This window comes from Typha angustifolia, chromosome 14 (genome assembly GCF_048772165.1).
Source record: "Typha angustifolia cultivar Huaian chromosome 14, ASM4877216v1, whole genome shotgun sequence".
NCBI classification, from domain to species: Eukaryota; Viridiplantae; Streptophyta; class Magnoliopsida; order Poales; family Typhaceae; genus Typha; species Typha angustifolia.
Window position 1 is genome coordinate 7,670,100 of NC_133252.1, and position 72,089 is coordinate 7,742,188.

Consider the following 72,089-nt stretch of genomic DNA (forward strand, 5'->3'; position numbering starts at 1 on the left):
TTGCTTATCTAACTATAACTCAGATGTCTGCAATCATCCATATCAAATTATAGTAATTTTTCGGCCCATAGAGAGACAATAATTGATCTCAAAAATTAGTTAAAATTTTCAGTAAGAGCTTGATTGCTTCAGTTAAGAATAAATTAACTAAAGATTTTTCACAATGAGACTTAACGATGTATATTATTTGACAATGGAACTGTTCTAATTATAGATGAGCATCCAATTAAGAGATCGGAGAAAAACCTAAATCTAATTGTTTCACAATAAGTAGTTCTAGACATAAGTAGATGGAGTGCAACTTTAGTAAATCGAGGCATGAAAAGAGAACCACCAAGAAAAAACTCCGATCAACTTAAATCTATATTTCAGCAAGATAGGAAGATTAACATGGGAATTTCTCATCTAGAGCAAAATAATTAGCATGGTTCCAAGTTTTGGCTGGGGCTCTCTCTCTCTCTCTCTCTCTCTCTCTCTCTCTCTCTCTCTCTCTTCTCTCTCTAATTCTTTTTCATTTCTTCTCTCACCGGTGCCCTATCTCTCTCATTTCTTTCTACTGTCCCTCTAGCGTCTCCTCCCTTCTTCCTCTCTTTCTTTTCTCCAATCTCTTTCTCTGTCTCTCTCTCTCTCCTTCAATCTCTATTACTACAATAGAAAATCTATTGTAGTAACAGAGAGTGAGATAGAGAGACGAGAGAGTGTGAGAAAGAGAGGAAGAAAACGTGAAAAAAAAAATCAAAAAAGAAAAAACTTGCGACAATAAGAGAGAGGGAGGAAAAGAGATTGAGAGATAAAGAGAGAGAGAAAGAGGAGGGAGAGAAAAGAAATAAAATAAAATAAAATTTGCCCTGAGGCAATAAAAGAGAGAGAAGGTAGAGAGAAGAAAGGAAAGAAAATAAGAAAAAAATAAATTTGCATTGGCAATAATAGAGAAAATGAGGAAAAGAGAGAAGGGAAAAGAGAAAGGAGAACCAACTCGGTATTCATCGAAGTTTTGAATAAGTTAATATAATTTTTAGTTTTTAGACTTCATATATAAATAATTATTATTTTCTTATTATTTTTCTAAATTTTTAGAAAATTTCGTCATATTTTTAAATAATATTTAGAATTTATATGATTGAAAAAATAGTCTGATCCGATACAGGTGGCTGATACAGCCAATACGTATCATTTTTTCAGATGGCCGATCCCGATTCCGATACCGAGTTTTAGAACCTTAATAATTAGAAGGAGAATAACCTCTAATGTGTCACATTGATTGTCATATACCGTTAAGAAAAAGAAGACAAAAGAAACGAGAAGCTTAGGTTATAAGACATCAGACATGCCATGCTTTATAAATCATAAAAATGACAACTAGCAACAACATATGCAAAGTTAAATGCCCACCAAGATAAGAATGTAAAGATGGATAAGTGACACTATGTAAAAGAATAACTGAGGTAACTTAAATCGCTCATTTATAAGAGCTAAACATATAGAGTATAAAAGTTTAAAAAAATGCCAATTTATAAGAGCTAACATGGTGTAGGAATCAATGCGTAATCGACCCAACAGGGGTAATTTTGAGATCAACTGCATAGTATTAATATCCAATTGGATCAATTCGACTCAATTTGGTTCACATTGGCTCCTCAGTTTTTCTATAAGGACATCAATAGGACAGAAAACAGTGCCTTAAGTTGCATTAATGTGTTTCAGACATTCACTGTCCCGGTAGCTTGACTAAACACTTATACTGACCATCCTTTATTTAATGTCATTTTATACTTATCTTCTGGTAGTCAATCTCAAAACTACTAAGTACCTGATTAGCCGTACTAGATATCAACCTTGGGGTTGATACTTCTTCAGTCCTTTTCAATCTCATGTGACTTGGAAATTTTTTGTAGAAATTTCTTAGCATTATGCATAATATTGCGATAGTCAACTTCAAAATTAAATGGGATCTGAAACCCAAGAATAAGAAATTTAGAAGACCAAGAACAAATGACACTCAAAAAAGGACAAGAACAAAATTATGATAAATTAGACCCTACAAACTCAAATTGAGAAAATTCTGGCAAAAACAAAGATGTCCTTAAATTAAGTCCAGATAAACATGCATTTCAATGAGAAGAAAAAATGCTTTTATATCTATTACCTATGACAACTTTTCTTAAAAATAATTTACGTTAGAAAAGTTTTAGTACCCGCATGCACCTTTTCTTTTGAAAGGAAAAAAGAGAAGACGAATGGAAATTGTGATGCTTTTAGTGTTACTTTACGTTAGAAAAGTTTTAGTACCCGCAAGCACCTTTTCTTTTGAAAGGAAAAAAGAGAAGACGAATGGAAATTGTGATGCTTTTAGTGTTACTAATATATTCATCCAAATATACATGGGAATGGAAATCGGAGCATCCTATAAAGGACACACACTTTGTTAAATATCAAAGTCTTGTTTACTGCCATATTCTAATGTATAATTCTATAATTCACAAATCAAATATTCATAGGCAGGGATGTACATCAATTTGCATAACTATGACGAAATAGTTATTCTAATAGTCAGTTTTCACAATAAATCTGCACATTACATATGATAAACCATAATCCAGATAAAAGGAAATCTTGCTCATGCAGTAATATTTTCAACACTAAGGACACACATCAACCTTTAAAGTCACTATTGAAATGATTTACTTGACCCATTAAGAGAGACAAAGGAATGAGGTTTTCCATGATCTACTTGCATGCTTCAATTTGAAGAAGACAAACAATGATAGAAACATGTCAAGATGACCTTGAAGAATCAGAATACAAGAAGGAAAATGGAGTTGAAGTTTGCGTCCCTACATCCTAAAAGCACTAAGAAACATTGAAAGGGAAATAGAAACATTATCTGTATAGCATAGCATGCTGCTATTTATGCAATATCACAAAATATTGTCCTAGATTAGTAGACGCTAAATCAAACTAATATGCTCCACTTGACATTAGTTTTGTTTCAATATTGTTTTCAATTTCAATTGAAGATGACGTTATTATGCCAATCTGGGTCCATGAGAGCAAGATCTGGTCAGCTTTATCCATGTCACGAGAGGAGAAATTATTTCCCCCGACTCAAATATTCAGGTTGGAATGTTTTACTCAACAAATCAAGTCATGCCCTGTTCTTTAATTACACAAATCACTAGAGATTAAATCAAAATTTTCCTTCTTTTAGATTATTCTTACATAAAAATCTACTTTTTAAGATTCCTTCCGGTGATTGCAAATCCTAAATTGCAACCAAGCTCGCCATCTGACCATAAATAGTCGCCCTATCAGTTTATCCTATCTATATAGCTGCCTGTAAGAATCCATTAATTATTTCAGAGCTTTCTCAGCTTACAATTACACGCTACTAATTGAATATAACGATGAACAAGAAAGAAGAAAAAAATTCCGTCTTTTTCTCAGGGATTAAAAATGCCCTAATTTCTGATACTATAAACAAATCAATGCCCGCAAGAAAACATTGGGATCCTAACTCCAACGAAAGGCCCTAAAGAAACTTAGATGTGATCAGAGATCTCAGGGAGTTCATGTACCGCAAAGAGATCGGACTTCTCGCCAGAGATCGCGGCCTCGTCCGAGGAGAAGAAGCGGCCGGAGGAGAGCGTCGACGACGCCGGGGACGGTGATCTAACGGACGACCTTAGGTTCTTGAGTAAAGCTCTTCCCACCGCCATTGGAGAGCACCGAATGCTTCGAATCTACACTCTTCCTTCCTTTATTGAGGCGGAGATTTGAGATGGGAAATGGAAACGAGGGATGCAGGCGTGGGTAGGATAGGAACCAGGAGAACTCCGCACGTGCGGTACCACGTGCGATACTAGTCGGTAACCGTATTTGGGTGGTATAATTTCTTCACCGACTTTCGGTTTATGAGAAGTTGGGGATGACATCAAACTGATTTTTTTGGAATTTTACTGGACAATGCACTGTCAGATTCGACTATTCTACAAATTTTGCATCACATTTAAAAAAAAAAAGGAAAAAGAATTCAACAAGTTTTTAGCCACTGGATATTTGGTAACAATAGAAGATGGAGAGAGAAAAGAACAGTGACTACAAACTTATTAGCTTTTTTTTTCAATTTTTTAGTATAAAATTTATAATTTTTCCTTACAATCTATATTTCTTCTATCCGTAGACCGATTTATATCATTAGTTTCAATCAAACAATTACAACTTGATACAAGGAAAGAAAAGATAAATAGGATAAGAACTATAAAAACAAACCCTCACTTGACTGTATTACAAACCGAACTACAATAAAAGCAAAGTATCTAAGTATCAAGAACAAGTATTCAAACACAATAAAAGAAGAGATAGAGCAATGCTGAAGAATCAAGTCTTCCTTTTGGCCAACTATGGCTGCACTACAGATATAGCAACATGAGTCTTGAAAGACTAAGCTCTTAATAAAGAAGCAAGCATAGATAAGAATACAGGCTCACCAATGACGGAATCCAGCAATCATAACAAAATTACTTAAAGACTCCATTAAAAGAACCAGTGAAAAATAAGAACAACACCAAGAACGAAACAGCAAAAGAAAGAAAAACAACAAGGGGGTGAAAATGATAACTCTGTTGAATTCATCCACAAAACTGAGAAATTATTTTCTCAAAGCATAGATGAAATTTATAGACCAGGACAACGACGATAAAGCATAAAGCGAGATAAGGCAGAGATAGTCAAGCAAGGGAGACTATGGCTACACTGGAGGGCTAAGACTATAGCAAAAAAAATCCATGGCGATAATGGCGTGGAAGCTGGGCAAGTGAGACCTCCATAGCTGGTGTAGACAACGGGGCGTGGAGGTTCAAGAGCAGACCAGGGCATGATCCATGGCCCCTGGCATTCCGGAGTCACAAAAAGCTAAGGAGAGGACAACAGCAAGATGGATGGTGGAAGCGTCAGCGATAGTTGAGTTGCTAGGTAGACAGCAGACAACGGCTTCGAAAGGGAAGGGAGAGACATCAGCGGTTGACATACATCGACGTTGAGAAGAGGAACAACAAATTTTTAGAAGGGAGAAGAAGAAAGAGGGGAAAGGAGAAAGAAGAGTGCTCCCCTCCCCTAGCCTGTGGCTAGGGGGAAAAGGAAAGAAAGCCCTACTAGGAGGGAGGGAAAGAGTCTCTGCGCCAACCCTAGCCTAGAGCTGGCGTGGAGAGCGGAAAGCCTCGCCCACAGTGGTGAGGGAGAAACTCCCTCTAAGAGGGAGGGAAATCTCTGCGCCATACACTCCATCCTTATAATTTATTACCAAAAGGATGATATCATAAATTTTGAATCCTAAACCTTAGAGACTAATTACAAAAATAATATTATGTAGGCAAGAGGGAAAATGGTTATAGGGAAATTGATTGAAAGCATCCTGCTTTTTATTTTTATTATCCATTACACCCTAACTTATCAGTATTTATCATTCGAATCCTACATTATGAGTTTAATCTTTAAAAATACCCTGAGTTAAATTTATCTAACAACACCTCACGGAATGAAGAATATTCTATTAATTTCAAAATTAAGAAACCAAAATTACCCCTCATCAAAATCACTCTTGAGTCGTGCCTCATTTTTCTTTTTTCTTTCTTTCTTTGATTTAATAGTGAGGGTAATATGATCATTTTACACCTACACTAAAATTAACTAATGTATATGATTATATTCAGCGTAGATGATTTGAACATCACAATCCATGTACTTAACATCTCCACTCTCTAATGTCTAAAGACAGCATACTTATCCTGATCTGATTCAAATTCTTCTTTGTCAAAGTCATCCAAATCCTCCAAATTGATTTCAATGTCATGCTCTTCATATGTAAATTTGAAGAATCTTCTACAATATGTCCAAATCCTTAATATTCATAGTATTTGATACTTTCTTAAGGTTTAAACTTTCACTTTGTCCTCTAGATCTAGTGGAGTAGTTGTTTGAGTTCTTTCCTTCTTTTAATGCCTTTTTCTTTTGCACCGCCGGTAATTGGATTGAAAATCTTTAAATATTTCTTAAATATTTCCTCTTTGTTGGAGGATTTTTCACATTAAAAAAAATCATGGCTATGTATTTGTCATGCTTTTTTGTTTTCAATCCTTACTTGGTTTTCACATTTCAACTTGTATTCGGTTTTCATAATTATAACAATATTTAAATTTTCATATCCTACTTAGTTTACATTTTTAAAATTTAATTTTAATCAATTTTCTAAATCTAGTGGGATTTTTTTAATGACTTCTCAATTTTGATCAAGCCAATCAAAACAACCATATCATAACAAGACAATGTAACTAGAGCATGTAAACGAAATATGTCAAATAAATGCCAATGCAATCATCCAAAGATAAGACATCAAGTCGCTAATATAAAAACTACTCTTCCTAAATCCTAACTAGAGATAAAATATATACTAAATAAGTGGAGAATAATCATAAACAACCAAAAGCCAAACATATTTATCAATAAATTTAAGAAAGGCTCTCGTCCTATTTTTCCAATAATAGTGGTTTGAACCAATAAGAAGATAATGCCTAAAATAAGAATAATAGACTGACTTTTTTAGGTAAATTGATATCTCTAGAAACTTTCTAAAATAAGAGGAATATGTTCTAATACCAATTAAAATTTTACTCAGAGATTGGAATGTCAAAAATAATTCAAACTAGGAAAGCCAAAAAAAAATTTACTAGGTTTAGAAAACCTAATAAGAATCAAACTTTGGAAACAGAAACCAAGTAGAAGATAGAAATCTTAATACGACTTTAACTATAAAAATTGAACACGAAGCAAAAACATGAAAACTAAGTAAAAGTAAAAAAAATGAAAAAGCACAACAAACCTGGCACAATTTTTTTAGGGTAATTTATGTTTTTGCTTCCTTACCCATTCTACTTTTACTTTGCAATTTCAGCCAAATTTTTCTCAAAATGCCAAATTACTCTTGCACCAAATTTGAGAATGTCTCCTTCCGTTAAATGCATAGAGATCTCATAACCTTCATAAAGTTTAAAGAATTTTTTTTACATCTTGCCCTTTCTTGGCATTGAATTATTAACAAATCTTGATTTTTTTTCATCTTATCTTCTCCACCAAAATTTCTAATTTGGTGACAAGAAACTAAAATTTCTCATCTTTCCAAAACCCCTCATTTCTTCTCCATAATCTTAATCTCTTCCTTTTTTATCATAAGAACTTCAAACATGCCCCACCAAGGCCTCAAAGTCTTGATCTCCTTTATCATGGCCCTCCTCCTTTCTCCTTCGTCGTCTGTGAGAAAAATAAAATTTGCTTCTTTTTTTATCTTGTCGTATTGAAGCAGCCTACAAATAAAATATTGTAACAAAGAGATCAAAATTCTCAAATTGAGCACTTGTTGCTATTCAAATGTATTGGTTCATAACTTTATTATCATTATGCAGGTTAATAAAAAAACCAAAAGTAAGCCTCTTTTAGATTTTGAGGCATAATTCATGTCGATGACTTGCCTCTCTTTAAAATATTAGTTATCTTGAAACTATTTTTAGTAATTTACACTACTCTATAGGTTTATCTTCAAAGAGTACCCTATCACTAACAATGACTTGAGGAATAGAGTATTTTGGACAATCAACAACCACGCATGTCTCATGGTCAATTGGCCATCTCTCGAAACTTCTATAGCAAGAATAAATACAAAAGCACAAGAATAATTTTCTAAAAGTGGGATAAAGTGCTTAAGACAAGAAAGCAATAGAACATTGCAAGTAAGATGCAATTAGCAACAAAAATAGCACAAAAGCAAGATCATACCCTTTTTAATCAAAATAAAGGTGATAAATCCTAAGGTGACTAGCTCTTGTACTGCCTTGCAAGTTCCTAAAATTATTCATGCTAATTAAGCTACAATATACTAAATGATACTTCTTACACAGGTCTAGTTCTCTAGGTAGAAAAATAAACAAATAAGTATACAAGTCAACTAACTTTCTATGCTCTGTCTTATCAAGAATTCTAAGAAAAGTAAGAACAACCACCATGACACAAAACACAAAGATTTATATGGAAACACTTCGATCGCACATGAAGGGACAAACGACGGACCGATCCGAATTAATCATTTGTGAGATGCAGTATGAAACTAAGTTATTTACAACCCTAATTTACACTGATCCCACATGACGTGTTGATCCTATACCGCCCTCCTCTCTTGGAGACGCTTGCTCGAACCCCTCTTTGATGAATCAATCCATCTTCCTTACTTTAGATTGCTCTCTAAGCTACAGGCCTTCTACCTTCTCTTCTAGGTAGGTGGTGGTGGTGAAGATAAGTTTGACTCTCCAAGGTCTATAGCTTCAAAGTTCCAATAGAACGGGCATTGGCATATGATGGTGGTGGATCTCTCCTCATCTCTCCTTTCTTCTCGAAGGCTCTAGTGCTTTTTTTTTTTTACAATAGGATATCTATGTAACAAAGCTCTGAATCCCATTTTATAGTAGGGAGATCCTAACTGATGGATGACTAAGATTCCTTAATAAAGCTTGTTGGTCCACATCAGTGCAATGCAATCGTTTGAATGCAACGACATCATTCGACTGATCAATGGAGGAACTTTAAGGTTTCTAGTTCCACCAATTGATCAATCCTTGTTTATTGTTTCATTTGTGGCTACAAACTTAGGTGGCAAGCTACTGATCAATCTCTAGTCGAATGTTCTCTTTATCATTTGACTAATGAAACTATTGTTCTATAATTTCTTAAAAACCTGCTATTGAATAGTTAAATTCTAAATTTCTGACTTCTAACACATAAAACTTCACTCTAGTGATCTGAGTGTGCTTTGGCCATGACCATAAACACTATGTTGTACATAAGCTAGCTATAGACTGGGTTATGAGAAGCATGAACTGTTAAGACAGCAAATGAAGAGCATCACATTGTCAAGGCAAAATAACATCTTTGTACATAATTTTTTTTCTTTATTGATTTTATCTCTACTTCTTATAATCAGCCTACACATGTAACTTCTAGATTCACATTAGGGCACCTTTTGTAATTTGTATATAAATACAATAGTTATTGTCTCAACAACTACTAAGATAGCTGAGACTTGTTCAACATAACATTCTCTTATTCTTCATCTTAGTATCAGAGCCTAATATGGTTAGAGCCATCAATAGCAATGTCTCAGGCAATGTTCAAAGAGAAAACATAGGCAACACTAGTAATACTAGCAAGCATTTAACTCTTGCAGGTAATCCTTTTGGTTCCTTCTATTCTGTGAAGCTTAATCATAATAATTTCTTGCGTTGGAGAAAATATGGTTCTATCTATAATTAGAGGCAACAAAATGAAAGGTTTCATAACAAGGGCCAAACAATGTCCACTTGAGTTCATTAAGGTAACTATTGTAGGAGCAACAAAGAGTGAGCTTCAAAATAGTCTTGTGTATGAAAATTGGAAAGGCCTCAATGTGTCAAGTCTATGGAAAAATTGGACATGTTGTTGCTCACTACTACTATAGGTTCGATAACAACTATATATGGACTTCCCCCTGATGCAAACAAGAGCAATCAACACTCTATCCTAAATGATCTTGCATGGTATGTTGATAGTGGAGCAAGTATTCATGTTATTAATGATGTCAACAACCTGAACCAAAAGTAGCACTACAATGGTAATCAATCTCTAGTTGTTGGTAATGATCAAAAACTAGAAATAGCTCATATTGGTCATAGCTCGTAGAATGGAATTTTCAGAGATCTCAACTTGTAGCAAATGGACATTTGAAAGGTGTTTAAATGGATTTTTGCAAATTAGATGATGTTCGAATGAGCTAAAGCATATCACGAAAAATTGGAGGGCGTTCAAATGCCTAAGTTTTGGCAATAATATATTTGATAGTGATTTTGACTTCCCTAACGAGTCTATGAAAAGAAGAACATGCTCTACATATAGATTGAAGGAAAACTCTGATAGATCATTATTGAAGCCCTAGAGAAGATCTAGAGAATGTTTTGAGCAATCCAATGTGGTGGTGCGAAGTTCTATCTTTTGGTGTTCTCCTTAGACCATCAATAATTAGTAATTATTACTTTCTTAGAGGCTCACAAAGGCAGGCTATCTAACCCTAAGGATTACTAAGATTGATAATCAAGCATGAGAAACATTTCGTGGGGAGTAAAGATATTTACTTCAACAGGCAATCTATAATTACCTTGTAATAGCTACAAATCTTGTGTATTGGGGTTGCTTTGCGCTTTATTATCTATTCGATATATCTTAATTGTTTTCATCTTAGAAAATTCATTTCTTAGAGATCTTATAATTTTGGGAAATCAGCATATAATTTCCTGTCTTTTAGCGAAATTGTGGTTTACACTCTATATTTTTATTATTTGCAAAGCAAGTCCTATCATTTAGTGAATATGTGCAGAAATTCTGTACCTAACAAACCAAATATGTAAGTTAAGTTAACTATACTAAAAGAATTATGAAAATATCCTCAACCAAGTCAAACTAAGGGTATTTTAGTTATTTTAGAAATAAGGATATTTTTATCATTTTAAAAAATAGGGCATTTTAATCATTTTAAAAAAAAATATTTTTACTTAATGGAATATTTTCACTATGTTAGTTCAAATCTAACCCAAAATATTTTCTACTAAATCTTAGAGCTCGATTTACATAGTGAAAATAAAATCATAATTTCATTAAAAAGGAGGTATTATATGCAAATTTTCTGATAATTTCAGTACAATCATGTCATTTTCCCTAGAATAAGGGAATTCTAGAATAAGTATTCTAATTTTTACTACTAGAAGAAAAGAGCTAATTTTAGTATTAATTATTTTAATGTTTTGTTCAATACTGGTATAAGAAGTAATAATTACATTTAATATGATACAAATTAAAATTAAGTAGTAAAGAATAATTAATTTCTCTTAGAAATTGGTGATGTTTTATACAAATGATAAAAATATTCTTAATTTTTTATTACAAATGTGGACTTAAAATACTTCGTATACTACGAGAAAATAACTATACACTACGAGGTAATACAGGATTATAAGTACGCACTATAGGAAAATAACCTCGTACTGTGATAATATTTTTAAGATTAGCTCGTACTGTGGGAAAATAACCTCGTACTGTGATAATATTTTTAAATATATTGAGGTAATAACTATACATTGTAAAAGAGTGAGGGCTTAATTGTTTTTATTTTTGTAGAATTTACTAGTCTAAGAAAAAATAGATGGAATATGTGAGATGACTAATATTTAATAAAAGAAAGAAAAGAGATAAAATATCAACGAATAACCGATATTTAAGAGAAGAGGTAGAGGAGAAAGAGTAAGAGATGATATGTAATCAAATATTGTCTAATCTAGCAGCAAAATAGTAATTACGAATTATCATTAAATTATTTCTAAAAAATTGTATGAAATAAAATGAGAGATAATGATGAATTACTATATTAAAATAAGATAACTTATTATTTAGTTACTACACTAGAACAAGAAAACAAGGAGGACTATTCATATTCTAGAGAATGAACAAGGCCTTGGTATATTGAGAGTTGGAATTATAAATTCCTATTATGGCTTACTATAACAACCTTATAAAAGAAAAGCATGGCGCACGTGTAATGCCAATCATGTGCACTGGGGATTGCCTCCTTCCCTCTCCCTAAGGTATTATATAGTGATTTTTTTTTTCTATGAGAGTGTTTCCGATGTATATCTTTGTCTTTTGGTGATTGCATCGACAAGTTTCTTAATAAACAAGTTTTACAAACACCAATTGGTAACTCTCATTTTAAATCTGAATTTGCAAATGATGTAATGAATTTTCTTTAGACACTTAAAATAGCTCCTCAAATAAAACCTTTTTTTTCTTTTATCAGGAAAATTATCTTTCTCATCTATGCATTTAAAAAAAATTAAAGGATTCTATAGAGCCCCTTTTATAACAGAAGTACGATCCCTAATAAGTAATTAATGATGACTGGATATACGATCACATCCTTATCTTTCGACGGCGACCCTTTTGATTTGAAACAAATCCTGAGTGCATATCATTCACGTAAACTCCCAGAATTGCAAGAGTTTGGGCATGCCATCATTTTACTCAGACACGGAACACGCAGAGTAAAGCAGAGTCGTTAAATGCTAAGTATTAAGAATTTTAGTGTTGTAACTTACTTTTAATTTTAGTAAAAAATTATATTTTTAATAGTGGGTTTAAAATATCCATAAACGGGAATGTTATTTTCGAAAGAGCACAATAATTTCAGTGCAATCATAATATGTTTGAAAGTTTTCAATCATTCCATGATCAATTCGACAATATTCCAATTAAACAATTCCATCAATCTTGATATCTCTCTCCATACAAACGACAAACACCTGCAAACCAACCATCACACAACATATATATATATATAGCTTTTAATCACTGCTTGGAGTAAAAGTCCACCGTTGCCTGAGTAGGCGGGTACCCGATCCCATGCCTATTATTTGGAAACACCATGAACACGAAGCTCGCCAATCCCCCGACCACCGTCGGCAGCACCATCACCATCGTCTTCTCCTCCTTCTCCAGCGCCGGGTAGAAGCACGCCACCGTGTTGGTGTCCAAGAGCGCGATTACCGCGAACACGACCAGCGAAAGGAACGCGTGCACGAAGTCCCCCAGTCGGAGCTTATACTTGGACAGGTCGTCGGCGTTCTTGCCCTCGTCGGGGTCGGAGAAGGGGTACAGCCCGGACCTCGTGACGATGCCGTAGTAGACCTTGCCGTCCCTGCCGACGTAGCTGTCGGTGAAGGAGGAGAAGCAGCAGGAGAAGCCGCAGGCGGCGAGGAGGAGGCCGCTCGCGATCTTGTTGAAGAGGGTGCAGTGGCCGCTGTCGGTGAGGAGAGGGCTCAAGAACTGGAAGATGAAAACCGTGCCGCTGGGGAGGAGCTTGATAAGGTCGCCGACTCCTTTGAAGGCCTTCTCTCCTATGCTCTCTGAGCTGCTACTGGCCGTTCTTTGCGCTAATTTGGAGTGGTCTCCTGCTGCCATAGTTTGATTGATTGGTAATTGGTCAGTTTTGAGTTAAGAGCATTAATTCCTGGACATGTATATATATATAGTGTGCATGGAGAGCGAGAGAGAGAGAGAGAGAGAGAGAGAGAGAGAGAGAGAGAGAGAGGGTTGCTTGTAGGTTGTTTCAAGATTTGGCAACAATGGTTTTGCTTGCACTCTTGGGTTAGTGGATGCATGAGTTGCGATCGAGAGCTTGAAGGCCCCACCGTATTGTATTAATGGTATCATCTTCCTTTAAAGGGATGCTTGTTGAGTGTGTCCGAAGGTCATCAGTTGGATTTTATGCGTGATCGTATCTTGGTTTGATGTGAACGAAAGATAGATATGCATTATTTGTAAAGTGTATATGTAACGTAACGATCAAATTTGAATGTGTGGATGTAGGGGAATTCATGCTTATGATGGCTATTACAGGACATGGAGCATATGGAAGTTTTCTGGATACCCAGCTGTGTAGCTTTTTGTGTTCATGCCAAAAATTAGTTGGAATTTGATTGAACTCCAGCTCTCTTGCTTACCCAACTTTAACTGTCATCTTAATTAGGTTAAGTTAGCAAGTAACAGAATATTCCTTAATTTGATGCTTGTGGCCATGCGGGAGTAGTATGGTTACGTGGGTGAATCATATATGCATATTCGTGAGCAATTCGGCTCAAACTCTAAATGAGCTATAGCCGAATTGAGTTGCTTAGCTCGAAAAATTAACAGACTCTTAGGCTCGAATTTGCTCAAAATATATTATTGTATTTAGTCTATTTGCTAGTGAGAATGTCTTTTATCCTTGCTTCCGAATGTTGAAATGGCCTCTCTCAAACTTAAATAATATTTAATATTTTAGACTCGAACCAAGCCGAGCCAGCTCGATACTACTATAAGCCAAATCAAGTAAGCACCCTTTCGAGCCAGCCGAGCTCTCGTTTACACCCCTAGTTCCACCATGAAATGCTTCAATTGGAAGAAAAGTTTGAGCTTTACAGGTTCAAACTTCATGATCTACTAGCGTTTTCAAGAATACAATAATAAATATTTTATATGAAAAAGATAAAATTCCCAAACCGACAAGTAGTTCAGCATATTCTTTTAAATAAAAAATACCAATGAGATTAATATTTTACTTAGAAGAATTTTAAATTCTTCTAAAAGTAAAATTAATATTTTACTTAGAAGTTCTTTTAAATTCATCTAAAAGTAAAACGGTAATAAATTTTACTATTTACTAGAGTACAACTATAGTAAAACAAATATCTTTTGATATTAAATTAAGAATGTAAAATAAAGTTTGGAAAAAACTACTGATGAAGGAAGGGCTGATTTCTCTGGAGTCGTGTCACAGTGGGAACTAATTGAGCACATATTATAATTATAATGTACAAATTACATAGGCCACAGAAACAAGCGTCATTATCTGTTATTCTTATATACAGTGCTTAAAAGAGAGATGAAACAAGCAAATAAATGAGTCCTTGCAGCCCCTTCTTGGAATGTACCATTATTAAATACAACATTTACAAGGGACCATGTATAGTTGCCTAGATCACATCTTTCTTTTTTAACAAACTAGAACCAGGGGTGCCACGTAGGATCCATCATGCATAAGTTCCTTGGGGCTAGTGCTGATTCCACTAGATCTGTGACGCCTTTTTGTACCGACTGTGGCGGTTCAGTTGTATTATCTTCCTGGAAAGAGGAAAAGAGGAAGAAGACATAGTGAAATTATTCTGAAAGGTGCAATTAATGTAGCTGGATTAAGTTTATCGAAACAAGATTGCAATAGACAAGTTAATGCAAAAGAATTAAACAAAATAGATCCACATGATGATTTAGTTCAGCAACACGAGAATAGAAAGATGGCTTATTGATGCCCTGACAAAGTACAGAGGTATTCATAGGTTATTCTAATCTAACAACAACACTACGCATTCACCCAATGGATATTTACTTCCAGTGACCTCAATATTCCCAATATTTTTCCAGTATCAACCATAACGACACAAGGTTGCTGACAGTATTATTTGTAGAATACCTTAGCATTAGACTAAGATCCTATTTTAATAGAAATAGTACCTGGGAAACTAATAATCACTGAGGGAATGTAATATGTTGGAGAAGTTCTCTACATGCCATACTTTCTATAATCCACATATAGACGTTTTCTTTCCTTTTAATTCAGAACATGAATTTTCCAAAATATTCAGAAGAAATATAAGGGATGGAAGAAGCAGTATTTCAACATCCAAAAAGGGTAATTAGGGAATCCACTTAAAAAGTGGTCGCTGGGATTAAAAAGAGGCAGCATTAGTGGATGAGGTGAGTCCCATGCAAGTTTGGTCTTTTTATGGACTGTTAGGGTAAAAACACAGCAATTTAACTGTGCTTTTTTGCATCAGGCCCCAGGGTTGGGATTTCTCGCTTCCCACATTGAGTAGCTTTCTATCCAAAGAATAAACACTGGTAAGTGGATTTGACAACCAGGCTGGGCAGTTTGTACTAAGCCATTTCAATAGAGCAAATTTTGGTGAATATCCTCTGACAATGATGCTGAGCAATATGAAAGAAAATAAAAGTTTGAAATCAATGTCGTACCTCATCAGATGGATAATGTGGTGCTATTCCTTTTATACGGTTAATAACGTGCTCCACATTAGTTATCACCTTCTGCTCAAAGTCCAAAGGATTAATCATTCCAGCAGCAACTGGTACAGCAGGAATGCCAAGCGGCCTTCTCCAGGACCAAGAAAGCAGTTCATCACGGAAGAACATAGCTAAATGATGCCATATATGTTGGCTTTGCTGGAGAAGTACAAAATTCCAAGAACTTAGTTACATTATATAGGCAGGAAAAATGAGACTATAAACACAAAACAGTAAATTGCCAAAATAAAGAAAATGGCATACAGTCCATGTACTATATCTATTACTTATACATTACTAAAATACAAACAACTTCTGTTTCCTTAAATTTTTTTTTTTATTTGGTCAAGAAAAGAGAAGTTGCCAAATTTTGTATTTAGCCGCTTGAACTAACACAATAGTGAGCTGATAGGAAACTAGACAAAGAGGAACACATGATAAAATGTTGTTAAATAATGTTGATATGCAGATTGACTAAAATTGGAAATTTGGCTGCTCATTATTATTATAGAATATATTACCATCTTCTATTCTGCAAAACATATTGTATATGCCATCAGAATCTAATAATTTTTATATGTATCCAACTTTATTGCTAGTTTACCTGCCAAACTTCTAAAAATATAAGATATTCACTTTATCTTCAGCTTCCTGTTATATCTGCACAATAGTCAACACATCTCGATTGGGTTGCCTTATGTTGAGGGATGATCCGACAAGTGAGGGGTAGAAGACTATGTCGAGGAATACACTCCAGTTGTTGCACAACAGAAGTGGGAGAGATGGGAACCCAGAAAGGAGATGGTGGTTCATACTTGCTTTTGGCAAGTCACACCTATTGAGCAGAAATAGGTTGAGGAATAGAAAGTGAGGAAGACGAAGACAAGGTTGGATTAAGTGCTTTGACGGCATAAAAGGATCCAAAAGATGAATATAGGTAACACTCAGCAGTCCTAACTGACATATATGTTACTTGAAGCAATTCTTATGTTTGGCATATTCTATTACTTTGCAGTGCTGAGTAAAACCCATGTTAAGCCATGCCATTAGAAATTGAGCATCTATTACTCTAAACATACCTAATTCTAGGTATCTTTCATCTCCTTAATACTCGTTTGCCTTTTAGAACTTTGAGCTATAATTATACTTCACATTTTATAAATAAAAAGGAAATTTAGTTTTGCCCAAGTTATTTGCTTCACCTTATAAAGTCCAAGAAAACCAAGGAAAATTATGAGAATAGAAACTAATTGATGTGTTACACTAATTTATATGTAAAAGGACTTTAATTTGCCCCTAAAAGCTATTTTAAGGCCCTAAAATTATTAAATATTTTCTTTTTGGCATATCAAGAATATCCAATATGCTATCGGCACACTGACTCTACATGGCATGTGCCACCAACATATTATGCTGAGCCAAGGTCGGCACAACAATCCTTGACTATTAATTTTAGTAAAATCACAAGTCCTAATAGATTCAGGAAAACAAATACAGATTATACCAAATATATAATCCTTATCAATGCTTGTACTAAAGTTGACTACCGGAATCAATATCTGTATCCGAAAAGGAATAAGAATACGGCAATAATTTTGTCACTACCCAGTCCATTTTCACCCTTACCTCTATCATCATAATCTACCTCCACTTTCCTACTGCTTCATTACTATCCAGAAGATTATTACAAACAAGTAAGAAGACTCACTTTTGGTAAAACCACAGACTGAGCTGCAGCACACATGGCAGACACAATAAGACCTTCAACTCCAAAATGGGAGAAGAAAGCTTGCATATTGCGCGTCAGCCTGAAGGGAACTGGTTCATTGAACTCAATCATTCCATTTTGATCATAAGCTACATACAAGAAGAAAAAGAAATTAATTTTAGAGAGATTACATAATCATTTTATATGGCTCAAAACACCAACTCAACAAATACCTGGATGAAAATCAGTTTGGAATATTTTCCCTGTGTTCTTAGCAAATAAAATCTTGTTTGGGGACCTCCCCCCAATCTGCATCATGTACGACATAAAACAGGAAAGTGCCAATTGGATAGCAAATTGTTTCTTGAAAGTCCAAAGTTGATTTCCACTAGGAAGAGTCTTGTACATGTACTGAGAGAAGATATTGTCATTAACAACATTTTTCGTTATTTCATTATATGCCTGCAGACGTAGCTCCACTACTGCTTCAGCTGAGACCTGCCCTGAGATGGCCTGATTAAGTTGTTCCTTGAAACTGGTAATAGGAGTATCAGCTTCTCGATTATGCCGTGCACAATTGATTTCATAGACCTCAAGAAATGTACTATACATCAAATCATCCTCTACCATCCGCACCTAAATAATAAAAGTAACAATTAGAATGGAGAAACGAAGGACTACAAGTAAAGGAATACACCTTCTTCATGTCTAAAAAGAGAATATCTAAACATAAAATAGAAGTAGAGAGGATAAAGAAAGAGGAGGTTTCACCTGTGACCAAACAGGTATTATTATTGGAGTATGGATTGTTAGATGGCGGCGCCTTGATTCCTTGTGCTTATCAAACATTTTATTAAGTACACGGAAGAGCTGGAGCATCCGTTCATCACTCCTAGCATTTGGAGTTAATGATGTTTGAACAATAAAATGACGCTGAGAACCATCAGAACCTATAAGTGTCAGGCGCCGGAAGCTACTACCATGCCTCCTTACAATTGGAATGTCTGATCCAACTCTGTCCAACTTTACTGTATGGTCAGGTGCAACTTCCTGGGAAGAAAACACAAACTCAAAAGTGATAAAAGTTTTCGAAACAAAAAATTCCTAACTAATAGCAAAAGTTCTAATCTACAGAAAAATTGTTCTTTAATTGTGACTTTAAACCAACCTGGTCAGTAAAATACTGTCCTGGCACCTCTACATCAACAACATGAAAATCACGTAATACTTTACTCTCTTCCTCAAGTTTCAAGACAGCAGGAAATCTGTCCTCAACATTGCTCTGAAGAACATTCTTCCAGTGCTTAAGTCGTTCTGTCAGTTCAGAGAGAGTAGCTGGAAATGTTGCTGTGCTCTCTGGATCAAGATCACGCTCAAAGTCCTGTTTATATTCCTTTACAAAATCAACATGCTTAGTCACTGCATCTGGTGAAAAACAAGCTCTGCAAACACCAGATAGCTCCTTCTTGAGGGACTGTGGAACCTCCCCCGTGGTGGCTGTTGGATACTTGTAGCAACGATGCAGTAAAGCATTAACCACTGCCAGAAGCCGTTCCTCAGGGAGTGTAACAAATCTTGATCCAATTTCAGAGAGTAAATGCTGAAACAGGATTAAAAATGTAAAATTATAACTGGGTTTATCTAATCTAGGCTTCAATTAGTTATTTTGAGTTTTGACTGTGAAAGAGTATATCAAATGTCATAACTGATCTATTAAACATCCTATTGGCTTGAAAGAAATACCATAGGTGGTCAGCGGCCTTTCTATCCGCATCAGAATCAAAGGCAAGGTATTCTACACTACCGGAGTAAAAGGCTGAGACATCTTGTTCATCAGACAGAAAAACTAGTCATGTTGGACATGACTTTTAAACCACTCATAACCGTAAGTACTGGTTAATGTTGAGTGTGCAGCTTGGCATGACGTGAGTTTTATCTCACACCCATTTATCATGTAGAAAAGAGGCCCCTGAGGGGTCAATCTTCCCACTCTCTTATCGAGCTAGGAGGAGCAGGGAAGGGGCATGCCAGTATTGGTTGTGGGATCCCCAAGTTTCACTCAAATTAAGCTTTTATACCTCAAAGTGATGGTGATCCAGCAATTTGGAGTAGATCACATGTTGACACAGGGAGGCATGTCCAATCCTCCAAGGCAACAACCACTTCAAGGTACTCATATATAGTCAGTTAACAAGCGTCACCAACATCATCAAGGCGTTTCTGACACCATCCAGCCTGGTATATTCACTGTCCTAAAAGGACCGGAGTACTAAAGTGTTGATGTACGAAGTAAAATATGCAGAAGATTATATTCTAATTATTCTGGATGAATAGAAGGCTTAATTTGGACTACTCTAGAAAAATCATTCTTTTCATACTACTCATATATCAATTAGCATCTCACATGACTTCTTACCTCAAGTTCATTTGCTAAATTATTATGCTTGTTTCTAAGAGCCTCCATTATGTCCTTTGCAGCCTCAAAAGCAGTAGCAACAGAAGTTACCCAACCAAGTCCACCATTGCGTCTTAACGGAATTGGACCACCTTCTGGAACACTTGAACTTTGTGTTGGTTGGTCATGGCCAGTGCCACTACCCCCTTCAACAGCAGACCTTTCAGATTCCTGGCCTTGTGGATTTCCTCCATCATGATAACCAGAAACACCAGTTGACTGAGCACCTTGGTTAACCTGGCTTTCTGAATTTAAGTTACCGCCAATATTGTTAGGAGCTCTTGTATTTCCATCACCCATGTTATGGGAACCTGAATTATTTGCTGACACAGCTTGCTGCATTCGTTGCTGAGCCAGTGCATTTCTTCCAAGCTCAGATTTATTAGCAACATCACGGCGCTCCATTAAATATGTACGTAACCAATAGTACAAGGCCTGCAAATATTTTCTCTGGTGTTCAGCCAAACATGAGAATATTATTAGCTAATGGTGCTAGATGTTCTCCTTAAATGCAGTGTGTACCTGTGGATAGACTTGAGCAATCTTTAATAGAACAAGCTTGCAGTGAGGTGCTTCACTTCTTTGCAGGGAAAGCAGTAGCTGTGGTATCCAAGAAAGCCAAACCCAATGAGGTAGCTGGTCAAGATATTTATCCAATGCCCTTCCAACAGGTTCATTAGGTGTATCAAAGCTAAGAAGGTAGAGAATTCGAGCTAGATGGCTCCTGGAGTTTGAAACACCATACTTGATGCCCTGGAAGAAGCAACTGACAGCATATTCTAGCCATACCTCTTCATGTGTTTCTTTGTAAATCTGTAAAAGACACATATTCATCCTAAACTAAATATATCACATGCATTGAGGAATAATAAGTACAAAAGAAGAGAGTGCATACCATATCACAATAGTTCCCCCAACTTATCCACCCTTTTGGCAAATGTTTAAAAAGGCTTATTGCACTGGAATAAGCAATATTTGCATTATCACCGTCATTCATCTTTAGCAAGAAGTCACCTTTAAGACGAAATATCTCTGCTTTGTGTTTTGCAGGAAAGTATTCCAGATTGGTATTGTTAATCAAATTTAGACCACTGATTATTTCACCTTTCATTTCTAGGTAAGCTTTTGCCTGTTCCCTTATCTTTACAAAGGCTTCCTGTAAGCAGATTGCAAGGGAATAAGTATAAATTGAAGTAATTTAGCTAATATATAAACCAAAGATCCTTAGGAAATAAAGAAAACTCACCTGAACTTCCATAGTAGAATGGCCATACATCTTATCAAGTATTGTAACACAGACATCATGGAGACCTTGCTTGCGAGCAATGTGGGCGAGCTTATTGACATTCCAAGCTTTGTCTCGGTATCCAAGATGGTGCAGTTGAGGATTTGTCTGAGCAAAGTCCTTAAATGCATCTATCACAGAATTGTACATCTCATTCCTCCACTGGAGTAAATCATACCAAATAGTCATATTGTCCCATTCATTAGGAGTCCTTAGTCTCCATGTCTCAAGGATATCCTTGAGATCTGCAAACACATTATGAGCATTGGCACCTGAACTTCCTGAAGGTTGCTTGCTCCCATTTGCAATATCCAAAAGGATTCTTGCTGATTCCTGTACCTCAACTAACTGCTGAAACTGCTGTAGAAGAGGTATTCTTGACTGGACGGACATTTCAGGCAATTGCCACCAATGTTCAAGAGCAAGTTCAACACCTTTGCCAACTAAGTTTTCAGCTTCCCCAACACCATTGGCATTTTTGTCATGGAGAGCAAAAAAGGCTTGCACCAAACGTAACTTAGGTGTCTCCTCTACTTGGGCTTGAACTTTGGGAATTACATTGTCTTTCATATATGACCAGTCAGGTACCTTCCAAAGGCAATCAGGCAGAATTTCATAATTGTCAACGCTTTTGCCAAAATCTGCCAAAACATCCCACTGGCTTAACTGACTAGCACAGCAAAGCCACTGTTCCTCCCAGAGGCACATTTCAGCTTTTGGAACAGTGTTATTGTACGTGCCCTGAGTTGCCTTGATCATTGCCTGATAAAAGAGGCTCTGAGCAGCCTGCCAGTGACCATGCTGGACTAGTGATAGTCCAGCTCGTGTTTCTGCAGTGATCGATCTCCTCTTCCATAATCCACACCTCATATCTTCTTCATTAAGAAGTCGATAAAGCTCAGCTAGTGATTCCGAACATTTTGCCTCATTCATGAACAACATTACATGACTCTCTAGAAGTGCCAACGAAATATGCCAAGCATTGTAGGTTTTCCCTATATATTTTATGAGCTCACTTGGCATCCGAGGTTGAGGGTGGCTCAAATGAAGCCCTTCAAGTAGTGCTTGGACAACATTAGGTCTGCTACCCTGCTGTCTTTTATGGTAATCTTTTGACAGAAGAGCTATCATTGGCTTAGCCAGTGCAACTTGTTCTTCTTTATGCAGTGTAACCCAAACAATAGGGAAAACTAAGACCCACATGTGATATGCAACATTGGCATCCGCATATGCAAGTTCTCTCAAGGGAATCACAAGATTAGCCACCTGCATATAAACATGAAATGCATAGTAAGAGAGAGAGAGAGAGAGAGAGAGAGAGAGAGAGATTGCAATAACCAGAAATTTAAGATAAATAAATAAACAAATTAAAGATAATTCTAAACTATATTTTCGATCTAATTAACATTGGCATCTGCATATGCAACATTCTATCGGTTTTAGTGAACACAACGATATAAATATGCTAGATGCATAGGAAATCCTTGTTTATTATACTTTTTAGGAAATATAGAAATATTATGATTCTTCCATATTTCTGAGAAACTAGCAATATTACAAAATGATGGAACTTCACTGGAAAATTTTTATTTATTGTACTTTATTTATAGGAAAATAAAACATAAGAGATTAAATTCATTTTATACTGTATTTACAGAAAGACAAGTATAAAAGAATATTTATTATATTTTATTTATGAAACTAAAATGTAAGTAAAACAATATACTGATTATATTTTTATTTACAGAAAATAAAATATAAGAGATGATCTTTAATATTACATTTTATTTACAGAATATAAACTATAAGAAATTATTTACGAAGAGAATGATTATGAGATTAAGATGCTATGATATTATACATGATTTATTGAGAAGAGATAAGGTATCGATCTCAGAAAATATTAGCGTGTTGATATTGAATATCATGAATCATTCATATATGAATTGAGAATTTTGATGGAGAATTTACATTATATGAAATTTAGAACAAATCAGTATAATTAATACTGGTGAAAGTGATATTCAAAACTCAAGTTAAAAAATAAATCCAAAGAAAAGATTCTTCTTTAAATGTAAAATCATTATATGTAATAAAGTAATTTTGGCAGGATTAGGAAAAAAGGTCCAGAATTCTTGTCTCTGCCGACCTTTAATCTTTTAAGTGGCTAGTGAAACATTTAGTAGAGCTATACAATGGCTCCTATTATGACCCTAATCGGATTGACTACATAAAAAAAATTTGAGTGCTAACCCGATAATGACTAATAGTTAGGGGTGCTCATGGACCGAGTCGAAATTGGCCTGGTACCAAAAAAACTGAGCTCAGGTCTAGACAAGGTTAAACCCACTTGATCCCAAAAAAACCGAGCTCGAGTCTAGACAAGGCTTGACCTAGTCTAGTCCGGACTAGTTTCGGACCGTTTCCAACTTTAAATTCTCTTAACTCGGTCCAATCCGTACCCATGTTGTTAGCCAGCCCAATTGCGGGCGGATGAACAAGTTAGGCCCAATGGATGGGCTATCACAATTGGTTTAAAATCTTATTAGAAACAAAATATAAAATTTCACTAGTTGCCAAATTGCATAACCAACCCCTCATAATTATTTTTTAGAAATAAAAAAATATCTTTTAAAAATTTCACTTGTTGCCAATGAATGGACCACTTTCTCGTCTTACCTAACACTCTAATAGTAAATTTAATTTCTGATTGTTGCATGCTTTCTATATTGAGTTCTTTCATCAAAGGAAGGTGGAAACTAGAAAGGACTATAAAGAACTAAAACATGAATTTTAAGGAATCGAAATGAGCTTTTAAGGGATTAGAATTTAATAGATATGTGCAGGCTAATCACGGTCGGACGAGCTAAGCCTCAACAGAAGGATCATTACCTATGGGTTCTAATGAATGGGTTGGATGCTACGAGCTTGTGCTGGGCCAGGCTTGAACAAGGCTTAACTCAAGTTAGTCCAATAGATTTCTGAGTTGAGTAGGGCCCAAGTCAAGCTTGTGCCCAATTTTATCAAGTTGGACAACGACAGGCTTTGATCCGAGCATTTTGAGCATCCATACTAGTAATGCAATATGGTCACAAGCCAAAGTAACCATTAAAAAAACAATATAACATATTTATTAGTTTTGATGAGTTCTAATGATATTATATTTGCCAAACGTCAATTCTCCATTTATATTGTTTTATCAATATGAGATAATATAGATTTATAATTTGAATTAGCATGCATGCTCTATATATATATAGATATATATATATATATATATATACAGAGAGAGAGAGAGAGAGAGAGAGAGAGAGAGAGAGAGAGAGAGAGAGAGACTATATAAAACTAATATTGGTGACGAAAATTCATAACATAGCTAACTCACCTGAAGTTTGCTCATCTCAGTTAAGAAAAGAGCATGCTTGGTTGTAAGAGAATTAAAATTGAGTGAAATGCCATCTGAAGAATCTGCTGCGTCAGTAACTTGCTGTTGTATTGCTGGACGGTCCGGAATGACTCCTTGTACCATAAGTGGTGGTACTCGTGCTGAGTTTGGAGCAAGAGTTATTGGTTCATTTTCAACTAAAATAGCCAAAATAAGATCAAGGCCTTGTTTCAGCCAGAAGACATCACTTGCAGCCTCCCAGTCCTGAATTTGAATAATAAACTGTAGCCTTGCAAATAGTGTTTTTCCTAAAGACTCGTGATAAAGCATGAAGAATCGTTGTCTAATTTCTGGATTCTTTGCTCTTAGTCCAAGCATGAACTGCCTTTCTACCTTCTGAAATACTTCTTGGCGAATGGGCAGTGGATGTCTGCAAGTGCAAGAATAATTATACAGAGGTAAAGAATAACATTCTTGAAATTATTACCAGAAATCACAATGGCATCACTTACTTTGCATCTGCACAAAGCCCATACAGTAACTGCAGATACTTCTCATCCCACTCTAATAGTGCAGCTGGAGAGAAGTTCCTTCTGTCAACTAGTGACAGCTTCTGGAGATAGGATACTATTTCCTTTTGAATAAGAGTAGCACTTGAATTGCCAGATGTTGAAACCTTGTAGTCATCCTCAAGCCAAACCCGTACTGTATCAAGTATGCACAAAAGCACACCAGTATCTGTACCTTTCTCTGAAAGAAGCGCATGCAGAATTTGACCTATTGATCTCTTACAATCAGCTGAAAGCATGACCCTTTCACTAATAAGCTTTAAGACACTTTTCATGTTAGAGATCACTGAAGCAGAGTCTGTTGTTGCACGTGAACTGACTGAGGAATCCACATCTACTCTCTGTCCCTGAAAATATAATTGAAGTTATAAATAACAAAAAACTTTTTATATAAGAAAGAATTGAGATGCTTAGGTCAAAGACAAGCATGGCACATAGCATGGCAACACAGCATGCAGCACAGCTTGCCATCTTGGCACATCTTGTGTGATGTGCAACACATTTCCAGTGCTGCGGTGCACTGCAAGATATCTGGAAGTAGCTTGCAATTTGGATACAAGATAAAGTTATAAACTCATTTAAAACAATACAACCACATTCTAAGTGATAGGAATGCTAGCAAAAAAGTCAACAAAGAGAAGAATAAAATGAAAAGATACAATAACAATGACCAGGAAAACTTCAAATTCACAAAATTGAGATGCCAAAGACATGATCAAGAAAAGTAACCAACGTCATCGAATTAAAATAAGTTGATATATTAACTATAGTTGCTATCACAGAATGGTACCCGTAGTTTATGATTATTAAAAAAAAAGATGTTAGGCTGGAAAACATTGAATATCTGCTTAAGATCTAGCAATATATCCTGACATTGTTTCCTACAAGGTCAAGCTCCTGAAATAGAGGAAAACACAGTTACCATATGCAGCAGTCTTTAAAGGTCATCATGGGCGAGTCTGTATAAGCTACTAGGACCAGTAAAAAATTATAAAACTCCCTAAGGCCAACGAAACCATACTTGTCTAATATGCGAACCAGCAGAAGATCCCATATCTCGTGCAAGGCGTTGAAGGACACGGAGTAGTAAACCGATAAATGGATCAATATAGTTCTTCTGCACTTCGGTCAGAGCTTTCAGAATGAAAAGTGCAAAGCTTATGATAGAGTTGGCATTGCTAACTTCAAGTGATATCTGAGGTGTTGTCACAGCAGCAAGATTTTTTTGAATGAGATCAGCTACTCTTTGATACAGCATCTTTACATCCTGTGGTGTTGTAGTCGCTTCAAGAGGAAAAGCACTGAATACCATTTTCAATAAGGAACAAAGAGACTTTCCAGCATCCATCATTTTATTGTTGAAGCACGGCTCTAGTATCTGAAAACAACAAGTGAGAAGAATAAATGAAATAATTGGTCAACTATTACCACATACCTCCAGATATATAATAATAACCTACTTGAGATATATGGTTGATATTGTTCCGTATGAAAAGACGGGGCTGCTTCTCCAAAACTTTGTTCATGACATCAAGGCCCTGTGCAAGAGCTGTTGCTGGGTCCTTCGATTGAGAAGGCGCTAGATTTCCAAGCAATTTCTCCAGATAATTAAACTTGACATTGGCATTTGGCCAGACTTCCAAAGCTTGTGTAAGAAGGTCTAAAGCTTGCGTGTACATCGAGTTAGATTCCTTATCTTTAGGTTCAATAACCAGTGCCACCTGCTTTCAAACAGGAAGGAAATTTATCATAACATCAGGAGGAAATCGAAATATCCAAATGTTAGATGCTTTGACACCAAATATACAAAAATTACCAGCATGTCTAATAACAGTTTTATTTCAAATTAGGTCTGTAAATCTAGTTTCTTGTTAATGAATGGTTGGTGTTCGGATCGAAATCCTGTTCAAGATAGGATTGTTTATTCAATAAATGAACTGAGTAGGAGTTTAAGATTTGAGCTCGAAATATAGAGCTGAAAACAAGAAAGGCTTAGTTCGCTTGCATTCAGCTCAATATAGCTCAAAGCATCAAATATAATATTATTTATCTATATATTATCTAAATAAAAAAAAAGTATATAAGAAACATTCTACCATTACTTGATATGTATTTTCTCAAAATTATGATCTTAATTTTCTCTTTATAGATTTGCACAACTAGACAATCAAACTCAGTTAAACTCATACTAATCAATGGGACGTAAAAACAAGTTCAATCTAGCTCGTTTGATCATCTGAGCTAGATGAATCGAAGCTCTAAACAAGCTAGTAGAGCTAACTAGCTAATACTACAAAAGAGCTAGTTGAATTGATCTTTACATGAGCCACTTGAGCTAAGCTCTACATGAGGTTGATGTGGCTCACTAAGCCAAACAAACCAAATGAACCAAACACAAGCTGCCTCAGGAGTATTTACATAGATCTAGCAAAAACGTTAGACCTATATAGAATATCTTATAAATTTTGCTACATCTAGGATGATTAATCTCAGATTAAATTTTAACCAAAGAAAATAGGAAAAGATAATAAGAAAAAATATCTTTTGATGGGATTTGAAGTTCCCATCCTTTGATATGGCCTCCTCTCTTAGATCTTTCTTTCTAGAACAAAATGCTAGATATATGAAGATTGGCTCTTGCAAATGATTGATCTAGTTTCATTTTCCTATATCTAGTATGATTTGTCTCATATTTGATTTATAAACCAAAAAAACAGGAAGACAAAATAAGAATAAATATCTTGAGTTTTGACAGATTTGAAGTTCTCATCTTTGGATCAATGTCCTCTCCTAGATCTCTTTTTCTCCTCATTTTCTTCTTTTTGGTTTGGGAAAATAAGCTTACCAAAAAAAAAAACATCAAAAAGGAGTATTTTTTGGTAAGTTAAATAGGTAGCAGGCGACACTCTAGATGTGCCACTCAATACCCTACTGGTATCAGATGATACAGGCAGCAACCCATGTCTGCACAAAGCAACACGTCTCGGCAGAAGGGAGTGCCATTGCCAACCCACTGGAATAGTCCATGCCAACCGGCACAGTAGTCCTTGTATAACAATATATCACATGAAAGCAATATTTGCCTTTGTAGGAATAATACTTGTTTTAGTCACCATTACACAAACTGAAAAGAGTACATGCCAGCTTCATGGTATGATGGAAAAACTAACAGTGAAATGCTCACAGAACAATAATAATTTGCCTAACAAAAAAATCAAAATGGTAATAATACATAAGTATCTTGACCAAATGAAGCAATTTAGTTCTAGTTCAAAATAGTACTCTTTAATCTTTCACCAGTTCATGTGTCCAAAACTACGCTACCTGAATTCACACAAGGCACAAACAAAACATTGAGAAGATTGTTACTGAGTGGGTTTGCCGTCATGCTCCAACAAGATTAGTCAATTGTAGTAAGCAAGAGATTGGTAAACTAATAACAAATCAAGACAAGAGAATAATGTCTTTGGAAATGCTTACATAAAAACTCTTTGTTCTGTCAAGAAAGAGGGAAATGAAACTGGAAACTAATACTCACCCTAATGAGAAATGTTATAATCATCTCTTCCATAGCAGCATTAGGTTTATACTCCTCATCAGGTTGGCCAGCACATCCAGGTGTTTCAATATTGGGAATAGATGCCCCACCAGGTGACATAACACAAAGAGACTGCAAGCCAGGCTCCACCTTTACACGCTTACTCAAATCATCTGGAAATCCAGAAACATCTGATGGACGCTTTGAATCACCAGTGACCGAAGTAGGATTAAATACATCAGTCTGATTGTGCCCCTCTGATTCGTGTACAACTTTCATTTCATTTTGTCTTTGCCTTTCCCAGGCAACTACTAATCCAGCAAGCTCAATGGCTAAGCGCCTATTTTCTGGAGTGGTATTGTAGGGCAATCCTAGCCGACTAAGAGAGTTAACCATCTGAGGAACGAATTGCGCTCTGCAACTATAAAAGAGGTCCGAATGACGCACAATAAGCTGGAAAATATGAATCATATTTGGGATTGAATGACCTTCTTCCACAAGAATTTTCTTTGTATATCTAATCCATATGGGTACACGACTATCTCCCGGAGGTAATCTTCGAGGTAGAGCAGGCATGAGTATATCAAGAGCTTGCTTGACTAGCAACTTATTTTCTGGCTGGCAAGTTCTTAGCAAAGCAATAAAAACCTGTGTAGAACAATGGCATAATTGCTAGATTTATACTATTAAAAGATGAGAAACTACTGGTACAACATATCATATCATATTTAGCAATAGAAACTTAAAGCAATTAGATGACCATGTGGATGGAGAAACAAAATCATGTAAAACAAAATGGATACTCGACAAAATTGAACCAGAGATCTGTGACAGTTAGCCAACAGTTTCACATTGTAATAGTAGGCTTGCAAACCCAAAAGGTCCTGGTACAGCTGGTATCTATTCTATGAATCCTTGGCCAATTCTATGTCCAATAATAATTTGTATGGTACTTAACACAATACAGATTTAGGTTCAGAAAAACCAATATAACTTGCCATAGTATCCTAATTATCTTGATCTGGAAGAGCATATCTTCCAACTCAGTAAAAACAGCCTCCTTTAGAGTAAAGCAGTTCTCTTTTAAATGATAACAAGGAGTGGAGTCTGCCTAAATGCTTTATGGATTTGATGTGGTTCCGATTTACTAAACTGCCGCTTGGACCATGTCACGGAAACCATGCCAGTTGCACAGTTAGACCAACAGCTTTATTGGAATAAAAGTCAAGTGTTCTGTATATTCATGTAGTGTCTCTTTGTAAACTGTCATATATAGAGTTGTGTGTTTTTCTGGAATGCCGTGTTTTGTCCAATTAATTTCTCCTTAAAAGAAATCATGACTCACTGTATTACCCATTGGTTTTCGATCATCATTAAAGAAAACAAATGAACATTATGCATTAAATTTTCCTATTTTATTCATTTAGTATTTTAAGTTGTAAGACAATATACTAAAAAAATTAAATAGAACAATTGAAATGGATAGGGGTCACTGATTTTCATTTGATGATGGAAATAAGAAGTTTTTTTCATAAATTAAAATGGGTATCTATCTGCTGATAGCAACATATTATTTTGTTAAAAACTCACTCATATGTTTAATTTCATCTAATATATAAATATATGAATAACCAATATCATATGCAAGAATGAAATATTCATATAATTTTGTTGCCCATGCTACCTGAAGGATGATCTTCTCAGGAGCTTGATATGCCTCTAAGAAGTGGCAAACATTGACAAAAGCCCATTGTTTACTAGAATTATCTTCGCGCTTAAGGTGATTCCAACCAAATTTTATGAGTTCCTTCCGGTGGTGAACAAGATCATTTGGTAGATACTTCAGGAGTAATGTGGCAAGCTGCAGAAGTTCTATTCTCAAAGGCTCATCATATTCAGCACTAACCTATAAAATATAACAATGATACTCAAGATTCTTAAAGAGTACTAAGAAGTTATGAAGCATGAAAGACAGTAGAAACCAATTTAATAGAATAGTATCACCTCTTCAGGGGGGTCAAGAAGCTTATCAACAATTGTTTTTATTGTAGAAGGATCAACAACTTCCCAACTTTGACCATTTTGAAAAGAGTGTGCTAACATAGGAAGGATAAGTATTTGCATGGCAACAACCAAATGATCCTGTCCATATTGTTTTGATTGGAAGATATTCAAGAAGTGTACGAGAATTGCTTTCTTCAAGTTGGGAGGATATCCTTCGGCAACCTAATTCAAGAGGATGAAAATAAGCATCATTAGCAAGACCACTAATAGAGAAAAGAATATAAATAATTATGCATTGAAACGTCAGATAGTTACCTCAATGACATAATATTCCTTCAGAAAACTGTAATCGATGCGACTGTGATACAAGAATATTGAGAGCATATCAAAAAGGGAAGCAACCTCAGTTCGATCATGCCTAAGATAATTTAGGAAGCATTTGATAAGCCACTTACTCTCCATCACCTATACATTTGAAAGGAATACAATTGGAAGACAGAATATTAGAATCAGATGAGGCCCTAGAGAAAAAGAATGCGCAACATACAAATCTTAACAAATATAATAATGATAGTACACCTTTCAACATAATCCTCAAAATTTAATTTACCATTTTTTAAATCCACCAAAAGATGACAATTCATTTATCAGAATCATATTACATGTATTTGTGTTGAATGGAATAGTTAGTACTAGTTCAGTCTTCAGACACACCAATGCAAACCAAACATGTTTAACCATCATGCCAGTTTCTGAACACAAAGATGGCCAGCTTATTACATGGTTTACAGAACTAACTCATATCACTGATATAATGGACAGGTAGTGTCATGTTCTAGCTGAGGTTTAGACCAATAGTAACAAACTTAGGAACACCAATTAGTTATATTTGAACTTTATCAAGCAGTGAGGTCAAACCTAAAACTGCTAACTATGAAGAAGATATGATGCAAACATCTGATTGGACAAGTTACGTTGAAAATTTAAACATGTATACAACCCAAGATATCGACAAATTCATGACATGAACTCATTATCCTAAACCCCAACACGTGTTCACATGAGAGTCGTTGTGTCGAGACAAACTGTAGCACCCTTAGTAAGAACTAAGAAGCAAGCTAGAGATGAGCTATAGACTCTTGCACATTCTTAATTCGTAGATGCTCCAGAGGCTAGATTTCAAATGACATAAATTTCTTCAAATGGTCAAACATTCAAAGACAAATTGTGCGAACATTCAAAAAAGACAGATTGTGGATAGTCCTTAACAAGGTTCCAAGTATCGGGATCGGAATCAACCATCTAAACAAAAACAAAACATATCTACCGCATAGGTTGTATCGTCTGTCCTTATTGGACTGTATTTTAAAATACAAAACAATAAAAATTTAAAAAATAATAATAATAAGATATAAATATAAATTATTCATACATGTAGTCTAAAATAAAAATAAAATATTATTTTCTAGCACTCATGCATTCTCTTCCCTCTCATAAGTTTTTTTAACTCTCTATCCCACTAACTCTCTCTCCTACTAACTCTTCCACTAACTCTCTCCCATCTTCTCCTTATTTCTATTCTCACTCACCTCCAAAAAAAAAGCTCCGATCCTGTTGGACTAGAAACTCCTAATATGTCCTGCAGCACAAAAGTTATCCCAACTCCAACAGGAACCCCTAAGGCATTTTAAAACATAGCAGAATTGCATAAAAATTAAAAAGATCAAACATAAAATCTAAGCATTTCAGTGAAACTGTGAAAATGAACCCTATTACATGAACAGTTTTGGTAATAGAAAACATACCTGAAGCAAGGTAAGTTCTTGTTCACTTTGTAGACGACCGATCCTTCCAGGTGATTTCCAAGCAAGTAATAATGAATCAAAAACTGTACGGTTGCTCTGCAGCCATTCAGGCACCAATTTTACAAGGGTGGAGACAAGTTCTAGTCCATGAAAGTAACCATCAGAACATGTGACTGTATTTGCAGAAGGTGGACTAGTAAAATTGTCAGATATGGGGCCAACAAGGCCTTCATCACTCATTGAACAAGAAGGCTGTGAAACAGATCCATCAGCTTGTGACAGAAATTGTGGAAAAGCATTTGCCAGTATTTTCTGCGGTGACTTAGCAAGTTCATCTCTCAACTGCTGACCAGCCTCTGAGCAGATTATATACATAAACCTGAAAAATTGTTTCCACAAGGTGGTATATAATAAGCTCTTGATGTCCTTTAATTGACCTTAATTGGATATACACATTCTTTGCAGAGCAAAATTTGCATGTCTATCATCAATTATGTGTAAATGCATATTTCATCAATATCTATGGGAATCCATTTTCAGTGAACATATGCCCAGCAAATAAATAAGACATATCAGGTAAGGGATTACATTCATACTAATCATAAGCACAATAGTAAAGCCTGCGTCATGGAATGTTTGTGACTAATAAATATCTGTATATTTATTGTATTTATAGGTCCTGTCAAAAGTCCTCGTCTCAACTAAAAATAGCATCCAAAAGTGCCGTGTACATGCCACATGAAACCCAAGCTTATAACCTCTTCTTAAATCACAGTAGTTGATTAACATCTTCCAAGAAAGGAGATGAGATTGATGCTTCAATCATGGGACAACATCATTAAGTTGCTAGGAGATTCAGGACACAGGAAATCCTGCCATTATGACATTGAGAAAGATTAAGCATGACCCATTATGGCCAATCTTTCTGCCCACACAGCACGGACCATGTCGTAAGGACAGCAGCAAACTTGAGATTTTCCTCCCTCCAGTATTGTCCCTCCTCCGCATCCACCACCACCATGTACTTGATCCAGCAGTTCTCCATGCTCATCCCTCAAGTTGTAGTCATCATATCATCTCTCAAGCACGGCTGCTTCAAACCCTTACAAGAAAAGGGTTAAAGCAGATCGTGAGAGTTTAGTCACATGCCTTTATTTCTCATGGCCCACTTTGAGAGGATCATTAGATGACTTAACAATCTGACTAGGCAGATCATCTTCTTCACAATTCCTAAAAACATGGTAGTTGAGATTCTAATGGCAACCTTCCACCAACATGACAATCCATGGAACTATAACTCTATTAGGTTTTGTAATTGATAAATTTGTGACCAAAACAAGCTAGTCATAATGTAATTTCACTAGTTTTATTGTATGAATTGTGGCTCAATGCCCTATAGAGAATGGAAGATAAACAAATCTGATTACACTGAAGATTGAAGAAGGAAACTACTTGTCGTTCCAATTTGTTTGAATGAACTTTGAATGTTCGAAGTCACCCGAAGTATGTCAAACGACCTTCACCAGTATGCTCCAAATTAAATTCACACCACACGAGAAGATCAGGTGTTCATATGTATTCAATCGCATTTGCAAATCAATGATGAATCTCAGGTCTGAGATGATTTATGTTTAGGTCACTTGCTTTCCTTTTGGGAGAGATATAAAGAGTTGTCTAAGGGTCTCAGAGATCATCATACACTTTTACAGAAGATTAAAAAAATAAAAGAGTCCTTGATCATTGTGCAAGCATAAGGCTTTGGATATGTCTTCCACATCAAAATCCCAGGAGCCATTAAGAGAAAAGGGAAGAGATTATTATTGTCCAAGATATACTTCATCACTAGAGTTGCAATATGAAGATCTTAGAGATTCTTCTATCTATCTACATCAACGTCTCGAGGGATTATTGAGATGTGGGACTATCAATTATGACAGTTCCAGAGGAGTTGACAAACTATTGCACAGGGAATATCTTATTCCGGGTCTGGTGAGCAAGAAGAGCTTTAACCATTAGTCAAGAGTGTCGAATGGTGGGACGGCTACAAGTATATTGTGTACCTACGATTATAATGCAGTAGTTTTGATCTATGGAGAGGATCCGTGGTTTTACTCTTAAAAGGAATTTTCCACATAAAAATCTTGTGTTATTTGCTGCGCTCTTGATTGCCTGATTTATTATTTGTCTTCTGTTGTAATTTGTATAGATTGACTTATAAAAATCATATCCTAAATCACATTCGTCCCTGAATTAATTTTTTCAAACTCCTTTATATGTGAATCCATATGAATAGGACTAATTTGAAGTAACTTAAGCTAATTAATGAGAGCACCTATGGATAGACTCATAAAACATATTGATGCATATTGATTCAGTGCAATCTAGCACCCTATCGAGGTCAAAAGTTTTATATTCAACATTGCGTACATAGGGGTTGTACGCAACTCTTATTGCTCAACTGTCTTCTTGTACCACAAAGCTAGAAACAAGAAAATGGAAAAACAATGCGATAATAGATATGTTTTGAAAGGCGCCCATTGTATGTGGGCAGTCACCCTACTGCATAGAGCCTAGATATGTGAGCACCTTGGCGATCTAACATTTTCAATATATAAAAAATTAAGAGCAAATATATATATTATATACTAAAATAGTATAAGAAATTTTTTTAAAGTGAACTACAACAAAAGATAAAATAACATGATCACAAGTCACACCAGTAACAACAAGTTCTCACTTTCTTACTCTAATTGCTACTTCAAATACTAAATTCATACAACCTAAAGAAACAGAGGAATGGTAAAATGTCTTGTATCAGACAAGGAACATACTATTATGTGCTTAGGATAATACTAACATGACAATTATTCAAAGAGAAACATAGAGAGACAAAAAGATTAGATAACTTATATTTCCTCACAAAGCCCTTGGAATGATCAAACAAGATATAATAAATCCTAACATTTGATGATCATCCTTGTGCGTCTGAAGAACCCACTCTTTGCAGGTACAAAAGACAAAAACTGCCCACAAAGTCAGGCCGCCAAGCGTGCCAAGGCAGCCCAAACGCATATCAAGGGGCCACCTTTACTATGGTGCACCTACCATGGTGGCTGGCTTTTCCGCTTCTCAAAACACTCAATAATAGCCTATACAATTGACTATTGGAATCAAGAAGCCTAGCAAACATCATGCTACAATGACAAAAACAAATGTAAAGGACACAATGGAAGAAAGAAACATGCTTGACTCACGGTAACAATAAAATGTCAGAAAAACACAACTACCTAATGCCCATGTACCTCTGTACTCTTGAAGGGGTAGGAAATTCCAAACTTTGAACAAAAGAACATCCATTATAGAGTATATTTGAAGTTCCATAATGCTTACCTCCTGAAATATTTAGGATGGCTTAAGCGTGCAAGAAAATAATCGACAGCATCTGTTGCATAGCGATTGAGAAACTTGGTAAGTGGAAGACGATATGGGCTATTAATTTCACTATAAAACTGCCCTTGGGGAAGTGCCCCTTCCAGATCGATTATTAAGGTTACAAGTTCATCCAAGAACTTTCCAGCTGCCTGAGGGAGTAGATGGAAGAGCTCAATCATAGCTGTTCAAAACAAAAGAAGAAAAAAATCAAAACGAAACCAAAAAATAATTAAATCAGTTGAGAAAAAAAAAAGCAGTCTTATAAATGAGACAAACATAACCAACAAATTAATACCTGCAGCAACCTTGGGCTCATCCCCAGGTTTCCAGGACTTCTGACTTTGAGCAAGCTTTTCAGGTTCAAGCCATTTCTTTAAGTGGTCCAACAACTTGACACCCAGTGTGACATTAAACCAGTTTGAGAGAAGTTCAAGCAGACGGGCCAAACCTTGCAGTAAGGGCATGGTGAGACTTTTTGTATGTGCTAAGTTAACCAAAATAGGTCTAAGGCTGCTTTGCAAAAGATCCTTTGGCATCCTTTGCTGCTGGATGACCTATTAAACAATGTTTTAATGAGATTATCACCATTATAAGTCATCATATAATAGCATATGAATAAGACTCAGCATACAAGCTAACATACCCTATTTTATGTTCAATTTAATATAATAGACTAGAAAAATGATCTTATAATTCCTCAAAATTAATCTAATGAAACAATAACCTGACGAAGCCCTTCCTTTGCAACAGCAACGATCTCCGGCGTACGACAAGTAAGAGACTTAAAAAACATTGATATGATCTTTGCTCGTAGTTCAGTATGATTTGGTGTTTTAAGATCTGCCCAAGCCATTGCAGTGCAAAGCAGTTCAATGCATGCTGTTCGAAGTTTGTTTAATGTCATGAGTACTTTGGGGCTCATCAACTTTGTAACCCACACTGTTTCATCAGCCTCAGCAATTTGCAATGCTTCTTGTAGGAAATTGACAAGTTCTGGAGTCAACTTGAGAAGAGGAGGTCTCAAAGCAAGGCAATAGTTCAAAGCGCTAACTGTTCCTACCTGTCAAAGAAGGAAAGACAACTGCATTAGAAAACTTCAGCAACCAGCACAAACATACTAGCAGTTTTGAGTCAATAAACACTCTTAATATGAATTATTCATACCTGCTGCTCGACATTCCTGGCACGCAACGGTCGTGAAATGAGAGGCTGAAGAAGAGGTGGATAAATAGGATCGAGCAATTCAGATACTTCACTGCCAGTTCTGCTGGCAAGAAGTGTCAAGCACGATTGCACATTCTTTCTTACGATAATAGATGCATTTGGATTAAAGAGTTCTGTAGCAAGAAAATCAACTACTCCGTGGAAACTCTGCCGGCGTGCTTCATTGTTTGCTTCATCAACATTATTTACTACACGAAGGACTTGCGTAAGGACCTGACTTGTCTCTTCTTGCTCTTTATTAGCATGCATCGGCAACCTTTTAAGAACATATATCAGACCCCGCACTATTCTCACTTGGAAAATGCATAACGTCTCGACAGAGACCTTGCCAACTAAAGCTCCAAGCCCCATTACACCTCCGATCTGTACCTGCCATGTACTACCATAACAACAATGCAAAAGACGAGGCAATAGCTGCTCAAATACAGGAACTCGGACACTTGGAGGAGGTGAATAGACAGGATTTATTGATGGACTGGACACCATCATAGGAGTACCAGGACCCCCTCTTAGTACACCAGTATGCTTTGCTCTTGCAAGAAACAGAAGTGCTTCCGCAAATGTGTTCAAAGCATCAAGTGCAGCCTTGGCATGATTACGATTTTCACTGGAAAGCACATCCACTAATGCATCCAAGAATATTAGAGGATCCAATTCTTTCAGGTTAGAAGTACTGGTTCTTGCTCTAGCGCCCATATTACTACTAGATGAAAGTGAAGATCCAACATGCTGCCCAAATGTGACCGAAGAACTGGAAGATGAATTATCAACATGGAAAAGCATTGCAAAATGATGACAGACATTGACAACAAATTCATCCTTTGCATCCTCAAGTTCAGGATCTGCACTGGCTGCAATAGTAGCAACTAGAAGGGTCTTGAAAACAGATTTCTCAGCCATCAATTGGGTCTTTGTCTTCACACCTAAATCAACCTATCATAAAGGGCAACTTTTCCTATCAATAAAACATACTAAAAATAATACTATATCTGAATATGTAAAGTTCAATAAACAAGAGTGGCCTTTTTAATTGAACAAGATCAGCAGTACACCTCGTGCCATGTGTCGATACTGTGCTGAAACAGCATGTGCCAACAGCAGTCCATGCCAGAGACAACATTATTTCAGGGACTAAAGAACATTATAAGGGAACCAAAAAGCTTCTCAGCTAATAAGCCACCCGATCTCGACTCATTTTCAGCTCACACTTACAAAATGACCGAATTCAAGCTTAAATTTCTAGCTCGATTGATAAACAAGAAGATCTTTAGCTCGTCTTGGCTCGCTTGACCTTGACTCAATTTAACTCATTTGTAGGTGATGTAACAAAGCATTATGCATATTTACTTGAAGATTCAACAAGTGTATGCAAGCATAGTGGTTTGCCTGGTCTCTTTCTTCTAAGCAAACTGTGGATCAACTCACATGCGTGCAGTGAAAATATTTTGCAAGTAATAAAGCAACAATTCTTTTTGCATCTTTTACCAAAATTATATGTTTTGAATTTGAAAAGTTCTATGTAGCTCATCTTCTACCATTATGTGCAAGTAAGTAGATAATAGACTTGAGCATGGGTAGCTTAACACATAAGACCGGCCCGCTTTTGGTGGGCCAGGATTCAGTTATAAAGCCCGATCTATATTTAGGTCAACTCCATTGCCTCGACTCAGCCCAGCCCGAGATATTTAATATAATATTTAATCAACATTGTATTAGATATTATTTATAACTTATAACCCTAATTAAATATATCAATCGCAGTCCACTCTGCTACCCTCATCTCCCTTCTACACAAAAGCACAAAAGATATTAAATGAATGTCCTCTGTTTATCACTTTTATAATGTCTCCTATCACTCTTTTCAAAGCTAGTACAAGTAAGCTTTTTTTAGTCTCACCAAGTCTGCAATGTTCTTTGCATGCAAGAGTAACTCATGTTTTTTGTTTTTCTTTCCAATGTAGGCCATTATTAGACATCTAAAATGTCATGGTGTTTTTATTTTCTCTTGAATTGCTAGTCATGCTTTTCTTTTTAGTTCAAAAGTTGTACGGGTAACATATATATTACTTTTGTTTTTCTTTCCAAAGCAGGTCATGATTAGACATCTAAAATGTCATGGTGTTTTTATTTTCTTTTGAATTGCTTGTCATGCTTTTCTTTTTAGTCCAAAACTTGTACGGATAACATATATATTATTTTACATTTTATTAGGACAAAATAAAAGTTTAAGCAAGAATAGAAGGTGAAAATCCAGTGGCTTCTCATATTATGGATGACAGGGATAAAAATAATCCACCTAGGGGCTGTTTACTTTCTTGTATTTAGAAATAAATATACATTAAGAAATACATGTTTCTCTAGATGTTGTATTTAGAGAAATATTTTAATTGTTTGGTTGATTATATTTTATAATGCTGTATTTGTTAAATAAATGTTTGGTTTGTTATATTTTATAATAATGTATTTGGTAAACAAATATTTAATTGATTGTATTTCATAATACTATTTTGACATTATAATTATAAGTATATGGTTGTATTTCTTAGAACCAAAAGACTGCATCTGTGTTCTCAACTAAAAGAAAATCAAATTTCAGATGAAATAGAAAATAGTTGTTGAAGACTATTGATCAAGCAATAATAATAAAATCAGTATGTTTCTCTTCAATCAATAAAACCAGTTATCTACTTCTATTCCTACAGAAACTACTACATTATCCTACATAGCTTTGTAATGTAACATCAATATCAAGGGTATTTAATACTCTCTCTCTTGTTTCAATTTTAAATGCATTGGTTATGAAGTGACTTGGTTGGACAATTGTCCTCTCTACATACCTATCTATCATGGCCATGGACTATGGCTGTGGCTGTGGCAGCCTCGTTTTGTCCTTCTGACCAACTTCCAGCTAGATACATAGCATAGAGGGAAGAAGAGGAAAGTCTATCCTCTTCAAAGGCATCCTCACCATTAACTCTCTGTCTTTTGTCAAGTTTTCCTTCTAGGTAATGAGTAGGCAAAGAGTCCACTGCGGTTGCAGTACATGGTCTAGGCTACAATCCTTCTTAGCCAAGTCTTTTAGCAAGGTTTAAGGGTCTTAATAAAGGCTACGAAGTGGGGAAGGAAAATCTACAAATTGTTTTACTACTCCTCTGTTTCTTTACAATAATAGAGGAGCTGAAATACAAGGATCCTAACGACTGAGAAGAAAAAAAGGTAGAGAAGAAGAAAAACTCCAGCGATACGGCGACAAAGAAACATTCCGGCGATGTGGAGGTGAAGAAAAACTCCAGCAATGTGGTGATAATGGTGGAGGAGATAAGGAGGAGAATAGAAAAGGAGACGAGAGGAGAGATGAGTTAGGATTGGGAATGGAAATGAGAGGAGGAGAGAGATGGTGTTGGGGTTGGGGTGTGATCTAAATGAGAGAAGCGAGAGATAGGTTAGGTTAGTCTAAATGTAGTCTTTTGGCATTCACTTAAATCAAATGGGTGTCAAAATACTACATCTGAATCTAACTAGTTTTCTAAAATACAGTTTTTCAGATTTGGTGCACCAAACCAAGCAATGATTTTTGAGTTAAACACTACATCTATTAATGCAACATCTAGTAAAGCTCTCAACAAAACAGCCCCTTAGTAACATCTAAAATTTGCTTCAAAGGTATAGGAAGACTTCACTAAAGTTTCAAGTGATGATAAAGAAGAGATAAAGGCTAAAGTGTAAACACTATGATGCATTACTTTCTACTTCTGGAATGATTTCAGAAATTAAAGGACCTTGATACAGAAAAGCAATACAACATAGATAAAATATGAAAAGGATTAGAGTAGATTTACAGATGATCCATGGAAAATGCCTTTCACTAAAAAATATTGACAGTGAATTACTTGAGCTAAAAAAGCCCATATGGGCTAAGTAAGAATAGACGACAGCTTCAAAAGAATATTCTTATTTATACCTAGAATAAAAGCATGACTTAAGCCATGGCATGCATAACTCCTAATGGAAATCTCCAATAGCTTCTTGTCCCTGGCAGTCCGCTCTATGGTGTCTGCCTTTCAAGCATTCTCTTGGTACCCCTATCTATCGATACATATATACCTCTATGGTGTCTTACTCTTACCTACTCAATCTGAGCAATAACCCTGACTTCCCATTAAAAGGAAAAGTAATGAATGTGTAAAAGAGGATACTGTAAGTACGGGTAAAACAGTTGCTCTTACTAGATAAACTGGCAAAGCAAGAATTAGTAAAACTACATCATTTTAACAACATTTTGAGTCAAAACACAAATTTCAACTGACCTTCATATCTGAAGTTTCTGATCGACGACGTGAAGGATCCACAGAAGAAATTAATAATGTCCCAAGAGAACCAGGAGACACTCCATCAACTGTTACATTTCCCCTCAAATTCAGCAGTGACACCAAGCAAACTCGAAGAAACATAAGAGCCTGCTTCCTGTAGAAAGCATCCATATCACCACTTTGCATGACTGCAGCTACAGCAAGGTGTATACAACGATCCAGAGGTACTAGAAATGGTGTGGAAGGCTCAAATGTCAGAATCAAGCGAAGTCCATGTTCAGGGTTTTCCTTGCACTCTAGCATAAGGGGTTCTTTAAGAAATCGCCTGTTTCGACCACCCAACTTGCCTAGGAGTTGCAAAGCCTTTGTACCCCATTGGTATGGGAGGGGCCTCAAGTGAGACCACAGAGCAAGAATCACCTCAGACATGACATTCGCCATACTCGGCTCCAAAAAATCAGGATTCAGACTGTCAATCCAGAATTCAAGTGTCCGAAGACCTACAGTAACAAGTTCCTCATTTCCTTTAAGAGCAAGAACTAAAGGTTTCATGAGGCGAGGAATGTGGGGAAGCAAAGAACTCAAACGAGCAGGCAGAGTTAGGCAAAGTTCAAGGACAAGGTCCCTCATATCTTCACCAGTAGGGCCCTCAAGCATAGATAGCAGCATATTTAGACAAGGCTGCAAAGATGGTATGAGATCACGCAATAGCGTATCAAATTTTGCACTATTCAATGCATGGAACATACTACGTAGAAGATTCATATAACCAAGAGGCTTGTCAATTTCTGAAGCATTCTTCATGCAAACTTCCATTATTACAGGCATATGAGGCTGCAAAATACGTTCACACTCTGCTGGAGCCTTAGCAGCAGCAATAAATAAGAATCGAAAAAGCTGTAAGACAAGTTTTGCTGCAGGTGTATCTGGATGTTTTAGAGCATCGAGCTTACTGCCAACAAGAAAGTTGATTAAAACATCTGTAAACGGCCGGAGGACCTTAGCAGTTTGCAGAAGGGTGGAGAATATATGAAGCAACTGAGTATTGGTTATCATGCAATCAAAGAGTTCTGGCATACACAGCGAGAACATGTCCATGAGATCTCGAGGCTCCATTATAGCTAATATCTGTGAAAAGCACTGTAACATGTCTCTTTCTTCATCTTTTTCCTTAAAAAGAGCCAAGCAGTGAATGCCACTCTTTAGGACACCTGAAGCTTTTCGAACCTACCACAAGTGAAGTCAAGATAAATATGTATGGAATCTACCAGCAATAAGCAGAAAGATAAGAAACAATCGACTTTAAGTACCTCGTCCTCCCGTAGACCTTTAAACATTTGTGGAAGCGGCATATTAGGAACCTGTCAGAGTTGCACATTAGCACAGAAAAATCCAGATATACAATATTCAGAAGATAACTTCTTTACCTGTGAGCGTGGCATGTGAGCATTGGTAATACTCCAGATAATCGTCTTCATTCCTGCAATATGTTAGTCAACAATAATTAGTGGGAGATTAAATGACTATCATGTGATCCATGTAATTTATGTAATCACAAGGTCAGCAAACTAGCAAGTCAAAAATCCACAAGGGTACTCCTGCCATTGTTACAAGAAAATTCTACCATTGTAGAACATGTCACATCTCTCTGACTGATGTGAAACTGTTCTGTAACCTGCCTACAACACTAATACATAATAAATAAAAAGCTGTGTTGTGTCATTTACTAATTTTTATCCTTAAAGCAACCTGCATGACAATTCTCAAATATAAATACATAAGTTTGTTTCGGTACTTTAAGAAATATACCTCAAAGTTATTAGATGATGAACAGTTATCCTTTTCTACATTAATCATTACATGTTAAAAATGTGGAGACGAGAGACATTTAATTGCATTGAATATCTTTTTCACTATCTAAAAGAAAAATGTCTGCAGCAGAACGGAAGGGAAAAAAACAAAGTAGTCAAGCCCACAAAAGAAAATTATAACTTGTGGGTACAGCAGACGTGCCACTTAGCAGCTTACATTTAACAAATGTATGCAATTCCAAATAATAAGCAATTTGACAGATCTCCTCATTTGCTTAGAGATATTTAAGTGGAGTCTGCTAAAAAATACCAAAAGGATCAATCTAGCCTCAAAAGTTCTTCACTATATCCACAATTTCTCATAGTAGTGATACCAAGTGGACTTGAACTATTATGTGATGACATACTGTTATCTGATCCTGCTAAAAAGGAAAGCAGCTTATTTTATAAACAATCCTAATACACCCCTCAACATGCATTTTTTCAACTATGCTAGAACATATTTATATATGTATATGTATATATATGCCAGTTGAAGAGCATTTAGTGTAATTTCATCCCCTGAAGTTCTTACTGGCATATATATCCCTTCAAACGTCTAAATTTGCATTAGCCATCTAAATTTCTAAATTCAAACTTAAAAATGGCACATACAACCCTAAAATTTCATGACATCATCTAACTTAAAAGTAGTTATAATAATGTACTTAACTAGCTTATGTTTCAAGGGTGTTTTTGGCTTTTTGCACAAACCTCAGCCAGAATTTGTAAATGTTCTTTTTTCGTTTAGTAACAAAAACTTGTGAATCATACAGAATATCGCCAAGACTTTCAGGATACAACCCTAAGTTTTCTCAAGTTACATTATTCACTGAAATTGAAATAGTCAACAAGGACAGTGAGTCAACTCTTTAATACCCTTACTACCAGTATAATTTTAACCTGAAAGCAGCCAAACTAGAAGATCATACATGCAAAATTTTGAATTTGGTATAACACTATATATATGAACTCAAGATTTTAAAGGTGAGATGCAAGTAAGCACTTTGAAAGTTATATATATACATGTGCAAAATGAAAACATTCTTCTTACACCCAAAGAGCGCCAAGGCCAAATCTAATCATGCAACGGTAGTAATACAATAAGAAACCAGAATTCACATGTACAAGCTCCCCCTCAGGCAAAACACTCATTAAATACAGAAGAGCATAACTCATCAAACATTCCAGATAGACTAGGCAGGAATGATGTTGTCAAACCATGACATAGCTTAGTTTAGTGTATCAGTTCAGACACAATCACCCTGGTCACTAGATAATTCACAATCTTAGATCTAGGTAAAACAACCCTCAAAATATAAGGTTGAAACAAAGGATATAAACTAAAAAAGTTACTGGAAAAAGACAGTTGTTTTTAAACAAAAAGAAAAAATTATAGCTTTAGACCAACTTCCATAGTTTTAAATTAAAATTAGTGGTCTAGATATGTGAACAGTACCCATGACAAGAGTCTTTATCAGATTTTTGTAATCATTTACTTCCTTAGAGTACTCCAGGGGGGTTTGCAAGTTGAGAACAGCCTGCAAGAGAAAGGTGGAGGCTGATGAGGGAAATCACAAAGAAAAATAAGTGCAAGTCATAGCAGCAATAACAAAACAACATAACAAAATAGACAGCTAAACATCAAAAGGAAACCCAGAATTTTAGTAAAATATCAACAGAAACTGAAAAAAAAAAACTAACACTGAAAATGACTAGAACTTTATGATTCCTTAAACAATGGGCTTTGTTGTTGCAACCTACACCTCTTATATTGTACCTACTGTTTTCCAATAAAAGGAATTGCATGTACCATGCAGCAAGCAGCTGTATATAGTAAATGTACTTTAATGGAAAATACAATAACAGTGAATTAGGCATCAGACATGGCATTCCTATGTTAATTGCTAACTACTAAACTGCCACCAAAGATAGTTAACAATTAACAACCCTTCTGCATCAATTCCAATCTCTAGTCCAATAGTTACTTATTTAGATATCAGTTTTTTCTTAGATACACTTTGTTTGAAATTTCTGGTTCCCAATGTTCAGGTAGAAGAATTCAGTGTATATGGAAAAATTAAAATGCACTAATCAACAGAAATAAAATGTTGAAGTTTTAACCTAACATGACTGAATAAGTAGCAATGAAGATATAGAATTAAAGTATCTGATGAATGAGAAGCTAAGTACTGAAAATGGAGCAGAAAGAGTGATTAAACATCATAAAGATAAAGATTGATAATTAAAGAATTAATAAAGGATCTTGCAATGAAAAAAAAAGAAGCCAATGAGAGGCATGAGGAGCAGAGCTACAATAGTTCTGGCTCAAGAAACGGTAGGTGTTTTCATACTTCAACTTTCAATAATACCAATAAATGAAAGGCTAAATTCAAGGAAAAGGACCAAATTTCATAACACCAAACAAAGGGGAATAGTACCTTCTAATGAAAAGGAATAACTGACATAATGGATATGGCATGTGCAATCATACAAGGCCAAAAAAGAAAAGGAAAACAGTAGAAGAAAGCACATTTAAAAAGCGCTTTTTCATACAATGCTTCTACTAAAGGAAAACATCTACACAGATACAAATCATAACGCAATGAAGTTCATTTACAGCTAGCAGCACTTAAGTACTCTGCTGAGGCAATTTCAGTAAAATCCAAATTGAGACTGCTGCAGATACTCTAAAATTTATACAGAAGTGAACATCTAGCCTTTCTAGACGATATGGTTCAATTCATGGTTCAAAGTCAAGATGTATCCTCTCTTTTATTTCATCCCCCCATGTTGGTATTTTTTAACTTTTTTCGCTCTACCCCATATTACCTTCTCTTTAAACACCCTCACATATCTTGCAAAGATGATTTTTAACTACAGTTATGAAAGTTGGTATTGGAATCAGAATCAACTATTAGAAAAAATGATACATTCAGCCATATCAACTATATAGGTCATATCGGCTGCCCGTATTAAATCAAACCAATTTTTAATTACGTAAAATTCTAAATATTATGTAAATATGAAAGAAAATTTCTAAAAAATTAGTTAACATATGAAGCCTAAAAACTTTAAAGAAAACTCATTTAAAATCACAAAGAATTTTGGGCTAAATCTGGTAAATTTTTTTTATACTTATAAATTACTACTACAAAAGTGAGATTCACTATTGTTTTGCAATAGTAAGAAAAAGAAAGTTAAAAAGTGGACGAGAAAGAGAGAGTTGTGGAGAAGGCTAAGTTGAGAACAAAAAATGCAATGCCCAAACAAGTTCTTTTCCTAAAAGGTGTCCAACCTTCATCATCTAGTAGTTTTATATATCCAAGATTTGATATGGAAAGAACATTAAGAAAGGGAGGACCAAAAAAAGACAAGAACAATGACAACTATTGCAATAACCAAGAAAAAATCAGCCTGCTACACGACGAGGAGGTGGTCGCTATATCTTAGGCCTATTTTTGAATCCAATTCAAAAAGTTACTCCTATAAATAAAGCCTCAACTAAACGTAGATCTATTTTCTCCCCACACCAAAATCACCTCTCCTCGTTCTCCCCATTGGAGTTGCTTCATCAAATCAGAGCCGAAGCACTGTCAAAGCAATCAGAATGCACAATTTAACTCATCGATGAGTCCTTTCCCACCCTACATATTTAATTAAAGTTTAATTGAAGTTTAATATGGTAGATAATAAATACCAAATTTAGTGTTCGTGGCTGCGTTGGCAAAATACGTTGTTCGACTGCTTCGAGTCGTCGCCTCTCTTGTATAGGAAGATTCGCGACGTTGGCCTTGTATCATGGATACTTTCTATTGGAGCCTTTGTGGCTCGTATCATATCGAGGTGAAACTCTCCACCGCCCATGTTGGAAGGCTTTGTTTGTCACATTGACCTCCTCTCTCCTCGAGCAGGTGGCCGAAGGGCCTTTGGGTGCAGTTGGTGGACTGCCGATGGTCTTCTCTGCCTCTCTCATTAGTTCTCTTGAGGTAAAAGGCGAGGTTGAGCTCGGACTCAACCCGAGACAAGCCCCTTTTAGTTTCAAGTTTGAGTCAGGTTTGGATTGAAGATCCAAAGATGACCCATCCCGATTTATAATTGTAGGTTGTGGGCTAGCTGCAGCCCAACCTATGAGCTAATAGGTTTCAAGCCATGGGCCCATCCCATTTACTTACTTTGAGTGGGTTGTAGGCCAGTTGCAGCCCAGTCCACATCCTTGGGCTAGCTTTGGCCCATTTAATAATTAAATTAGATTTTTATCTAAGAATCATGATTTAAATTAAAATATATTATTTATTTATTATTAAAGATAGTGATTTGTCTTATCAAGTGGAGTAGAGATTTCAATTGTTTCACCTAAATTCAGGTGACTGGGTTCCCTCACATTTTTTTCTTTCTCGTACTTCGTGCTTTTATATTATCATATTCTTTTGTGTGCAAATTAAATGTCATATTTCTATGTGTAATTTAAATATTATGTTTCTATGTGCAAGTTATATGACTTAATGGATTGCTATACTTCATGCAATGACAATTTTATTGACCATGAGTATTAGTGGAAAAACATAATTAACAAATGGGATGACTTAGAGAACAGTCCTAGCATAGATCGTTTACGACTTTTTATGGTGACTCGAGTGTACCTAAAAGTCCAAAAGAGAATCTTATTTTAGATTACTACAGTGACTTCTTAAGTGACTCTAACAGAGTTAGAGAGTAGTCTCATATTAGATCGAAACTTCCTATGGTGACTTTATCTCTCTCAATGATTAGTGAAAGAAATAGAGTGAGTTTATTACATAATGATATCTCTTAGTAACTCACAATGATTATTATTATTATTATTATTATTATTATTATTATTATTATTATTATAAGCATACTTAGTATAATTGCTTATTTTATATATCGTTGAATTTGGAGATTTATTTTAAAGTCATATCTGTGAATGTTGGATATATTTAGCTTTTTAATGGATGCCATTGGAGATGGTGATAGAGAAAAAAGTTGGGGCAAAGAGGTGGCATATTTTGAAATTGGACTAATATACTATATATGTGAAATCATCACTTACATCATATTATTATTGTTGTTATAAGCATACTTGGTATAATTGCTTATTTTATATATCGTTGAATTTGGAGATTTATTTTAAACTCATATCTGTGAATGTTGGATATATTTAGCTTTTTCGTGGATGGGGGAGAGAAGGGGGCCAGCAATGGCACCATTGGAGATGGTGACAGAGAACAAAGCTAGGGCAGAGAGGTGGCATATTTTGAAATTAGACTGATATACTATATATGTGAAATCATCACTTACATCATTGAATATTTACTCAGAATAATGAGAAACAAATATTCTAAATTATCCTACAATAAACTCACTGCAGTCATATTCTGATTCACTTGGATTCCTCTTGAATCCCTATCTATATGTTCAAAGGCTTCGATGTTCACTCTTTCAAAGTATGGCTACAAAGAGAAGTAAGCAATCTTTGAAGAGGTATGAATCGAACAATTTTTATTAAGTTATTGGGGTTACAAAGCAGATAGAACAGCATTTTTTCTATGACAACTCCTACATCATAAGTATTTGTCTCATTCAAGTTACATCCATTTTTTGTATACACAGGAAGAGTCATTAGTTGTATGTCACTCTCTTTTAGTTGGCACTATATGTCATCATGGCTTACAAGTATATTACTGAATTTCGTTCTTCCATGCTTCTGCAACATGATAATTCTGTGAGATTGTCCCACGAAGGATCAATATGACCATAGACCTCAAGCCAGTTATGCTAAAGACAACTGACAACATCTCATGGAACAAATAAACTAAATTAAAATGAAAATTTTGCTAATTAAAGCACCTGTATCGGAACTTCAAGTTTCAATCTCAAATTGGAACGCTCCTTCCCTTCCTCGCCTTCTTCAAGTAGCTACCTCAATTGAAAAGAAAAAGGAAAAATCTTCAAATAATTCATGCCAAATTTCTCCATCAACGGAAGTAAGAGATAAATGAGTATTGAGCCAGTTATGCCACTTCACAAATAACAAGAAAAAATAAAATAGGAAAAATAATTATTCTAAAAACATGTATACCTCATATATAACAAGTAAAAGAATTACAGAAGATGAAAAATATGCATAAAGCTCAAGGTAAAGAAGTTTTACAATCTTCAGCAAGGTCACAAGTATCAGTGACAAATGTACAAGTACTAATTAGCATGAAGCCACCAATTTCGATATAAAGATTTGGTGTCAATCCACTTAAAAAATATTGCAAGGCTGAAAGCAATTCATGTTGCACTAAAATCCAACTTAAAACACATATCACACATATATCCAATGACATGCATAATTTGGACTTTAGAGGATGTAACTTTCCTGATCCTTTCTTTTCCTTGAAAACCACCAGACTTGTTAGATTAGAGAAACATGCACCATTATTTTCTTATCAAGAAATCCATTGTCTACCACCCAAAAATTATCAAATATTATCCTTTCTCACCACTTTGCATGAATTTCATTTTTTTTACTACTAGTGGAAGTCTAGATTCTTTTATTGAATGTCTGCCACTAAATTCATATCTTTAAGGTTTTCCATATGAAATGATGATGTCTTTGTTCTTTCCACAAAGCAAAAGGTAATGGAGCAAGTTTATCTAACTCAATCAATTTAAAGGGCACATCCATGTAGAGGTCCTACTTAAGTCATACACAAATATTTTGTTACCTCTGACATGCTATATATTTAATGAAAAAGTTTATTTGATCAGGCATAAGCAACTGATATGGAAATGCAATCAACTGAATGTTGCAATATTCAATAGAGGGTGTAAGTTGATATTACAGTATGGCTTACCCCTTGCATCAAAGAAATATAAGGTTAAAGGCTTAAAGCCATACAGTCTCTTGAGAAACAAGGGTGAGTCTACACACATCTTTCCTACCAAATAGGCTTTTTCTTAAAGAAGAGTTAATAGATGATGAGCCTGTAGATACATAAATTAGCAAACCAGGCCACCCTAACAAAAATGGGTCCCAACAGACTCAAACCATGCGCATATAAGTATATGTCTTCAGTGGAAAATCCACTAAATACTAACCCCAGTGTCCATGAAGAAATCAAATCTATGGTCTCTATCATAATCTGATAAGTCTCAATTACTGGGCTACAATGGTGATTTTCCTCTCTAATAAATGAATATAAATTTATATAAACATTCGAGACTATGCAAGATTATGCACAAAAGGTCCATTATATATATGTAGAGCGAGAAAGAGAGAGAGAAACGTATATAGATGTGTACGTGGAAAAAGTATGCATGACTTGCAAATAAAAACTACAAGAAATAAAACATAATGAAGGCAGGCAAGTCCCACAAAAAGACTGAAAATAGAGGAACCAGTTAATATAGATTATATACATCCAATTATAGTCCGCTTGAATCTTTAGCCTGACTATATTGAAAAGAGAGTAAGGTAGTGACGAAGCATAGATTCTACGGCCCTCTCATGGAGATAGGTAATGGGAGATGTGACTACCATCTAGCCGCAAGATGAGCGGTACAACCCATCCTACCCTACTACCTATAGGGGGCCATCAGTATACTTCCTATATGTAGCAAAGAGTGCAGACAGAAGAAAACATTGTAAATTGGAGCAATCCACAAGTACAACAGCTACAGCTATCTCAAGATTCATCAAAAGCTCTACTAATGTACTTCACTATTCTAAATGCATAAGAAATTATAAAATATTTGGAAAAAAATTATCCAAGTTCCCTATTAAAGTTTTAATCTGAGTCTGTCTCTCGTACCTCAGTCATCCATATAGAGATAAAGACAAGTAGCCTGAGCTATAAAATGATAAAAGTAGATACCTGGGGTATTGTGCGCTTGAAGGTTCCAAATTTCCCAACGAAAGCATCCAAAATGCGTCCCTAAAAAGTCAGACAAAAAAGTTGGAACTAAACTACTAAATCAAGTAATAATAACTACTCATAGGCTTGTAGCATTATGCCTAGATTCGAAATGTTTGATTTTCACCAAAGCTAAGATACCTACCAGTAAAACTCGTGCTTCATCCATGCTTGGTTGGTCAATACCTTTATCATATATAGGCTCAACCTAAAGCAAATATAATAACAAGATTAAGACAAATCAGATTCTGGATTCATCTCCTTTAGCATTTAACCACAACCAAAATTATATGCACATCTAACCATTAAATGAAACAAAGAAGAGAAGTCCTATAATGTTCAGACTAAAGCTTACTTCACTTAGTTTAAAGGAAAAGTAAGAGTCAAACCAGATTTAGCATCAGACGAGCACAAGTTGTATGAATAACAAGGGTCAAGGAAGAATCATGCATGTTTCTTGAGAACAAATAGATAATCCGAGATAACTGCACAAAGAATAAAGTTTTGTTAGCCCTCATATATGTAGAAAATAAACAAAAGGAAAGATATTGTATTCTGATGATTAAAACTGATAAATATTTCTAAAATCAGATAATTGATCTCTACAAATAAAAGCAGAATTGATTTTTTTTCAGCCACTGATTAAGATAGAAACATGGAAATTTTAGTGTGCAGTGAGTGTTTGTAGCATGCAGCGTACCACTATCAAGAATAGCAGCCATTACTAGTAGAAGTCTCACTATAGCCACAAAATTAGAAATCCGAGAAAATAATTCGTAGGTGAACAAATTCTACACATCTTGTTTTGCAATGTTTTCAAAAGCGGCCACGGGTCCCCACCGCCTAGCGCCAAGGTGGAAGGCGAGCGACAAGGCGATCTAGTATTTTTAAATTAAAAAATATAAATTAATCATATATAATATAAAATATATATTAAATTATTAATATAATACATATATATATATATATTAACAGTGCATTACACCAATAATATATTAATATAGTATATAAAAATTACCAATAAAATATATAAATTTTTAATATATAATAATGTCGTATATAGAAAATAATAAATAATACCTCCACAAGTGAGACATACCAACTCAGTTCGCTGACAGTCTGACACCCTCTCTCTCATCTCTATTTTTTTTAACTTACATGTCCATTTTCCAACTCTTCATCGGTTCCTCCTAATGAAAAATTGTCATGAGAGCTTTCGTATCTTTCCCTTCTTCATTTTTCATTTTTCGCTTCACTTCCCTCAACTTCACTGGTGGGAGTATAAAGAGAGAGAGAGAAGAGCGTTGGGATGTGAAAAGAGAGCGAGTGAGATTGTGAGAGAGAAATCATCGCCACCTTCTTCATGCTATTGCTGCTTCACCGCCACTTGCCGTCAATCGAGAAAAAAGATTGCCGCATGCCGCTTGCCGTCGATCAAGAGAGGATGTTGGGTTAGGGCTCAAATCGTGAGAAGAGGAACAGATGGAGGATTGGGATTTTTTAAAAGCTAAGTTATCAAACATGTTACCCGCACCTGACCCACTAGCCCGATTATGCCTATTTATTCCGCCAAAATGAGTTGCTCGGCCCGCAAAGGACGCCAAGTCAGCGCAAACACAATTACACCACCGCATTGCCACTATGCAGGGCGGCCAGTGCTCCACCCCGTCAAGGCGGCCACCATGGCTGCCTTTCAAAACACTGTTGTTTTGCATATTGCCCTCTTGAGTTTACTACTTTCCATAGTTTTAAAATGTGATTACATAGGCATCAGCTTAGGCAAATTATCCTGGCTATGCATTATACGGTCATTAGATGCATTCAGACTACATGTTCTTAGAGTGCTTATGAGCCTAAATGCATGTAGTTGCATAAGCATAATTGCATATGATAAATATGAATTGTATTGTTAATGTCTTTTGGTGACAAGCATATTGTTGGTGGTCTTCAATTAATTAGTAATTACTTGTGATTGATCATCACCACAATGATATTGAGAGAAAAAATGTTTAAGGCTATTATTTTTTGAGAGTATATCATGTGTCTTTTGTTCAATCCATTTAAAATTTGGATCATATCTAAATTCAATTATGATATGATCTGTATCAATATCCATTTAAATCAAACCCATGTATAAACTATATCCGTATTCGTTTAATATCCGACCCGTTTTCACCCCTACTTAGGCCAAAATGGGGCAAAGTGGCACAAATGAACATTCAAGAGGGTCATTTGATTTTGAGCCTAAGTGATATGTAAATTACCCCCAAAAAATCATAATGCATGATTGCAGTGCAAGACCCTATTATTGGAAAAACTTAAGACAACACATATGATCGCTCTAGCTCAGAAACTTAGATTTGATGAACATAAAAGTAGTCCTTTAAACATGTAGGAACCATCCATCAAGGCAAAGCAATTGCCTATAATGTATGCCAGATAAATAGAGGCTAAAGGAACCTTTCCTCCTTCTCCAACTTTGAAGTTGCATAGAAGCAAAGGGAGGAACGGAAGTACCAGAATATATATATATATATATATATATATAAATAACCATGTTAAACATAGTTATTTGTAGTTAGTGGATGAAAAAACTTTACACCATTCTAAATTTCTAAGAGAGCTCATCATAGGAAAGAGTACATAGTCAATATCACTCAAAACATAAAAGCAAGATAAGCATGAAAGAAAAAAGTGAAACAGAATATGGAAAAAAAAAACCTGAGGAAGGGAAAGGTCTCCTCGAACATAATGCACTATCTCTGCAAGAAGACTATAGGCCAGCGGTCTTAATGTCTCAATACAAACTCGACCAGTGCCAATCAAAACCCTAACAAACAAAAGAGCAACCAATATAGTTAATAAGCAGGTACGATAAGACAATGAAGGTTTCCAACCCACAAACATTAAAAAAAGGAGATACATTGAAGTTAAAAGAATCTGCAAGAAGATGCTAGCAACCAACCACACAAGCATCAGATTGGCAGATTATAATACAATGTCAAGTTGCCAACTAATGTTTCTTCCAAAGTTGTCCATAGTCAAGCAATGGCAAAGCAAATAAACCTCATTCTTCCATGTTGATTCCTATATATGGGTTCTTCAGAGTTACTCCTTTGTAATATGAATGCAAGGAACTTAAATCTACCCGCCAAGGTTCTAAGTATCAGTTTTGAGATGAGAGAGGGTGCTTAAAAAAATGATCCATATCGGTTGTATCGGTCTTCCATTTCGGACAATTCAGATCGGAGATCAGCCATATCGGTTGATGCTTCACTCCATGCTACCCACTATGTGACTTGATGCTTCATGGCAGAGACACTACTTTCCTCTGAATTTGCTCTGCCAAGCACCTGGCCGCAAAAATCAAACAATAAAATTTGTTCAACCCTTCCACGAAGAGCTCTCAATTTTATCCATATATGAGTTTAGCCATATATCAATTCCAGATATCTCTATCAGTTGTAATCATATGTGGTAAAAGATTTACATTTACTATTATCATTCAAACCTTTTAATAGTTATTCAGTGAACTATTAAATCAGTAATCCAGCAGACTTAGGACAAACAATTTCAATCCTAATAAGTACTGAAAATCAAAAATGGCATCTTATGATTTTAACCATTGTAGAGAAGGCAAAGAGAGAAACATAGCAGCACAGAAAAGGAAGAAACTGGATATATGTATCTTATCCAGGAATCTGTTGTAAGTGATGAACCTGAGGACAACTTTAACAGAAGCCTGAGTCAAGACAGGTCCATAATTTGCTTAATACCAAACTAAAAGGAACGCTCCAACATCAAATTAAATCAGAATAAAGAAAGTCTTGTCAATTCAAGTATAACTGCAACCTATATGTACCTCTCTTCTAGGAGAGTGTCAATCAAAGGGAATAGCCCACGCCGGAAGTCTGAATTGAGAACATGCTTCAAGGCTATAAGCAGCTCCTGGACGGCCACATACAAACAAGCAAAGAACAAATCAGCAAAAATATAAATATAATCCCCAATGACATACGAAGTTCTCACCTTTCTAATGGAAACAGAGTCAGGACATGTAACCAACAAGTTTACAATACTCTTGCATATGCTCTCCTCATGGGGCCTAATATAATCAGCATAGCTCTTCAGCAAGTAGGTCAAGAACGACAACGTCTACAACAAAAGAGAAACAGAATTAGATCCTTTTAAACTCACCATGCAAACCAACTCTGAAACATAAACCTGTCCACTTTACCTTAACCTGCGCACCCCTTAACTCAACAAACTGAGGCTTAAGATGAGGTGGGACCTTCTCGGGCCCAGGAATGGAAATTGCCGTGACCATGAGCGGCAGCAAATAAGGTATGTTAGTCTGCACAAGCTTAGTGTAGAGCTGAAAGAGGAACATTACGACGAGCGGGCTCTCGGCGACTATCTTGAACGACCGTGTGCTCGGGTTAAGCGGCCCAGGCCCAACATAACTCACCCCCGGGCCTCCGCCCCCGCCAACTCCTCCGTCGTCTCCCAAAATAGAATTAGAATTGGGGTTGTTAGTCGGTGCGGTGGTCGCGGGAGGCGGGGCAGAGAAGAAGTGCTGGACGGTGGCGGGGAAATTGCGGTAGATGTTGCAGACGAAATCAAGAAAGGGCTGGACCTCGGACTCGACGGTGGGGCGGAAATTGCGAAGTAGATCAAAGATGATCCGGATGGAGATGAGGGCGTTGTCCTCGTTGTCATGGGTGAGGACATGAAGGGAGAGCTTGAGGAGGTCTTGAACAAAGGGGCGGAGCACTTCACTGTGAGGAAGTCGGTTCAAAATCTCCACGACAACGTTGCGGACCTTGTGCTCCGCCGTCTCCGTTGTTTGCGGCGTCGTGAGCTGCCCTAGGATCGCCGAAAAGGCCCGGAAGTAGCATTTTAAGAAGTTGAGGTACTCCGAGGTGTGCGCGATCTCGAGGCTGTCCCGGACCTCCATCGCCATCTGCAGCCGCACCTGCACCGCTGCGAGAGAAGCAAAAAATAATCTCAACAGAGACCGAGAGCGCGATCGAGAGAGCAGAGAAAGAGGAGAGAGGGAGAGGGAGAGGGAGAGAGAGCATACGGAGGTCAGGCTCGACGAGGCGTTGTGCGTGCTGCTCGTAGTTGAGGATGGGAGCCATGTTTGCGGAGGAAACCCTAGTAGAGTTAGGGTTTAAGGGGAGGAGGGAGGGAGGAAGGAGGAGGGGACGAGAGTTCAGGAGGTGGTTGCCACTACTACGACTACTTTCTCTCCTCTTTTTGTCTCTCTGCTTCGAGGGACGGTTTCTCCCTACTCATTCGCGTCCCGAAGGAGCGAGAGAGCATTTGGTTCGAGGCCGAGAAGAATCGACGGGAAGGAGAATTATAGAGAGAAATAGAAATCCAAGGTAATTACATAATAATATAACATTTACTTGGTTATCTTTTTTTTTTTTGTTTCCGAAAGGAGGTCCGTGGACCGACTTGGTTATCATTTTACACCAAAAGGGGCTCATTTGATGTGATTGGCCTTATTTTCTGTTAGTAGTGATTTTTTTTTAAGATTAAGCTTGATTAAGCGAGCCCAATCCCTCGGAAAAAGCCGAGGCATCCGTACATATTAGGTTACTTAGACCTGGGGGATAGAGTGAGACGACTCCACAAACACAGACTGTGATATATTTCTACCTCATTTAGTTGCCCAATTGGGCAGCTCCTTTCTCTTTGCACATGCAAAATACGATGGTTTATAAGAGAACCAAGTAACCCCTTACACTTGGTAACTAAGCCCTTAATAATTTAAGGGCAATTAACCTCTATTTTCAAAACTCTGACTAACTCAAGCGAGTCGAACTCCACTTCAACCTTGCTATGCCACGCCGCGATCCGCAAGCCAAGTCTGAAGGCTCGTGTCTCCACCTCCAGCGGCAAATCGCTTGTACTTGGCCCCCACACTACTATTAGCAAGGCCTTGTCTGCTATTCTGAGCACCGCCCATGCTCCCCTTTGATAGTCTCCTTCGGAATAAGCTCTATCCATATTGACATTTACTCGTCCTAGAGTGGGCTGCACCTATCGAGTGTTGTCGGTCCTCTCCTTTCTACTTGCTGTTCTCCTTTGCTTGGCATAGTTCTTCGTCAATTGCACCGCGTGTCTAGCAACTACTCTCAGGTGGTCCACCTTGCCCCTAAACACCTTGACATTGCGTTGTTTCCACATTAGCCACAGGGAGGACGCAATGAGTGCTAAGGATTCTTCATTTGCTCTAGCATCCTTGCTCCACACCATGGTTATCCAGTCAAGTGTAGGCTTGCTTGACCACTTTGGTCCCCACCCCGGGCTAGATGCGAGCTACTCCCAAACTTTCTTAGTAGATAATTTAAACTAGACCAAAAAGTTATAATATTTATTTATGATTGTACTATAGTATAATAATTATTTTTAATGTGATGTAAAAAATAAAAATTAATAATAATTTCGGAGAGAAATAAATAATACGTAAAAGTAAATAAATTAAAATGCTTTCTAACTTTGATGATGCTTATTTAAATGTACCAAATATTAAATATTATGGTTTTAAGGTCGCAAGCGATGTTGGACTTAAAAGCTTGAATGATTATAAACCCACAAGTCGCCTTAGACATATTGGTTATTAGTTTTTTTAAAACTATCAAATATTACAAATATAAAGTGATTATCAAAGTCAAGAAAGTAACTCAATATTACATACCAATCTCTGATCTTAATCCAGTCTCAGTATTTGTACAAAAAAATTGCTCAATGAGCCAACAACTAGCAAGAAAATTTTATCTTTCCAATACTATATATTAGTATGATAAATGTATAAAATTATCTTTCTGTTGACACTAAACATGATAATGTCAAAATTAAATAATACATACACGTTTGTCATATCCTATACAAGAACAACATAAGAGCAAGAAGATATAGACGGTTGCAAAGAAAGGAGTCCAAGTTATAGTTGTGAGCTAAATTTAGTCTTATATCTCAAATTGAAGATTTTTTGCTGATATGTTTGAAACCACATATGGAGAATGAATGAAGCATCATTATAAGTTGGTACAGAAGGTTTCCATGTGATACTAATGCTTGACCTTGTATAAATTTGTTATATTATTATGTTGAAGAGTTTATATAGACAACACACTAAAAGAGATGATGAATAGATTTATGATATCAATCATTTGAACATATCTAAACATGTTCAATGTTGTTATTGATGCTCCACTTTACTGTCATTTTGCTCCCAAAATAATGATGTTCAACTATATACTTTATACTTAGGCAGCCAATTTATTATATTCAAATTAGATATCTAAAAATTAGGAATAGAGCAAGTAAACATACATAACCTTTTTTCATAAAATAAAGGAAAAAATGTTGACTACAAGAAAAGTAGGATCAATGATGTTTAGTAAAATAATATGCATACATAAAAATAAGCAAGTAAAAAATAGAGACGCTCTTACATAAAATAAAGGAGAGAAGGTTGACTATAAAAACAGTATGATGTTTAATAAAATATACAACTAACAGAAACGATTAGGGGAAAGAAGTATATTTACTTCTTAAAGCCTGTAATATGAGATGAAAAGTATATAACCAAAGAAGAAAAAACAAGATATAGTATATTTACTTCTTATGCTCTTTATTGATATTTTAAAAACTCATTTGTCATTAGATCTACTGCGTATTTAATTTTTAGACGCCTCGTACATTTTGTCCAAAGCCAATTTACCGCATTGAATGTGATTTTTATATTTTAGTATAAAATTTGAACGATCTAAGCTTTACTTCTTGCCTTGGTATATATATAACATAAAGATTAATGAATTAGAAAGTTATTTTGCCTGCATGATATATTCGGCTACCACAATAGAAGAGCAATGTTTCTACACACCTTCTTTCGTATCAATCACTAGTAAGTACCAATGCAAAGATGTTCAAAGTGAAATTATCTATTTGTAGCAATGAGTAGGTTTTTCCTTCTATTGTTGGTCTAACAAATATCTCTATAAGCAATTTTGAATTTTTCTTGTATACTGCTTATATATTGATAGAGTAAAATGTTAGGCAATATTATTGGTCTATCTAGCAAGGATCTCTATTTGTAAAGGATTATTAATTTAAAATGTACATAGAATTCTGTGCTCATGAAAAAACATGTTCTTTATTCATCTTTGTGCCCTCCTTGTCGAAGTACAAATATTTTTATCAGATATTAATTATGTCATCTACAATCATCTTACCATTAGTTAACTTCATGATATAATGTTTTCTAGACACCAATATATCATTATACTTTCAAATTATAACACAATTTATACAGTAGTCAGTAATTTGTTTATGATATATGACAATAATGAAAAGATAATAATAATAATAATAATAATAACTTACTCATTGGTTATCTATGTTACTTTTATCAATTATCTCCTTCTCCCTCGGTGTAAGATGTGATTTTTTTTATTACATATAAAACTTTTTATCACTAGCTTTAATGGTAATAGAGAGTTTGATTTAATTGTTATAACAGTCTTATTTATGCTATCTACTTCTCATACATCTAAGGCTTGCACCATTGTCTCATCTACTAGAAGAAGCATCAACTCTTTCTTTGTGCCCTCCTCATTGTTGGTGGCATCATGTTCCACAGTTGTCTAATTTTCTTTTTCTCTATCCTCTTCTTATTTTTCTACCTATCCTCCTCTTTTTCTCTCTACCCTCGTCTTCTTTTCTCTCTATATATATTCCTCTTCTTTTTTTTTCGCCCTATTCTCCTCCACGATTATCTTTTTTGATCCAATAAAAGTAATATTTATTATGGAATGCAATGGAGCACAATTAGCCTCTATTCTCCATTTGTTAGAGGCTTTCGTTACCGTAGATTTTGAAAGTAGTGCCCCTTGAAGCACATTATAACGTTGCTTTGGAGGTTTGTCAATAGTCGTTCCACCTTAGTCATCAATTTACGGGGACTTTTCCATGTCGATTTGTCTTTATGTTATCTTCCTAATATCGCCTCTAAGAAGTAATATTTGAGAGAAAAAGTTGTGAGAAACAAGCTCCTAGATATTCTTCTTCCAGTACAACCCACATGGTGGGCTTTTTGGGAGATGAGAGATGTGAGGACTTTAGTTTAATAGTCTCCTAATTTTGGTGCATCCCCCTTAAAAGTTGGATATCATTGGGCCCTTCTTTTAACTAATCTAAGTCTCCTTCCTTCCGTCGAGCTGTTAGTGTTTGTGCAGCAAGTTGTGAGCTTTATACTCTTCCTCCTTGTTCTTGTACTTAAATCCTTGGAGGCGACGAGTGGTGAACAATGTTAGACGAGCCTCAAGCCTAGAGTAAAACCCATTCGGCCCATGACGATTACCTAGCCCAACCCAAGACTAGTGTAAACACGAACGGTGGATTTGAAAGGCTCAAAAGACGAAGACTCTTAGATGAGATTGGGGTTAATGCCACGCTAGGCAGAGAAAACAAAGATCGAAGATCTGAGAGTGAATCACACCATATAGGTGAGGGTGGAATCAACTCAGGTAAGGCGGAGAATATCAAACTCTTGTACCATGATGTTTTATAAGGGGATTCATCCAAACCTAGGGTTCAAGAAAAGTTTCAAAAAAACCCTCAAACTTCCAACGAGAAAGAGAGAAGGAGATCAAGATTGGAGTGTTTTCGTTGCGGCAAACAAGGACACTAGGCGGGGGCTTGCCGTAATAGCATCATCTGCTATAAGTGCCGGAGATTTGGACATAGAGCCGAGAATTACAAGACTGGTATAATGGAGGCACGGAACATGACTTTAGTAAAATCTTCATGGGTCTTTCTAAGGGCATCTGAGAAGATGCGGCAAAATAAAGGAAAACTGAAGAAATATATGATAGCTTCCATTTGAAGGGGTAAGATTTTTTCTCAAAATCTTAAACTGGCTATGAGTACGATGTGGGCATGGGAGCATGCTTGGAGGGTTAGGGCTATATCTGAACATGAATACCTTGTGGATTTTCGATCGCTACAAAGTATGGATGTAGTGGTGAGAGAAGGGGATGTAGACCTAGGAGTGGCTGTGGTCAATTTCAAGTCATGGCGGAAGGACCGGAAGGTGGTGTGTCATAAGGAACCTATCTGGATTCGTCTATCAGATATCCTTTTTCACTGTTGGAATTTTATACACTTTATGAAGATTGTTGATACCTTTGGAACATTAGAACTGGCAGATGAAAAATAAAAAAATAAAGAAAAAAGAAATTTGAGATGGGCCAGATTATGAGTAATGGTAAAGGACATTGTTGATACTCTAGTTAAAGTAGCCATTATGATAGAAAAAATGATATTTGAGGTTAAATGTGAGATTGACGGCAGTGAACATAGGATGGACAATTCAAGTCTTGGGTAAAGAGAGGATCTGGATTAGGCTCTGATTAAAGTAGTAATCAAGAATGGAGAAGCTGGGATAAAGTTCTACCAAAAATGGGATCTATCAAATGTTCTGAGAAAAGTGTTGGAATTCTAGTTAACCCCTTTAATTGGGGAAAAGATGCTAAAAAGACAAGCTTATCAGGAGGAAGAGATGCAACCAGGTGGACAAGGAAGACTTTAAAGAGATAGAGAAGAAATTAGATAACAAAGGAAAAAAGAAGGTGGAAGAGGGCTTTTCAATTAATTCCCTAGAGACTTAGTCTCAAGCTAAGAGCATAAAAAATAGTCTTGGAAAATTGGAATTAGTTGAAAAAGTATGGGTGGGGAAAAATGTTGATTGAAAAAGGGACTTGGAATAAAATGATAGAATATGGAAGCTATTGAAGGAGAGATAGAGGAGATGGAGATACACGAGGTTGAGATAGAGGAAGCTAACCATGAAGACTGGTAGTTGGCTGTATACTCTAAGGGGAGTATTTTGGATGTGGAACTCATACAGTCTATAGGATCTCTAGAGATTAAAAAATATATGAGGAAAAAAGTCAATAAATCACCACAACTACTAATCAGAAAAAGTCTTAGAAATATCATCAGATAAGGAGGACAGAAGAGGGCCATCCAACAGCAGATGGAGGAAGTGGGAAAAACAAAAGCTTTGAAGAATACTAGGAGGAAAAGGACACAAATAGGAAAAGACCCTTTTTTACAATGTGCTTTTTAAAATTTTTTGATAATGAACTATTATCCATTGCTCATACTTGTGGGATTAATTTGGGGAATACCCAAGAAGAGAAAAGAGAAAGTTTAGCAATTTTAAAAGCCTTTGAGAGAGAAAGAGAGAGAAATATGTTGATTCTCTTGGTAGTGGAGAATCAGAGAGAGTTTAGTCTAGTGAATGAAAGACATGTATTGGAATATTAAAGGTATGTGAATAATAAAAAAAAAAGAATTAAGGAGCTGATTCTGCAAGAGCATCTAGACTTTGTGTGTATCCTAGAAACTAAGTATGAGAACTTTAAAGATAGAATGTTGATAGCTATGAGAGAGGGTAGGATTACTTGTTGGTCCTACCTATCTTTAGTAGGTGCTTTAGGTGGCTTGCTGATTGGGATTAATGATGAAAAACTAGAGGTTCTGAATTGGGATAAAAGGTTCATGCTTTATCAATCTGCTTGTTCAGTAGGAAAAGTCAGACCAAGTGGGCCACTAATGTTTATGGACCTTAAGAATGGAGTGATAAAAAAAATCTTTTGGGATGAGTTAAAGAAATTAAAACCTGGAATGGTGATCACTGACTTCTAGGGAGGAGATTTTAATGCTACTAGATATATAAGTGATAGAAAAGGAAAAAAATCTTATGATGGTGATGGAATTGAAACTTTCGGGCCATAAATTTTCTTGGTCCCATATGAGAGAGGATCCTATTATGACTGTTAGATAGAGTTTTTGCAATCATAGAGTGAAAAGGGATGTATCCTCTTACTATGATGAAGGCCTTACCAAGGCTTTACTCTGATCATGTCCCTTTGCTAGTGGATATCGGAACATCTAGTAATAAGACTCACATTTTTTGGTTAGAATAGTTTTGGTTCTATAAAACAGACTTTGATGAGCTGATAAAAAAAATGGTGGTCTTGAGAGACTATGGAGGTTTTTGCAATTAGGATCTAGTTTGAAAAGATTAAAAGGTTGAGACAAAACATGAGATGATGGAGTAGAAATTTAAAAAGGATGAATTGGGAGCAAAAGACCAATTTGATTAAGATTGTTAATCATATGGATATGTTGGAGGAAGAGAGAAACTTAAGTACAGATGAAATTCTTAGCAAAGAAGAGGCTGTGATTCAATTGCAGCAGTTGTATAAAGAGAAAGAGATGAAGTGGCAATAGAGATCAAGATAGTTGTAGTTAACTGAGGGTGATTTGAACACTTCCTATATTTATAGGGTTGCTAATGGGAAGAGAAGAAGAAATACAACCTTCTCTATTTAGACTGGGAAGGACAGTCCACAGAACCAAATAAAATTAGTGAGTATATTATGAATTACTAGACGAATATGTTTAGATCAATGGATAATTGGAGGTTGACTATGACAGAGGAAATCTAGGAGGAGAATAAATTAGTAAGGAAAAAGCTGAGGCTTTAATTATACCTTTTAGTGAATAGAAAGTTCATATGACTGTTTTTGATATGGTTGAGAATAAAGCTCCAAGACATGACGCTATTAGTATGAAGCTATATCATCATTTTTGGGATGTGTTGAAATATGATATTATGGCTATGTTCACTATGTTTTACAAAGAAAGTGTAATCTCAATAGGTTGAATTATGCAATGATTTGTTTAATTCCAAAAAATAGTGGGACAGATAGAGTTGAAGATTATATGCCAATTAAACCTTTGAATTGCAGTTATAAAATGATTACAAAGACTCTAACTTGCAGATTGTGTGGAGTGATAGATGATATAATTTCAGATTATCAAAGTACCTTTATTAAAGGGAGATATATTATGGATAGCACGATTTGTGCTCATGGGGTGATCCTTGAGGTCAAGAAAAATAAAAGTGAAGGCATTTTACTAAAATTGGACTTTGAAAAGCATATGATAAGGTGAGATGAGACTATCTTGCTGATGTTCTCCATTGGAGAGGTTTTCCTAAAATATGGGTGGACTGGGTGATGTAAACTATAACAATAGGTTCTTCAACTGTTACCTTGAATGATGAGATATGAAATTATATTAAATACAAGAAAGGGTTGAGACAAGGAGATCCACTGTCTTTGTACCTATTTGTTCTTATTGCTGATGGTTTAAACATGATGTTAAATAAAGCTAAATAATGTGGACTTATCTTTGGATTGGATGCTAATATTTGTGAAAAAGGGATTATTAACTTGCAATATGCTGATGATACCCTGTTGTTCCTATAGGTAGAGAAAAAAGATGTGATAGTGTTTAAGTTCTTGCCTTATGGATTTGAGGCTGTATCAGGATTAAAAATTAACTTTGAGAAGAGTTCTCTAGTATATTTGGGGAGTAATAAGAAGAAGGAAAGAAGTTGCTGCTATGTTAAATTGTCAAATGGAAGGTTTGCTAATTAAGCATTTAGAGCTACCTTTACATGATGGCAAGCTGAGGAAGAAAGAATGGATGCCAGTGGTAGAAAAAGTAGAAAAAGAAATTAGCTAGGTGGAAAGGAAAATTAGCATCCTTGGGGTTGTATAACCCTTATAAATTCTATTCTTAGTGCTATTCCTTATACTTTCTCTTTTTCTTTAACATGTCGATATGGGCGTAGAAAAGAATTGATAAGTTAAAAAGAAATTTTCTCTGGCACATGATGGTGGAGAATAAAAAAAGATATGCTCTAGCTAGTTGAAACAAAGTGTGTAGGAAAAGAGAATTTGGAGGAACGGGGATTGTTAAATTCATGATATGAATAAGTCTCTACTAGCTAAGTGGTGGTGGAGGCTTTTAAATTCGAAATATCATATGTGGGCGTTAGTAATTATGCAGAGAGATTATAGGAAAGTTAAGATTAATTTATTCAAGTTGGTTAATTCTAGTAGAATCTCTTCTTTTTGGCGGGGAGTGATTCAGACAGGAGCTGTTTTTAAAACAGGCATGTAGTGGGAAATTCATAATGGCAAAAAAGTAAAGTTCTGAAAAGACATTTGGATCAGAGAATGTTCTCTTGCGGTCAAATATTCTCAGTTGTTTAATATTGCATGGAATGAAGAGGCAACTATGTATGAGATTTAGTTTGAAAAAGGTGAATGGAGGCTTAAGTATAGAAGGATGCTAACTAAAAGTCTGTTGTTGGAAGAACAACGAATGATCAATTTTGTCAGCACCTATTGTACCCAGAGAGGTACGAGTAATGATAGAGTCAGATGGAGATGGGAAGGTAATGGTATTTTCACTATTAAATCTCTTTATAGATTCCTTAATCATATGGGGGGAGGGGTTGTTATCTCTAAATTGCTAATAATTTTATTTTGATGCTAAAGATACCTCTGAAAGTTAGAGCTTTTTTAGTGGTTGGTCTACAATAACAGAGTGTTGACTAGAGATAATTAGCTCAAGAAAGGTTGGACGACCAGTAGTTCTACTTGTGTTTTTCGTAAAAATGATGAGTCAGTGGATCACCTTTTTTTGAGGTGTAAGTTTGGTGGGAAACTGTTGTGGCATATGATGAAGTTCTTCCAAGTAAGGTGAAACATGTGAAGAATTGGTTTCAGATGACCAATTTAAAGTTGGGGGGAGAGAGAAAAAAATGTTATATCTAGTTAAGTGCTATGATGTTGGCTCTGTGGTTAGAGCGAAATGATAGAACTTTTAATAATTGTGCCACACCTGTGAAGCTTTCCAACATAAAGTGACCTCCTTGTTTCTCTATTGGGCCGGGACTAAAAAAGAGGAGGCAGCTAAATGAGTGCGGCGTTTGACAGATACTTACTTGCTGAAAGAGGTGGTTGAGTTGGAGGAACATTGAAGCTGATGTTGTGGAGTTTTCTTTTGCTACTCTCTTTAATACTTGGAAAAACAAAAGGTGCGTAATTAATGTTAAATTATCTATTGTTGACTGTGTAGTTGATATTTGTGTTGGTCGAGTAGCAGTATGGTAATAGCTTAAAGTTAGTATGGTCGTTTTTGGTAGAAGCATGGTTAGTTTTGTTTTTTTTGACTTTGTTGTTTGTAAGGCCTTAGGGTCAAATGTTGCTACAGGTTGTATTCACATGTGTTTTGAGGGACTAGGTGACTGATTGTGTCACTAATTAAGTTTCAATAGAAACAAGGGCCACAACCTGTTTGTCAAAAAAAATAAAGAAGTAATATTTGGGCCCGAGAAGAAAAAGTCAAAATAAATCTTGCTAGGTGTATATAAACCTAACAAAAATAAATAAATATAAGTCATCATCAATGACAAGATTTATTAGAGAAATAATTAGCTATTTTGGCCATGTAGAAGTCTTCGACTCTGATGTATTATGGAATAAAATTTTATCATCTTCAATGCAATTATATCTTATTTGTTCGTTCAAGATATATTCCTAAGAATGTATTAGCATCATTTAGTGGGATTATGTTTTCTATTTATGTAACAATTCAAGGATAGTTAAGAGCTCTATGAAGCTCGAACTTCCATAGTCGGATAATGTCAATATAGATTGATCTCCTTAAAGAAAGGAGATCTTTAAAAATTACGAACTTTCAAATTCTGCTAGGGACACTTTCTCGGTTGTCCAAGAGAAGACCGAAGTAGACCAGGGTAGCACTACTTCCCTAAGGTACCGTGGGCCCAATTTCCTCCGCCTTCACCAACCATATTTTCTAATCTAATAATTATAGGAGTCAATATTGGAGATTTTGCATGAGATCAATTTGCTCACAATGAAAGGGGTGCAGCAGCTACATAGACAATGAGAATCTCCTCCAGCACGACATAGTCCAGTTACAGAAGACATAACTATTGGATTGTTTCTTATTTTGGTGTCTTCAGTTATGGAAGATGTGGCCCCTCACTTTTAGGACCATCCTTTCGAACCTATCCTAAATTAATCCATTACCTTAATATTCTAGGTCCATGTTTAATGTTATTCATTTTCTCTATGTAGCGGCTGTGTGAATTATATAGTTGTATTGTTGATGAAAAAAAAATATAAATATAACAAAATTTATAAATCACACATTATATTTTATCTATTTTATGATTTTCATTCTGTCTTTGAGGATTTTGTAATCCAAACCCTCATTTTTTCTTATAATTTTTATTTAAGACCCTGACGTTATTTTGACATTAACTATATTACAAAAATACCTCCACTACCCCCTCCCCTCATATTTACTCTTCTACCATCTTCCTTCATCTTGCCCCAACATATAGAGATGGTTGGAGATGATTATACTGTTATGACTTTATATTGAGATGATCTCTAGCATAATAAGTATGTATGTGATAGACTAGTAGGGATATGCATGTGTTAGATATATGGTTAGAGACTACATTACATTATTTTCCTCTTGACTTCCTTACTATCTAAATTTCTAATATGCATGACTTGTTATAGTACTGAATATATGCACGTGATCTATCATATAGAAGAAAATGCATAAATCTCATTGATAGTAAAATTGATAGAAAAAGCATGAGGGTACCTAAGTAGGCGCTAGGGTTAGGGGTGCATGATGTGATGATTATGGTCGCTAATATGCGATATCTCGTGGCCCATGTCCAAAGTTAGTTGAGTTTGTGCGTATAGATAATCAAACACCTGCCGTTCGCTAGGGTATGCATGTGGCGAGTTACTCTCATGTGATTTATATTAACTGGTGAGGTACCCGATCTGGATAGATTTTGATATACTCTTAGCGTATGACAGAGTATGACTATGATTGAAATACCCTTAGTGTATGGTAGGATATGCTTTGAGCCTACGGGCAGGAATATGCGATCGGGTACCAGGTGTTGAGTATGTATGATGATGTTGTTCAGAGTCGATATTGATGATTGAGATATTAAGAAATGCATATGATTTCATTATCATTTAGTATACTTGATTTTCGAGTGATCATTATGCATCATATATATGTGGTTGCATTTAATATCATAATGTGGTCATAGAAAGCATCATACGTTATGATATTAAATGCAACCACATATATATGATATCACAAAATAAATCATGATATAACCAAGATAAACTTGTCAAGATATCTATATCTAAATCCATAACAATCATACTAGACAGCTATATAATTTGACAGGGCCCACACAATTCATGACAAACCATTAAGATACAACTAAAACAACTAATATATGCATATACTATGATGATGGCATAACATGGAGATTTGTTTCTACATTGTTGAGAATTATATTTGATCAGTTATAACATAATATCCACTATACATTTATATATTATTGATGATACACTCATTTATGACATAATGCTCTTTCTGATTTGGGGTAAGGTTTATTCACTGAACCTTTAGCTCATGACTCTTTATTTCTTTTTTAATTCTCTCAGATATGTGGAACATGATAGAGACTTGAAATATCTTGAGAAGATATTTAAAGCGTTGATAAGGTGAGCTATAGATGCGAGACGGTATAGATGATAGTTTATATAGAAATTGAGTTATACTATTATTTGATATTTGTACTCCATTCTATTAGACGATGATTTGTATAATATAGGTCGAATTATAGTATATACATGTATTAGTTATTTTAGTTATATTTTGATGGTTTGTTATGAATTATGTGGGCTCTATTAGATTATGTAGCTGTCTAGTATGGTTGTTGTGGATTTAGATATAGATATTTTGACAAGTTTATCTTGGTGATATCATGATTTATTTTGTGATAGAATGTGTGAGCACAGGGGTGTATCTGTGCGTGACGCGCCCCGCTCGACTTGTCACGTAAGCCGCGCGTGTCGTGTGGGAGCATGGGTGTGCATGTGCCAGTGTCGGGCAGGGGCGTTACATGCAGCCTTGGACTGGACTGAGCTTGATTTGGAGCTACATGTTATGATGTGCCCATGGAAGTCAAGTGAGTTAGGTCGAGTCGAGTCGCATCTAGTTAGTTGATTTGTTTATTATTTTTAATTTTAAATTAAGACGGATAATCCGCTATGTAAGCCCATTAGGCAAATTGGACCCAACTTGCTATGACTACTACTATACATAGGAGCGCTCATGAGTTAATTAGATATCATGGAATGAATATTAATTTTAGCTATTTTATTATCGTGTATTAACTGTTTTATCATAGTCGTTATATATTTTTATTAATTTTTTAGGAGCAGATCTGAACCCTATAAGTCTTTCAGGCTTTCAAACTCTAACCACCATCTTACTCTATGAGCTAGTCACCCTTACGGTCGACCATCACCATCCCATGGCTGTTTGCCAACCTTTCGATGACTGCTGCAATATCAGATATTTATAATTTATTCCAATTTTGACATTTCTTTACTATTTTAATTTTTATCTTTTCATCACAACTTTATTTACGTAACGAGAGTCAAATGAACCCTATCTCATGAGGCTACCACCCATAAAATTTTAGAATTTTCATATGAGCAGATAGGTCCAAACCTGATTCGTAACAGTGGTACTAGAGACATCATTCATCGATCGTTGGAGAAAACACAATCCAAGACAAATCCAAGAGAGATTGCTGCCATAGAGAATCAAGAACTCATTTCCATACTGGCTGAGTCTTCTCTGGTGCCACCACCACCAGCAGCCACCACCATTATTCAAAGAAATTTTGGCCAATTTGAAAGAGAACTTGAAGGAGATGCAAATTTCCCTCTAGGCATTGGTAGAGACTCTACGTGTGTTGCCCACCACCACCCTGTGCCACCACAGCCATCGACCATTGCGAAACAGCCACCACCACCACCTTCAAGTACCAACAATGTTGAAACCATAGAGACTATCTAAACCGCGGAAATCACCCCTCGTCCTGCAGCGGTGGGGTCTTGACCACATTATAGACCCCTCTAGCCATTAGCTCTGCTAGCTATAGGGGAATCGCCCCCCTACGGTGAGATAAACTCAAATTGTGCGGGAAGGGAAGATCCGCCCTGAACCACAACCAAATCACCACATTCGATTGCGGTGGAGTCCTTATCACCTCTTCAGACCTAAACCGTTGTTGCAGCGACATCGAAGAATCCCCCAATGACAACCCTAACGTCGTCTTCCTTATCTGCGGCAGAAAGTAGAGCATGAAACCCTAGTTTTCCATCGATCGCGATCCAAACACTTTCAATCTAAGCCACTACTACCAGCAATTTGACCACTTGCACCCGATCCATGGTAATCGTTCATGTCAACACCATCTAAAAGCCACTATTGATAGTCCTTTTGACTATAGTAAAACTCGCAACTCGTGGCCTCGGGTTTGACCCTTCAGCAGCTACCAGTGGCCACAACTAGCCTCTCCAACTTGACTGCTATCTAGTGGTGGCCACTAGAGTTGCTGGCGACCATTGCGTGACTGAATCCAATAGCAACGCTCATGACCATATTGCTCGAGCCAAGCCATGTCGAGTGGCTTTTGTTGTCCTCTTAGCCATCACAGCTCCACTATAGTAGGGCCATGGCCACCAAACTCAGCCATGGGGGGCCGGTGGGCTCGTCAATGATACTCCATGGCCACCATTGTAGCAAACCAAGCTTGAGCTCAATCTTCAACTTCCATCACTCCTCGCGCCACTCCATCACTACGAGGACTCGTCGGACGTCGATTGCCATTGGCAGCAACCTCGCGCAGTTGCCATTGGCACCCATGTAACCTATGTAATGCCCCTGCTCGGCACCGGCACGTGCACACCCACGCGCCCACATGACACGCATAGCGCATGCGGTAGGACGGGTGGGGGCGCCAAGCATAGATAAGCCTTAAGCTCACATACTCAATCACGAAATAAATTATAACATTATCAAATAAAACCTACTAACATATCCATATCTAAATCCATAATAATCATACTACACAGCTACATAATCCAATAGAGTCCACACAGGCCATGACAAACTATGAAGATACAACTAAAATAACTAATACTTGAGTATACTATATTTCGACTTGTATTATAGAAATCATCGTCTGATATAATAAAGTACAAATATAACAAACAATGATACAACTCGATTTTTATATAAACTATCATGTAGAATGAATATTATCGTGAATTAATTAGGGTATCGTAGAATGAATATTAGCTTTAGTTATTTTATTATCGTGTATTTATCATTTTATTGTAGCCGTTAAATCGTCTTTATTTTTCTAAGAGTAGATCTTAACTTTAGAATCCTTCTAAATTTTCAAACCTTAGCCACCATCTTCCTCCATAAGCTACTCAACCTTACGGTCGACAACCACAATCCCACAGTCGCTCACCACCCTCTGATGACTGTCATAATATCGAATATTTACAATTCTAACCAATTTCAACCTTCTTTCAGTATTTCATTTTTTATCTTTTCACCTCGACTTCAGTATCATGTCAAACAAGAGCTAAAAGAACCATATCTTATGATGCCACCACTCATAAAATTTTTAAAATTTTCTTATGAGTAAATCAAAACAAATCTGGTTCTAACACTAGCTAACCATGACTAGGTGCTAAAGAGATTGAAGATCCATCTAGTGGTGGCCTAGAAAACCAAACATTATGATACACTTAGTTAGGATGTTTTCTTATTGCATTAGGTGTTTATTTTCATTAAAATAAAATTCATGTAGGTTGCATTCGAACGCAGGAGGGGCCGCGTTCGAATGCCCTTGCGAACGCCTGCATCAAGTTCACAAATACAGAGAACACATATTGTGCATTCGAATGCGGTCGGGCAAGTTCGAACGCCCGTGTTTGAACGCTTGCATCGCGTTCACACAGATAGAGATGGAGCTTTTT

The 72,089-nt window shown here is 36.0% G+C and overlaps 3 protein-coding genes across 3 annotated transcripts in view; all 3 read right to left on the reverse strand.

Moving 5' to 3' along the window:
* LOC140775592 (NADH dehydrogenase [ubiquinone] flavoprotein 1, mitochondrial) overlaps positions 1 to 3,784 on the reverse strand; it is an 8,491-nt gene extending 4,707 nt beyond the window's left edge. The window contains exon 1 of the mRNA XM_073118972.1: positions 3,576 to 3,784. Coding sequence (XP_072975073.1) covers positions 3,576 to 3,716 — 141 coding nt within the window. The 5' untranslated portion in view covers positions 3,717 to 3,784. The remainder of the gene's footprint in view (positions 1 to 3,575) is intronic.
* Positions 3,785 to 12,323: 8,539 nt separating this feature from the next.
* LOC140776211 (protein DMP2-like) lies at positions 12,324 to 13,141 on the reverse strand. Its single transcript, XM_073119838.1, has one exon. The coding sequence runs from the start codon at positions 13,078 to 13,080 to the stop codon at positions 12,469 to 12,471; it is 612 nt and encodes a 203-aa protein (XP_072975939.1). The 5' UTR covers positions 13,081 to 13,141; the 3' UTR covers positions 12,324 to 12,468.
* Positions 13,142 to 14,437: 1,296 nt separating this feature from the next.
* Positions 14,438 to 56,572, reverse strand: LOC140775346 (uncharacterized). The gene is made up of 36 exons (XM_073118582.1): positions 56,309 to 56,572; positions 55,463 to 56,208; positions 55,255 to 55,380; positions 55,088 to 55,173; positions 53,947 to 54,055; positions 51,615 to 51,710; positions 51,371 to 51,433; positions 51,187 to 51,246; positions 49,172 to 49,240; positions 44,760 to 44,841; positions 42,878 to 42,930; positions 42,761 to 42,811; positions 41,448 to 42,677; positions 37,081 to 38,073; positions 36,641 to 36,976; positions 36,212 to 36,470; positions 35,875 to 36,097; positions 32,485 to 32,863; positions 30,995 to 31,144; positions 30,680 to 30,901; positions 30,360 to 30,581; positions 28,676 to 29,323; positions 26,598 to 26,858; positions 26,159 to 26,515; positions 25,081 to 25,484; positions 24,569 to 24,998; positions 21,145 to 22,449; positions 20,794 to 21,054; positions 20,421 to 20,711; positions 19,860 to 20,333; positions 18,612 to 19,043; positions 18,215 to 18,493; positions 17,677 to 18,079; positions 17,444 to 17,592; positions 15,688 to 15,894; positions 14,438 to 14,781 (listed from the first exon to the last, which is right to left on the reverse strand). The coding sequence occupies exons 1-36, from the start codon at positions 56,364 to 56,366 to the stop codon at positions 14,662 to 14,664; spliced, it is 11,634 nt and encodes a 3,877-aa protein (XP_072974683.1). The 5' UTR covers positions 56,367 to 56,572; the 3' UTR covers positions 14,438 to 14,661.
* Between the last annotated feature and the right edge of the window lie 15,517 nt (positions 56,573 to 72,089).

Coding starts and splice junctions, on each gene's coding strand:
- LOC140775346 (XM_073118582.1), bottom strand. CDS start 56,366: ATGGCTCCCATCCTCAACTACGAGCAGCACGCACAACGCCTCGTCGAG. Junction 42,678..42,760: donor AAGGTCTACGGGAGGACGAG/GTACTTAAAGTC, acceptor CACTTGTGGTAG/GTTCGAAAAGCTTCAGGTGT. Junction 26,516..26,597: donor ATATCAACCATATATCTCAA/GTAGGTTATTAT, acceptor TGTTGTTTTCAG/ATACTAGAGCCGTGCTTCAA.
- LOC140776211 (XM_073119838.1), bottom strand. CDS start 13,080: ATGGCAGCAGGAGACCACTCCAAATTAGCGCAAAGAACGGCCAGTAGC.